The following is a 72,089-nucleotide window of genomic DNA, read 5'->3' on the forward strand; positions in this document are numbered from 1 at the left end:
CGGTTCCAAACATAGCCAGGTTACAAAATCTGTCATCTGCCACATGACACATTTTGATATCTTCTCATAAGACATCAAGAAAAAGACTGTATCTTAGCAAATGGAAAAGGTTTCCTACTTGGGCTTTAGAAAATATAATTGACCCTTACTCCACACCCCTTCTTTCTATTTTAGAATTTTTAACAAATCTTTTCGAAGAGGGTACTGCAGCTGCTACCATCAGGGTACAGATAACAGCAATATCAAATTTTCATCTAGGTGAAAATGGACCAAACATTATGTCACATAGATTGTGTAAAGCTTTTCTTAAGGGTACTTGTATTTTAAGGCCACCAATAAAACCTCAACTGCCACCATGGAACCTCAGCTTCATCCTATCTAGGATAATTCTTCCACCATTTGAACCTACATCTTCATGTGAGTTAAAATTTTTAACTTGGAAAACTATCTTTTTAGTGACCATCACTTCAGCTAGAAGGGTGTCAGAACTGCAAGGACTTTCAATCAAACCCCCATACCTCTTGTTTCACAGTGACAGAGTTTCCCTGTGAACAAATCCATCCTTCCTACCTAAAGTCTGTTGAGAATCCAATTTAAATTAAACCATGGAATTGCCAGTCTTTTTCCCCAAGTTTGGCAGTAAGGCAGAATACATGCTACACCAACTTGATGTCCACAGACAATTACGTTTCTATTTAGATAGAACAAAAGAATTCAGAAAATCTGATTAATTTTTTGTGTCATTCTCAGAAGCTAAAAAAGGTACAGCTGTAGCAAAAACCACCTTATCCAGTGGCTATCAGACTGTATTTCCTTTACTTATAACTTAGTGAATAAGAAAGTATCAGGCAAAGTAAAGGCCCATTCAACCAGAGCCATTACTACTACTTTGTGCAAAAGTTCCTATAGACACCATTTGTGCAGCAGCAACTTGGGCAACACCTCATACCTTCATCACTCATTACAAAGTAGATATGGCCTCCAGTGACAGGGCTTCCTTTGGGTCCACTGTGCTGAAGAATGTACTCTCGTGAGCCACCCAGGATTAATGGTGCTAGGGACGCTGTCCCATCAGTTAAGAATGAAGGTGAGATAGGACAACTTCACATAAAGAAGTTATGTTCTTACCATAACTTTCCATGTGAGGTGTCCATCTCGCCATTCATTCTTATGTTTCTCCTTCCATCCCCCAGCCTGTGGATTCCTGGGGGATCTGGACTTTATTAATAATTGGATTTTGAACTTTTTCAAGGTTTTTTCTGATAGTATAAGATGTAACCTTTATACAAATATTAATATACACACAGACAAGATCTGAGGAGCACACTATGGCATCATGTGATAGGGGATTAGTCTTCAGCTAGTTGAAGACCTTGAGTTTGTAAAAACAGCCAAGTCAGAGCCGAGGATCAGCTCCGAACCCATCAGTTAAGAATGAATGGCGAGATGGACAACTCACATGGAACATTATGGTAAGAACATAACTTCTTTTTTCAAGAACTAGCTCTAAAAGTGAATAAGATTACATCTGTCATGCTACTAGAGAATGAACTGTGTTCAAGCATAAATAATTTAACAAATTCAATACTGATGTCATTAGGTACCACTGTAAATGGAGAACAAACACCCATGGTAACAAGATAACTTTCAGAAATGTTACCAATCTCATGGATGCAATATGAAAGCTGAGCCCATTGGAGCTGCTGAATTGCTTGAAAAGGTACAAAGAAGGTGTGTGGGCCCTCATACAAAATTCTACACACACATGTAAGTGTGCATATTATTATTTATTTCTAACAATTGTAGATTACATTGATACATTTAGATAAGTATGTATACGTATAAATGTAATAATAAAGTAATATATTTATAATAGTGAAAGACGTTTATAATAGCATTTATTGTCTGCCGAACAAAGGTGCTTTCCTGGCCTTTTTCATAGCAAAACTCTGAATTCCATAATCAAAATTAATCCTTTTCGCTAGATCAGACTCAATACTGAGTCTTGTCAAATCTACTAGTCGCGCTTCACATAGTGGATTTTAGACATTTTTTTACCAGTTTTAGCTTGCTGAATGAGCACTCTGCAGAGGCGACAGTGGCAGGAATTGTCAACAGAATACGCAGACCGACACATATATTTGGAAAGAGTCCTTCCAGTTTGAACTTTTTCAAGCAATTCAGCAGCTCCAATGGGCTCAGCTGGTTCTCTCCAAAATTTGATCGATGAACAGCTGGCAGTTGACTCATCTCCATTACAAGATCTTCACTGATATCAGCAGGATATTGATTTGCCAGTGATTTTGATTTTTCTTTCAGCTCATCTACAGGAATTGTTAGGTACTTCCAGAGGAAGCTGAACTTCTCAGAAATGTTCACTGCAGCATTTCCACACAAATTGAGTGTGTGGCATCCACATGGAGAAAATATAGCAGTTGGACATTGCTCAAGTATTCTTGCTTGTGCACCTTTATATTTTCCTGAGATGTTGGCTGCAGTCATAACCCTGTACTCGGCAATCAGAGAGTGAAATATCATGTTCGTTCAATGTATCTACAATCATCTGTGCTATGTCAGATCTGGTTTATTCACTGCAGTCAACAAATTTCAGAAATCTTTCTACAGTTCAAACTGGGATTCATTTTGAATTACATAATGTGGCAGGAATGTTTTCTGCTCAACATGAGATGCATCCGGTGTGGAATCAACTATCACTGCAAAGTACTTTGCAGTCTTTCTATCCTGCAAAATGTGTTGTTTCACAAGTTCAGAACATTCAGCAATTAACTCATTTTGAGAATCAGCAGAGAGATAATGCACTTGAAGTCATTCCCCCTTTTCTTGTGACTCTTTAACTTGCAACACATGTTCTTTTAGAATTGGATCCCAATGAGACAACAACTCTATTAGCCCCAAAAAATTTCCATTGTCCTTGTCACCAATGCGCTGTGAACTACCATGCAAAGCAAGCCCACGTTCTCCAAGGAATAGGATAACATCAATGATTCTTTTCATAATGTCGTACCACTTGACAGATTCTGTTGCAATTGATGCCTCTAAGAGACTTTCAATGCCCTTATTAAAAGACAGGCGTCTTTCTAATTCTCCCCAAGCCAGATAGTATTGCCTATGACTATTGCTTCTCTCATGTTCTGGGATGCTACTACATAATTTTCGTCACTTTCCAGCAGCTGACCATCCTTCTGATGATGCAAGCATAGACTTGGATGCAGAGCTAATGTTGCAACACAGATTGTTCCAAAATAATCGGCAAGGAAAACAATATAATGCTTGTTTAACATCAGTCCAGACAAGCCAGTCTCAGACATGTTTTTCACCATTCAAATTTCGAAATGTTAGTATGCTTTCTGGAAAAACTTGGTTATTCATATCTTTGGGAAATGTTTTAGGATTGCCAATATGACCTTTCATAACACAGTTTTCCATATCCAGCTGAGAAGGAACATCTGTTACAAGAAGTCCAATGTCAATTCCAATATTACTCTTTTCTTCACCATGGCCAGATTCTGTAGACATTGATGTACTCATTGCCTCACTTCTCTTTTCATCAGTAACAGTCACTTGTTCCTTCAAATCTCCTTTTTTCTCTCATATCCTCCATCCTCCAAATCCGCATTCGCGTCATCTACCTTTTGTGCAAGAATCACATTAGGATATACTTGATCTGATGTTTTTTTGAAAATCCAAACTGCCTTCATGAGATTCTGTCCTTTGTTTCAGTTCTGCATTTGGCTCACCTTGTTCTAAATCTAAAGTTTCATTTTTGTCAGTTTCTCTTGTTTTTCATTTAACGCCAACTTGAAAGAGTGTTTGCAGTCCTTTTTTATTAATCTCATCATGTTTTTGTTTTTCTTTATGATTTTGAGCTCCAGATTTTTGAGATGACATGTTTAAGGCCGGTACCTGAAATGAAATATAGAACATAGAAATTTGCCGTATTGCTATCGAGAATTTTGTTAGTGGTTCTAAAGTTAGGACAATATTTATTGCTATTGATTTCCGCTAACCATCAAGCCATTTATAGTCTCGAATCTCTCGATAATGTAGACAAAAAGGCACGCGATGTCAGTGGGTCCTTTATTCTACAATTACAGCATTTACAGGGAACTTTACCTGTGGAATTATTTCTTCCTTCGGTTTCCTGTAAAGTCTTCTTTGCAGTCCATGATGAATCAGCATGGCTCGTGTTCTGTTTTCTTCTTCCTCCCGGGATTTGGCGGGAAAGCAAGGAGGAGTAATCTCAGCAATAAGTTTGAAGCTAGGAATGAACACGTGAGAACACTCGTTGATAGTCACTTTCATAAGTTTTTGTTCGTTGAGTCTTGAATGCACCGTATTATGTCACTCAAAAGTTTATCATTGTCACAGCCTTCTATTGCTTCACACTCACTCAATGCTTCGTGATCTTGTAAGCGAAAGTTCTCGCTCCATTCTTTGTCTTAGTTTGTAAGGACATCTCCTTCTCGAGACAATGACACGTTTCAGTTTTTGTGATGTTTCTTGGGCTTCATTGGGCCCCCTTGGGCTTCAAAGGCCCTGGAGTGATGTTCCGGCTGCACCCCCCCCCCTCCTTGGGCCTGACCATAGGTGCAGTATTGACACACTCATGTGATATACCTGTGTTCTTCAGGTTACCCAAAGAAGTAGTCATTATGCTAGAGGGCCCTTCTCCATAGTCATCATAGGCATCATTAATTTTATCAGCTGGTTGATCATTAACAATATTATCACCAGCAGATGCGGAATTCCTCGGCCATGAGAAAATATGCCCTCTAATGAAATCATTAAAATCACGTTCCAATTTTTTAAGCGTCAGATTCTGTAGCCTCAACTCATAAGTTGCAAAGTTATTCTATATCTCATCCATCTCAACTGATAGATTTCAGAAGCATACTTCTCATTCAAAGTCTACTGCAGTTCATTCACTTCATTAATTAGTGCATCTTCCATAGGTTTAAAAAAACTCAGTCAGTAGCTTCATATACCCATAGCCAACATCTAGGTTTAACATTTGCCATCATTTCAAAAGTTCAGGAAAGGTGTTACCATAAGTAGGCATCTTGATTATCCGCAAGCCTCCGAGTATTATCTTATGACGGAGAAACTCTTCGAGATGTAACCTTTGCCATTGTAAACATTTTAGCCTACAGAGTTTGTTCTCAAACACCTTCACAGAATTATGAAAAAGGTTCATATCTGAAACTTCTTGTCGGGCAACATTCTCTACATGAGCAGCAAAGCACATATCCAATAATGGATTCACATCCACCTGTAACATTCAATGCAGTCTGTCCCACCCTGGATCTGAAATCCTTCCAGTGGGATTGGGTACATAATCTAACTCAATAGCTTCTGTTATGCTTCACAAGCCATCAGCAAACACAGAAAACTACAGAAGAAAATAATAACAATGTGGATGAGGGTAGGATATCAAAAACCATGTTGCAAGAGAATAAATATGACCCACTGTACACAGCACGAAATAATGAATCAAAGTTTTAATGAATCGTAAGCTCTTTCATGCCTAACAAATGTGCTTCATCAGACCAGAGAACATAAAACTGCATTCTTAGTCAATATATGTATAGGAATATAAAAATATTAAACATCAATTAATCAATTAAAATTAAAAATAAAACAAATCATGTGATTTTATTATAGGTTTTAAATGAACCATTTCATTCAAACCAAACCCTCTATCATCTAGAAGTTTAATAATCCATCTCACCGCAGCTGTTTCAATAACATTGGTAAAGTCACCCTCTTCACATCTTAATGTATGACTCGTGAGACCAAAAAATCTAAGTGTGTAGACCCATACATATTCACATGTTTATTAAGGGCATTAGTCAACTTAACCCTCCTAATGTCACTCATACATCCAATGATTTGTTCTGTAAGAAGTCTATTCAGCTCCTGTAATAGCCCATTGTTGGTGGCAGAACATTCACATTTTCCCTTTTTAGATGATTGCATGATTTTTGCAAATTCTGTCACAGTTTGTCAAGACTCTCTGGTATGGTAATAAATTTATTTCTCAACCTGGGATTTCAAGTGAAAAAAGAGAAATCAGCTCTCATTCCAATTCACAAGATAATGTTTTGTAAGTGATCTGGATACAACACTATAATGGTATTTCTTCCTCAAAACAAACTGTATAGTTACAAGGAACAGTTTATGAAACTGTCAAACCAGACTGTAGTATTTGCCAGAGAATATCTCAGAAGTTAAAGATTTATGGCCTCTGCTCTTCATTCCCTTTTCCAGAGTTCTTTTTTTCTAATCAGTTTGGACTCAACACCAGCACCCTCTATCATTTCAAATTCCAGTGTTTGTGTTTGTGAAAAGGTAGTTACATTTCTGTGTGTATCACATCTGTCTTTTGTAGCCTTGCTGTCCACTATGGACTAGGGGTCAGACACATCCACTACAGATGTTCTAGTGCCCTGCTTGGACATGGGAGAACCATCCTATTTGGGTACAGGAGATACTTTGAGAGGTTCTTCTCAGTGTGTCAGGGGAAGAGAACTTTTGTTCAGGAATATATGCTGTCCCCTTACCATTCACCCATTAGGAATGTATCTAGAAAAAGAAAAAGAAAGTTAATCATATTGAAAATAAAGACTTTGTACCTGTCTGTAAAAATGATGTCATTACCCAAGTCAGGAATCTGTAATAGGTTCATAGGATGTTGCTAGGCTGTTGACCCGAGGGTCTTTGCAAGCCTAGCCATTAAATCCCTATATAATACTAGATAACAGATATTGTCTATGCCCAAGATTTTTTCTAGCAAGGACTTCCCATCATGTATTTACCCATCTAACCTATATCTAACTTATTTCGTAATTATTTAAAGTTACAAAACATGACAACCTACTCCCATGCAATTTATGGTTACTAATTCTGGTTGCGAACATCCATCCAAACCCCGGCACGCAGTCAAGCTTCCAACAAATTCCATAATTTTAAAACTCAAACATACAAAACTTCATGAATCACCCTAATAGTAGATCTGACTTCCTACTCTTAAATATTAACCTAAGGAGCATCTTAAACAAAGCTGACCAATTCCATGCCACCATCAGCCTATATACTTAAGTCAGACGTGACAAACTTCATGGCACCCATGCAGATGGGAGCTGAAAGTTCGACTGCTGAATCCTACAGTAAGGCACTGTATGAGCACATCCACTCGTGCATGAATCGTGCCATCCCAAATAGAACCAAGATGCTCTCGTCCAAAAAAAGGAAGCCAATCTGGTGGTCCTCTGCCATAAACAAACTATACAACAGAAGGAAGAAACTGTTGCAGAAAAGAGGAAAATCCCAGGATGCAAAAAGCTCCCTTACCAGCCTCAGTAACAAGCTGAGATCCCTCATAAAAATCCTACAAAGCTAGTTACGAAAGTAAAATTGCCAAAGATTCCAAAGGTATCCACAAGGCATTCTATAGTTATGTCAAGAATCTAAATGGCAATGCTAAGATCTGCTCTGAGCTACAACAGAATGGCATTAAATATACTGATCTCAGGGATATTGCCAATATCCTGGCAGATTGATTTAGTGCCAACTTCACCCTCCTCTCACCTCCTAAAGGGCCCATCTCAATACCAAAAGATTGCCAAATTCCGATAATCATGGCCACACAGGTAGAAACCGCACTCTCCAAAGCTAAGAATACAGCATCCATGGGACCAGATGACATCCCGGGCTGTGTACTACATGAACTACAAAATGAACTGGTACCTCACCTAAGTGTCATGCCCACTGAGTGGTGCACAGCTACAGTTATCCCACTCCACAAGGGGGGATCCACCTTGGATCCCGGGAACTACCGATGTGAGAGTGTTCAATCTCGCCTTTGTTCTTACACATGGGTTCGGAGCCGATCCTCGGCTCCGTGCCGGCCGACTGCAAGCTCTGCATCGAGAAGAAGCTCGAGGACATCTAATACCCACAATCCCCCTCTGCCTTTACCTCAGATCTAGTTTGCCGCTGCTGCAGTACGCATCGCTGGAGACTAGCTCGGGGCTGTTCAGATAAGATTTTTTATCTATTCTGTACTAATTTTCAGAAGTTTCTTTAAATTCTAGTTACTTAAGTAAGAGTAGGTGTGTGAGTGTCAGGAATTCTCTATACTTAGAATAAGTTAACTTGTTAACTTTCGAGTTAGAGTTTTTCGGGGCCTACCCCTTCTTGGACTTGTGACTAAAACTTTTGTAGTTTTGCCTTTTTGGCAGTTATTACTGGATTAGACTTCGGATTCGACTTCTTTGACTAAAAACTTGTGGTAGTCTTGTTTTTAGCTTTATCAAACAGACTCTTATTCCCGGATTTGACATTTATTACTGGATTGGACTTTTTACTGGACTGGACTGTCTTCTCATTTGTTAATATGTCTGAAAAGATGAAATCTGGTTTTAAACGTTGTCAGTGTGGCCAAAAAATGTCGGTCACAGACAACCACAGTTCCTGTGTCTACTGTCTTGGCCCTCTCCACTTACAAGAGGACTGCTCTATTTGTCACTCTTTTAGTGGGAGGGTCATGACAGATAGGCGCAGGAAACTGATGGATAGAGGATTGCTGAAACCCTCTTTCCAGGAGGCTTTGGATGCTTCAGACCAGGCATCCAAGTCTTGAAGGGGTCAAGGCGTCGGAGCCAAAGACATCGGCTCCGAGCTCTTCGAGTCTAGTTAGATCACCGGTTCCACAGACTTCGGGCCGAGTGTTCAACTGTTGGCAGTTTCGAGCCTCGAGTCTTGGAACCGGTGACGGAGCTCCCTCCACCGACTCTGTTGAGGTCGGCTCCGTCTTCGATCCCTTCGACTCGTTCTTCTAGAGCCCTTTCCGACACCGGCGTGGACCGTGTGGTGCAGAAACTTATGGAGCATACGGCCCTGTCCAAGCTTATTTCGGTCTCCTCTCAGTTGATGTCGAGACTTGAAGGCCTGCCACTATCTCCATCTGTTCCTCCTCCGAGACCTGTTCAGTCTTCGAGCTGGAAGAAGCTGACCTGATGATTGTGGAGCCCTCGGTGCCAGAACCGTCTTTTTCTCGGTCGGCACCGTTTACCTCGACTCCATCCGATCCGTACCGGAGTCTCGGGCCCGAAGATCTGTCCTTGGTTCCGGGACCGAGAGTCGGACCGATGTTTCGTTCCGACTCTCCTCTCGGGCCTCGCACGGATCGATTCGGTTCCGTCCTCGGGTCGGTGCCTTCGGTTCCTGTTTCGGGATTCTTCCCATTTCTTCGAACCGGGAGATACCTCGACTCGGGACCCGGGGCCTTCGACCTCATGAGGAAGGTGTTGTCTACCCAGACAACCACATCAGCAGGTACAGCTTCTCCTCCCCACAAAGGACCGTTATCCTCCTCTGCACCCACGGCCACGTCCAAGCGTCGGGCACCAGTGTCTCAGCCACCCCTGGAGGGTGCCCCCTCTTCCTCGGAGGCTTCTTCGGATGCTCCCCACGAAGAAGTTCCTAGGAAAAGACTGTGTAAGAGGAGACACTTGGATTCTCCACAAGAATCCTTGACATCTGATACTGACTTAGATGAGTCAGAAGGGTCCCCTAAGTCACCTTCAGAGGATCTCTTTTTCTGACATCTTGGCGATCCTTAAACAGAGAGGTGACTGGCAAGCCCTCCCCCCTTCTGAGGATGAGTCAGTTTTGCTGAAGGCATTTGGTGCCCGCCCTTCCTCCTCCTGGGTCACACCACCCTTTGATGAGTTTATGGAATTAATTGCGCGAAGGGCGTGGGAGACTCCTGACACGGTGGAACCTGTCCCTAGGAAGCCAAATAAGTACATCACGGCACCACAGGACAAAGCTTACCTTACCAAAGGAGTTCCAGTAGACGCCATGGTGGTGGCAGCGCCACGAAAAGGAGATGTCGGAGTCTTCCTCATCTGTCCATCCGCCTAACAAAGATTCTAGGACCATGGACAGATATGGGAAGCGCATTTTCAGTTCAGCGGCTTTCTATGCGTTCCCTGAACTATTTGACCCATTTTACACGTTTACAGAGGGATCTAGTCAAAGAGTTGGGAGATACCCTCCAGGGTGCTACAGATGCCGCTGTCTCAGAGAAAGTTACAGCGCATCTCAACACCCTTACGTCCATTGTGAACTCGTCCATGAGGCTGATATCCTATGCAGCGAAGGATCGAGTAGGGCAGCGGCTTCAGCGATTGCTCTTCGTAGGCAATCCTGGATGCGCTTATGTTCGCTATGAAGCCTTCAAGTCTTCCTTTACTAACGCCCCATTTGATGGAGCCACACTCTTTGGCCCTAAAGTAAAGGAGACCCTTACCCGGTGTGAACAGGAGGGAAAGACTCTGTCTGCTGTCGGAGTCCGTTTTCCACCCTTCCAGACCGTACCCCAAAGGGCAACGTGGTGGGAAAATGTGGTTTCAAAACCTCAAGGATCTTTCCAAACACACAGGGTGATGCCCCTCTAGAGGCAGAGGGGGCAGAGGTGGAAGACGCCGCCCTGGCGGCAGAGGGGGTCCGCAAAACCAAGGTGACAGGGATAACCTCCCTGGCAAACCTTTTCAGCACTCCTGAGAGGAGGGCCGACTGTCCTGCTCTGGAGGCAGTCGGGGTCGCTAGCTTTATACCCTCAGGCCTGGCAAAACCTTTCTTCAGACAATTGGGTAAGAAGCGTTGTTACCAGAGGTTACAAAATCCCATTTCTATCCACCCCCATTCCAAAGAAAAACCTCCCAGATGTACCACCCCATCTGCGAGACCCAGCAGCTACAGAAATTTCAAAGCTGCTAAGAAAAAGAGTCATCCAACCAGTCCCAGCGGACCAAATAGGATTCGGAACTTACTCAAGGTTCTTTTTAGTTCCAAAGAAAACGGGACTGGAGGCCAATTCTGGACCTAAGTCATCTCAACACCTTTGTCAAGAAGGAAAAGTTCCGAATGGTCACGCTTCAATCGATCCTTCCATTCTTACAGAAGGACGACTGGATGTGCTCAATAGATCTGAAGGACGATACTACCACATCAAAATGGCCAGGGCGTCCAGAGATCACTTGCGCTTCCGGCTGGGAGCCAGTCACTATCAGTTTCGAGCCCTGCCCTTTGGCCTGACCACAGCCCCCAGGGTCTTCACCAAATGCATGGCAGTGGTAGCGTCTCATCTGAGGCCTAGGATTCCAGGTGTTTCCGTATCTGGACGACTGGCTCCTGTCTGCCACCACCAGGCGTCAACTGATACAAGCCAGGGATTACTCCCTACAACTTTGTACACACCTTGGCATTTCAGTAAATTTCGAAAAATCTTTGCTACAGCCATCACAGCATATCTTATTTATAGGAGCGGAATTGGATACGCGTCAGTTAGTTCTAAAACTTCCGACAGAAAGAATACTAGCGCTTCAATTCAACATTTCCCTTCTGCTGTCGTCCAGAAAATCCCCAGCAAAAATTGTTCTGAAAGTTTTGGGTCTCATGGCAGCTTCTCTCATAGCAATACCATTGGGAAGACTGCACATGAGAGTGCTACAATGGCTTCTATTTGCACAATGGTCATTCCAACAACTTCCACTGACTCACGAAATTTTGATAACGAAAACATGCAAATCACACCTAATGTGGTGGTTACAGACTTGCAACCTATCCGGCGGAAGACCATTTGTGCTACCCACACCGTCAGCGACGATAACCACGGACGCTTCCCTGATAGGGTGGGGGGGCATCTTTCAGGGACAGACAGTCCAAGGCGAATGGACCAATCTGGAGTACAATCTGCACATCAATGTTCTGGAGTTGAGGGCAGTGTTTTTGGCATTGCAACACTTTGCTCCCCTTCTTCCTCCAGGGACCATTGCAGTTCAGACAGACAACATGTCCGTAGTCTGGTACATAAACAAGCAAGGGGGAACCAGGTCCTACCAACTATGCAGAGAGGCCATGAGAATTTGGCAATGGGCAGAGTCCACTGGTCGCTTTCTGATCGCAACACACATCCCGGGGTCATCCAACGTCATAGCCGACAGGCTGAGCAGGGCAATACTATTGCCTCACGAGTGGTCCCTCAAACAGTCAGTTGCGGAAAAGATTTTTCGCAAATGGGGCCAGCCTACCTGCGATCTGTTTGCGTCTCCAATGAACGCCAAATGCAGGAGCTACTTTGCCCTATTACCCTCCAGGGAAGTCCCAAGGGACGCTGGTGCACGATTGGCCCCGGTCTCCTATATGCTTTTCCTCCATTTCCCTGATTGCAAAGTTTCTGCAGAAAGCAAACAACCTTCAGAGGACTATAATTCTCATTGCTCCGTTCTGGCCTCGTCAAATTTGGTTCCCCTTTCTCTTGCATCACCGCATTCGGGGACCTTGGATGCTGGACCCAGAGCCAGATCTACTGACTCACTCGTCAGGAGTTCCTCACCCATCCCTGGAATCTCTCCATCTAGCAGCTTGGCTGCTCCGCTTCCCTTTTTAGCCAGGTCAATTCCCCTTACATCGGCGGTTCAAGATATTTTGGTAGCTTCTCATAAAGTTTCCACTACAAAGACTTAATACTAGTAAATGGAAACGTTTTGTCTTCTGGGCGGAGTCACATCAGTTGGACCCTGTTACAGCTCCGTTGAATAAGGTCTTAGAATTTCTAACCGAATTATTTCAGGAAGGAGCTTCTCCGGCTACCTTAAGAGTACAGTTGGCTGCCATTTCTAGCTATCATATAGAAGAAAGTGGTGCACCTATTATGGCTCACAGACTCTGTAAAGCCTTTTTAAAAGGTTCCTTTCATATCAGACCACCAGTCAGAAGTCCGACATCACCATGGAATTTAAATTTATTGCTCTCTAAATTGATGCTACCACCCTTTGAACCAGCTTCAAGTTGCACTTTGAAATTTTTGTCATGGAAAACATTATTTCTAGTGGCTATTACATCGGCTAGACGGGTGTCTGAGCTGCAGGCCCTTTCGGTCAAACATCCCTATTTAATTTTTCATTCTGACAGAGTATCCCTACGCACTAATCCATCCTTTCTTCCCAAAGTTTGTTCTACTAGTAATATTAATCAGTCCATTGAATTACCCACCTTCTTTAAAGACCACTCTAATAAATTAGAGTATATGTTGCACAAACTGGACGTCCATAGACAACTCAGATTTTATTTGGATAGAACAAAAGATCACAGGAAATCTGATCAGCTATTTATAGCTTTTGCTGACAGCAGAAAGGGTCTTGCAGTTACGAAACGAACTCTTTCTAAGTGGCTAACTGATTGTATCATTTATGTTTATGAGAATTCTGATCAAACATTATCAGCAAAACCCAGAGGACATTCTACCAGATCAATTTCTACATCTTTGGCTCATGCAGCTCGTTTACCTTTAGACATAATTTCAGCGGCTGCTACTTGGGCTAAACCACATACATTTATTTCTCATTACAAAGTGGACAGGGTTTCTAGGGATAGGGCAACCTTTGGTTCCACTGTGCTCAAGAACGTTCTCCCTTGAGTTCCTCAGGATCATGGAGCTAGGGCGCTACCCATGTGTAAGAACAAAGGCGAGATTGAACACTCTCACATAAAGAAGTTATGTCCTTACCATAACGTTCCAAGTGGAGTGTTCATCTCGCCTTGGTTATTACACTCCCACCCTTCCCACCCTTAGGAAGAACGTTCGATTTGGTGCCTGGTCTGGAGTATTCTCCTTCTGCTGTTGCAGTGTTGGTGTTGCTATCATACCCTTGGTATGTTTGTATATATGTAATTATGTATATAGTTTGGCATGTATGCGTGATTGTTGTCTGGTTTGCTTGCAAACTAGATCTGAGGTAAAGGCAGAGGGGGATTGTGGGTATTAGATGTCCTCGAGCTTCTTCTCGATGCAGAGCTTGCAGTCGGCCGGCACGGAGCCGAGGATCGGCTCCGAACCCATGTGTAATAACCAAGGCGAGATGAACACTCCACATGGAACGTTATGGTAAGGACATAACTTCTTTTTCCCATGAGTCTGACAAGCCTGATCTGCAAGGGCATAGAACGCATTATCATAGAACTTATAAACAAAGACATTGGCAAATTTCAAACACAGGACCCCACCCAGTTTGGGTTCATGAAGGGCCGATCTTGTCTCTTGAACCTGACGGACTTCTTTGAATCAGTCTCCAGAGCTGTGGACGAAGGTAAGGCAGTCCACACAGCCTATCTGGACCTTGCCAAGGCCTTCAACACCACCCCCCACTCTGGAATCATAGATAAACTTACTAAGCTGGGCATAAATCCCTACATCACTCGATGAGTTGCCAACTGGCTTACTGACAGAACCCAGACTGTAAAAGTAGCCGACTCCAAATCCAGCTCCAGACAAGTGACAAGTGGAGTATCTCAGGGTTCAGTCCTGGGACCGCTGTTGTTTGGCATCTACTTCTCTGAAGTACAGGCCAACACTAAGGGACTCTGGCTAACAAAGTTTGCAGATGATTGCAAACCGGGAGCCATTATCGAATCCCCAAATGATGTGGATATTCTACAAAAGGGCCTTACAGAAACAGATGCTTGGTGCCAGAGCCATGGGCTCAAGCTTAATGCCAAGAAATGTATAGTTATCCTCTTTGGGAAAAACCATGTACCTATGAATTACCACATTGGTGGCAGTACACTAAACATCAAAAGTGTGATGAGAGACTTAAGGATACAGGTGGACAGTGGTCTCACCTTCGATAACCACATCGCCACAACAGTCAGGAAATCCTTCTGTGTGGCACACCTCATCACTAAGGGCTTTTCATCCAGAAAAAAGGAGGTCATTGTCCCACTGTACTCATCTCTCATTAGACCCATTATAGAGTACAATGCCCTATTTGGTATATACCTCACAAGACATCTGCAACAGCTGGAAAGGCCATAGAAATACCTCACTAAAAGAATAACAGGGCCTAAAGCAGATGCCCTATGCTGACCGTCTAAAAAGACTCCAGCTATACTCTGTGGCATATCATCTACTCAGAGGCAATCTCTGCTTAACATACAAGGCCATGTCAAATATTAACCTAAGGAGCATCTTAAACAAAGCTGACCAATTCCATGCCACCATCAGCCTATATACTTAAGTCAGATGTGACAAACTTCATGGCACCCATGCAGATGGGAGCTGAAAGTTCGACTGCTGAATCCTACAGTAAGGCACTGTATGAGCACATCCACTCGTGCATGAATCGTGCCATCCCAAATAGAACCAAGATGCTCTCGTCCAAAAAAAGGAAGCCAATCTGGTGGTCCCCTGCCATAAACAAACTATTCAAAAGAAGGAAGAAACTGTTGCAGAAAAGAGGAAAATCCCAGGATGCAAAAAGCTCCCTTACCAGCCTCAGTAACAAGCTGAGATCCCTCATAAAAATCCTACAAAGCTAGTTACGAAAGTAAAATTGCCAAAGATTCCAAAGGTATCCACAAGGCATTCTATAGTTATGTCAAGAATCTAAATGGCAATGCTAAGATCTGCTCTGAGCTACAACAGAATGGCATTAAATATACTGATCTCAGGGATATTGCCAATATCCTGGCAGATCGATTTAGTGCCAACTTCACCCTCCTCTCACCTCCTAAAGGGCCCATCTCAATACCAAAAGATTGCCAAATTCCGATAATCATGGTCACACAGGTAGAAACCGCACTCTCCAAAGCTAAGAATACAGCATCCATGGGACCAGATGACATCCCGGGCTGTGTACTACATGAACTACAAAATGAACTGGTACCTCACCTAAGTGTCATGCCCACTGAGTGGTGCACAGCTACAGTTATCCCACTCCACAAGGGGGGATCCACCTTGGATCCCAGGAACTACCGTTCCCATGAGTCTGACAAGCCTGATCTGCAAGGGCATAGAACGCATTATCATAGAACTTATAAACAAAGACATTGGCAAATTTCAAACACAGGACCCCACCCAGTTTGGGTTCATGAAGGGCCGATCTTGTCTCTTGAACCTGACGGACTTCTTTGAATCAGTCTCCAGAGCTGTGGATGAAGGTAAGGCAGTCCACACAGCCTATCTGGACCTTGCCAAGGCCTTCAACACCACCCCCCACTCTGGAATCATAGATAAACTTACTAAGCTGGGCATAAATCCCTACATCACTCGATGGGTTGCCAACTGGCTTACTGACAGAACCCAGACTGTAAAAGTAGCCGACTCCAAATCCAGCTCCAGACAAGTGACAAGTGGAGTATCTCAGGGTTCAGTCCTGGGACCGCTGTTGTTTGGCATCTACTTCTCTGAAGTACAGGCCAACACTAAGGGACTCTGGCTAACAAAGTTTGCAGATGATTGCAAACCGGGAGCCATTATCGAATCCCCAAATGATGTGGATATTCTACAAAAGGGCCTTACAGAAACAGATGCTTGGTGCCAGAGCCATGGGCTCAAGCTTAATGCCAAGAAATGTATAGTTATCCTCTTTGGGAAAATCCATGTACCTATGAATTACCACATTGGTGGCAGTACACTAAACATCAAAAGTGTGATGAGAGACTTAAGGACACAGGTGGACAGTAGTCTCACCTTCGATAACCACATCGCCACAACAGTCAGGAAATCCTTCTGTGTGGCACACCTCATCACTAAGGGCTTTTCATCCAGAAAAAAGGAGGTCATTGTCCCACTGTACTCATCTCTCATTAGACCCATTATAGAGTACAATGCCCCATTTGGTATATACCTCACAAGACATCTGCAACAGCTGGAAAGGCCATAGAAATACCTCACTAAAAGAATAACAGGGCCTAAAGCAGATGCCCTATGCTGACCGCCTAAAAAGACTCCAGCTATACTCTGTGGCATATCGTCTACTCAGAGGCAATCTCTGCTTAACATACAAGGCCATGTCAAATCCTGAGCTGTTGGACATGCTCCATTTAAAGAAATCCCAATCCCTCAGAGCCACACGCTCTAGGGATCTAAACCTTGTCATCACAATGAACAAAACATGCTGGAGGGATAGGTTCCTGACCCAGAGACTCCCCATACTCTAGAATAGACTGCCCATGCATGTCAAGCAGAGCGCCTCCTTGGCCCTCTTCAAAAGGAACCTTGATGACTGGATGGGAGATAGGAAATTCACCCCGGGGACCACATCAGTCGCCCTGCTATACAGGGGTCCAGGGAAGTAAATATTGTGGGAAGAAATATCCGGGGAATTGTTTGGCTAAGCTTGTATAGACCCTAGGGCTGATAGCCTAGTACCAACCTATGAACCTGTATACCCCTCATATTGTCATTCTAACTGAAACATGACTAAAACCACACATTAAAGACAGCGGACTACTACCTGTGGGTTACAATATTCATAGATTAAACAGACTCAACAAGCGAGGTAGTGGCATTGCAATTGTTTATAAGGACACACTTAACCTATAAAGATTAGATGACTGCCCCACTGATCCACATTACTCAGAAGTACTTGTGTCCAACCTACACCTATACAACAATAGCTGTGTCATCATCCTCTCTGTCTGCATCCCCCAGGCAACAATTCCACAATAACTGAAAATTTCCTAAATTAGGCAGCAACCAGTTTTAACCATGAAACTATCATTACTGGAGATTTCAACCTATACTGGTCTTTATGGCCTTCCGAAAAACCTTCAAACTATATTAACCTCTTTGGCTTTACCCAAATCATCTCCACCCCATTCTAGGACTAACAAACACAGCAAAGAACAATCCACACTTCACTGGATTCTCACAAATAGACCCTCCCTATGCCCTCACTCTGGATGTCTTCCAGATACCCTCAGTGATCACAGACCCACCTATCTCCTAAGAGACAAAGCAAACCCTAAGAAATCCACCATATACAAGAACATCTGTAACACAAAGAATTTCTCCTCGGATATTTTTAACTCCCTCTTGCAAAATAATGATTGGTCCCCACTAAAATACCTCCACTTAGATAATACAACCTAATACTTTAACAACACATTCCTAGAAATCCTAGACAAAGTAAACCCCATCAGGAAAATCCTTATAAAAAGTAAACCAAACCCATGGGTAACTAGTAATGTCTTTTGGCTTTTCCCAGTTAGGGGTCGCCACAGTGGAACTCCAGTCCATTAATGATTGGCAGTGGATTTTTTATGGTGCCGAGTTGCGAGCCCAACGCCCAACCTTCGAAGAAGGCGCACCCATTCATGCACGGACCTACTGCATGTTCACTCGACCGCGGCTAACTAAAAACACTAAACTCTTTATGAAGCAAAGAGACAGAACATGGTCCCACTACCTAGTCAATGAAAACCAAACGACTCTCCAAAACTACAAACAATTAAGAAATTCAGTCAAAAAGCAAATAAAGACAGCCAAAAAAGCCTATTATTCAACTGCCCAACAGACATATCAAAACAATCCCCCAAAATTTTGGGCCTCTATAAACCAACTTCTGAATCCCAAATGTTCCTCTACACCCCACACCCCTCCTGTCCTAACACCACTGAAAGCATAGCCAGTCAATTCAACTCTCACTTTACAACTTCCATACTGCCCCTATTAAATCATAATGCTACCTGTCCACTTACTGTACCCACCACCTCTGCCATCAATCCTGGAGAATTTACCCTTAAATCAATACCTATAAGTTACAGTAACAAGCTTCTCCGTCAGTTGAAACCTTCAACTCTAGCAGCCGACCTCTTCCCCAATGATTACCTGAAGCTGTCAACTGGTGTCATTACCTACCCAGTCTCCCTATTAATAAATCGATCTATCTCCAAGCAATACATTCCTAAACTCTGGAACATTGCCCATATAATTCCCCGTACATAAAGGTGGCACATCAACTCTCTTATCAAACTACAGACTCAGTGCAATACTCCCTCTCCTTGCCAAAATCCTTGAGAAATGCATACACTCGCAAATCCTTCCTTATCTCCTGAATAATAACCTACACTTAGATACAGAACATGGTTTCAGATCCAAGCATAGCACCACATCTGCCTTACTTAACTTCACAGACATAGTCAACCAATCACAAAACAATTACCTCTATGTCTCATCAGTTTTCTTAGATATATCAAAAGCATTTGACACTGTCTCACACAAAAAACTTTTATACCAACTAGCCACCTTAAACTTCTTACAATCCACCATATCCTGGTTCCATAGCTACTTGTCAGACAGACAGCAAGCCATGAAATGACTAGATGATATATCCACACTATTACCAGTCTTAGTAGGTGTACCACAAGTATCCAGACTTGACCTTCTTCTCTTTACAATCTTTAGAAATGATCTCAAGTTAGCCACCATATCAGCTAACATATACAATATGCAGATGATTCTACACTCATCTGCTCACCCTCCTCAATCCCTGAACTCTTGCACAAAACACAAAAAGCATTTACTGATGTTGAACATTACCTTTCCACCAATCAACTAATACTTAACCCCAACAAGATCAAACTACTGTTTACCAACAATAAAATATCTAACCGACCCCATCCCTGTCATCATTTACTCCACTAATAACACCAAAATAGAGCCAGTAGGCCATACCAAACTGCTAGGTGTCACCATTAACAAATCTCTCTGTTATGACCTGCACATATCCCAAACAATCAAAAAGGTCCACATAAAACTTGGGGCACTTTATAGAGCCAAACCATTCCTCACCCAAACCACCAAAACAGCCATTTCCCGAAGCCACTTGTTATCCACTCTGTTATATGCTTCCCCAGTTTTTACAGATTTAAAGAAAACAAATCTCAATAAGCTGGAAACCTGATACAACAGAATACCCAGTTTTGCCACCAACCTCCCTTACAGAACATATCATTGTTCCACCCTCCACAGACTAGACTGGTTGGAACTCCCAAACCTATTATACATTAACCAACTCACAGTTTGCCATTCCATCATGTACCTACCTGATAAATGTTCAGCCTGAAGGAACCTAGTAAAACCCTACACTTTTGATAGAACCCTTCGTTCATCCGATAAATTTCTTCTAGATGTCCCTAAAAGCAACAATAGCTACATGGGATGCCGTCTTCTCAAAGCACATCTCCAAAATTTGGAACTCAATTCCCCAGTCCATTCTTTGCACAGCCAGCCCCTCTAAATTCAAAACCCTTCTCAAGTCCCACTTCACCAGTAACCTGCTTTGCTCCTGCTAAACACCTGGCTGACCCCTCAGTAATTTTCTTCCCTTAGCACTCCTCACCCTATACTATTCATCTCATGATTTATTTTATTCTTCATTTCACTCTCTCCCTGCATACTTACTCCACCTTAATACTGTACATTCTTGGTATTCTATTTGTTTATTATTTGGTGAGGCAACCTCTTCACCCATATGTACTAGCATTGCATATTCTATTTTTTTCTCTCTGTTCCTCACTGCTAACATTTTCATTACTGTTTTACTATGCAACCTTGCCTTTTAATTCTATGTTTACACTGTTTATTATATGAAATGTGTAGAAAGTGTATCACTGTTTACCATATAACCTGTTTTTTTTAAATACTGTTGTTTACATTGTTTATTATATGTAATTTGGGGCTCCCCCCAGGCCTTTGCTAAAAACGGGCCTTTTTTTTTGGCTCAGCCGGACACTCCCCGTAAACAAATGTAAAATAAATAAATGTCCAGGAGAAAAGCAGGGGCAATCCCAGGCAGAAATTTATAGTTTCCCATCCAGTCATCCAGGCTGCACTTAAATAGGGTCATAGAGGTGCTCTGCTTGACATGGATTGGAAGCCTGTTGCAGAGGAGTGGTAACCTCTGAGAGATGTCTGTCTCTCCAGCAGGTCCTATTTAAGTCGCAGGCTAGATTGAGGTCTCTGGAATGGGTGATTTGAGTCCCATTTGACTTGTGGATGTGCAACATTTTCATAAGATTTGGGTCTGAGATAGCCCTGTAAGCCATACATAAGTCACATCTAAGTAGTCTATATGCTACTGAGTTTAGTGACAGTGACTTCAGTCTGTCCATATAAGCCTTGTGCTGGAGACCCTGAATTTTCCTAGTTAGAAATCTCTGAGGTGTCTCAGGTTGCTGCATCTGTCTGGTACTGTACATAGCAAAGGCAGCATTATATTCAATAATAGGCCTGATGAGAGATGAGTACAGGGGAGTTATAACCTCTTTTGCTCTTGAGGCAATGCCTTTGCTAATTAGGTGAGCAATGTAGAATGCCTTACTCACCCCAGTAGACACATGGTGATCGAAGTTTAGGTGACAGTCAACTTGTGTTCCCAGGCATCTTACTACAGAATTGGTACTTAGAGTATTATTGTTTATTTTATAATCAGCAGGGGCATTGTTTTCACTGAAGGGAATGATGATGCATTTTTTAGCATTAAATTTAAGACCATGGTTTTGGCACTAACCACTGGTCTGAGTAAGCCCCTTTTGAAGAATGTTGCCATTGCTAGGTGATTCAATTATATCACCTAGTTTGCAGTCATCCACAAACCTGGTTAGTTGCAGCCCCTCTGTTTTGGCTGGGACTTCTGAGAAGTATATGCCAAACAAGAGGGGGTCCAGCACTGACCCTTGTGGGACCCTACTGGTGACAGGTCTGTTGGTAGAGGTGAAGTCTCCCACTTTGACTGAGTGTTCTCAATCTGTAAGCCAGTTTGCAACCCACCTGACAACATAGGAATTGATATTTAACTGGGTTAGTTTCTCAATGATGCCCAAATGTAGGATTGTGTCGAAGGTCTTGGCCAAGTCAAAATAGGCTGTGTGCACAGCTTTGCCTTCATCTATAGCTCTGGTCACATTCTCAAAGATCTCCAGCAGGTTTAGCAGGAACAACCTACACTTGATAAAACCAAACTGGGATGGATCTAGGGTTTGGAGGTCACCTATATCCTTATTTATGAGATCCATGATTATTCTTTCCATTGCCTTACAGATGAGGCTGGCTAAACTTATGGGTCTGTAGTTATCTGGGTCTGTTGCTGAGCCACCCTTGTGGAGGAGGATAACAGATGTTGTTTTCCATCCAGTGGGGAAAAAGCCAGTACTCGGGCTGTGGTTCAATAGAGTGTATAGTGGAGTAGCTAGTTCTTGTTTAAGGACATTAAGAACACAGCCCAGAATGTCATCTGGTCCCATGGAAGCTGTGTTCTTAGTCCTGGAGAGAGCATTGATGACTTGCTCTTTGGAGATGCAGGGAGGAGGTGATGTTGAAGACATGGTTTGTGGTATGCTTTGGGGCATGGGGGGGTGAAGTTTTCACAGGATCAATGTGTGCGATACCATCCTCAATTGGTTCAGCACATATGAGTCCTACCATTTAGGTTGCAGATGTAGTTGAAGAAAGCCTTTTGGTTATCCTTGGCTATGGTTGCTAATTTATTTCCTCATAGTTACTCTTTGAGGATTTTATGAGTTGTCTTATTTGCTTAGTTTGGCCGAGGTGGGTGCTCTTCCAGTTCTGGGTTCTCAATTTTGTGTTTTTAGACAGCAGCTTCTTTTGCTTATTGTATAATATATTAATGCTAGACATCTACCACGATGGTTTGTTTTTTTCTTGAGGGTCTTGCTTTAATCCTGTCAGGCAAGACTGTGTCTATACATTTGTGTAGATGTTTGTACAGGGCGTCGATGTATACCTTCATATAGCCGTCAATGCCACCTGTAGGAACTGGAGCTTGAAAGCTGATTATACCATCCTTTAGGAGGATATCATTAGCTTTGATGAAGTTGCTTTGATGACGTTTTTTAGCCTAGCTTCTCCTTTGGGGAGGTCTGGTGCTATTGCTACTTCAAAAATGACTGATCTGTTGTTGAATTTAACCAGTGCAGGCCCTACACTTGTGGCAGTGCATTGGTCACTCATATTGGTGATGACCAGGTCTAGAATATGAGATACCCTTGTGGGGTGGTGCACTATTTGTTCCAGGGCATTTGAGTTAACAAAATCCAGGAACTTTTGAGTGAGTGAGTTTGGGCTCATATAAGTTTTCCAATTAATAGGGAGAGATAGTTAAAATCACCCATGACTAAGGTGTTAGGTTGTACTTTAATTGTTCCAAGTAGCTCTAAGTAAGCTGTATGGGCTTCTTGGTTTATGGAAGAGGACCTGTAACTAGCGATGACATGAAGGGAGGTCTTGTCCGTGGTAGTTTGGACTTGGAGTAACTCCACAGAGTTATCTTGTCTAACCAACCTAGAGGTGTAATTATCTTTAATGAAGATAGATACTTCACCTCCTTTGGTTTTCACACCTTCAGTTTGCAGTCTGAAAGTGTGGAAGGCATTGTAGCCTTGCAAGGCTGGAGTACTTACTGTGGCCTTGAATCAGGTTTCTGTGACTGCACAGATGTCAACATCTTCCAGGGAGAGGAGTGCTTCTACATGCACCCCTGACCAGATATATTTGATTTGTTTTTTGCTGGATGTCATTCTTATGAGTAATGTTTTCATGTTTGATGGGAAATATTATATTCAGCAAGTGGGTGTAGCAATGGGTACCATGTGTGCCAACACCTATGCTAATATGGTGTTGGCACATTAGGAATCTGAGTGTGTTTTTAATGAAAGGAATGGATATCATTGTTTACTCCTGCATTATGCAAGATTTTTGGATGATGTCTTTTTTCTCTGGGCTGGATCGATAGAGTCTCTCTATGGCTTTGTAGACTATTTACATAGTACCGCAAATTATTTAAAGTTCACTGTTAAACACTCTTATACTGAGATTAATTTTTATGTCCATTTGAGAAAAACTATTGATGGGATTAATGCTGCTATATATAAGAAAGCATGCAGAAAAAATAACCTATTACATGCCAACAGCATGCACCCTGAGCATGTTATAAGAAATGTGATAAAGGGTCATTTTTACTGGAATGCTATAATACATAGTAGAGATAGTGACATGTATCTAGCCTTTAATGATTTAACTAAAGAGCTTTGTCAGAGAGGTTACTGAGAATCAAAGATACATTGTGTTCAGAATGAAGTATTGTTCTAGCATCAGACAAAGGCAAAACCATTTTTTTAATTGTAACGTTGATGGTAATTGTACAATTAAAGGCTGTAATGATGACTCTTTAAGGTTATGCTTAAATTATTCTAGTAATGTCCGGCATATTTGTGATGTTGTCAAAAAACATTGGAATATACTTACATCAGATGCTAAGGTTAAAGAGATAGCTGGGGATACACCGAGGTTTTCCTATAAGCACTGTAACTCTGTTGAGGAAGTTGTGCTATAAAGCACTAAATAGGTGTGATGGCCCCGAATTGACACCCAAAGGGACATTTAAATGTGAAGGGTGCAATGTTTGCTGTTATATTAATGAGGGTGATTATTTTTTACTTCCCATCAATGGTTATAAATATAATTTAAACTTCTATGCTGATTGTGATACACAAAATGTGATTTCTTCTGCATGCTGTGATGTATGTCAAAGCTATTATGTTGGTAAGACTAACCAACCCTTCAGAGATAGGCTTATGGAACATTTATATTGTATGAGCAGATGTGACTTGAAGAATGCACTTGGTAAATGTGTCAGAGCAAGGTTTTATGCATACTTTTAATTTTTTTGTATTAGAAGTATGTGTTCCTAGTATAAGGGGAGGTGATGTAAGGACAAATACTGAAAGGCTTGAAACTAAATGGATGTTGTTACTACAGGCTGCTAAAGGGAAGGGGCTGAATGAGTATGTCCCTTTAAAACCAGCTTTGAAGTCATGTGATTTGAGCCCCTAATTTATTTAAATGGTGTGATTTCATTAATAGTTTAGATCTGTGGAAACACCGAGGTTTGGTGCAAAAGTGCTCATCCCTCTCTACTGTTTTTATTATTTTTATGTCCATCTTTTACATATTGTTAAAGTATTTTTTACTACCTTCTGGTTCAACTGACTCTTTGCTGTGATTTGTATTTGTATTTATTGAGTTGGCCCATTTACTCCTTCATTTCTTTTGTGTTATATTGTGGTATCATCGTAGGCAAGGGTAAAATGCTGTTCAGTGCTAGGGACATACCTGCCTGGGACACATATTCAAAGAACTCAATCGTATCTTTCTTCATATAGTCCAGAGAGGTACATCTCAAATCATTCATACCAACATGAACTATGACGGACTTGTTAAGAGACTTGAGTATGTGTGATCTGAAGAATCTTTACACTAGACAGACAGCTAACCATAACCTTCTCCTTGTTTAATCTGGTGAGTGGGGAGTCTGTATGTCTCACTATAGAGTCACCTATAACTAAAACATTTAGAATAGCTGTGCATTGCCTTAAAGGATTATTTGGTGAGACACTGGTGCTAGTGTTTTATGTGTATTGGGTGCTTGGAGTGTAGTGTTAGGTGTAGTGTGTTTGTGTTTTGGAGGTCCCTGGTGTTTAGGTAGGGTTCTGAAAAGTGCCTCTGCATATGAAGGTTTATGTGTTGGGTGCATATTATGAGTAGGAGTCATGGCGTAATAGACAGTCAGTCATATGTTGTCTTCTAATACTGCTGCTCTTCTTTCTAAGGAAGAAGATGAATGTTCTGATGAATCTCATGTTTATAGAGACAGGGTTAGCTCACTTCTGGATTCTATAGCCCAGGGCTCTGATTCTATGCATAGTGAGCCTGAAGTGGTACCAATGGAAGCTTTCTTTTTTTCTGAGACTGTTTTCAGACTGAGAAATATATTTGCTGAGGAGCAGTCAGATGTTTCCTCAGAATTGGGCAGATATTTTAATCATAAAATAACAATTCCAGATCTTGAGTTGTTTTATTTTATTTTATTCAAGCAAGTTCTACAGCTTATTTATTATTCATTTGTTTTGGCTTTATATAGATATTGTGATTTATTTAAACAAGAAATCCCTGTTTCTGCAACCATTCCTCTTATTTTGCCTGCTTTGAAGGATGCATTAAAAGGTGCCTGTAATGCTCCTGATTCTGTCCCATCAGTTCCTAAAAAAAATCAGATAAATTGTATAGAATTTCAAATTAAAATACATTTCTTTGGATAAGGAGGGAAGTTGTTAGGCAGTGTGAAATATGTATCTGATGTTGTCCTTTTCATTTTTCTTCAACGTATAGGCTACAGATCCAATCCTCAGATCTGACTTGGCTGCATACTACAGAGTTTGGATCCAACTCTTGAGCTCCTTCCTCTACCCAAAATAGCCTAGTCCATCCCCAATACCCCAGATTTAATTTTCTGCTATCATGCACAGATGTATGATCTTCTGTCATAGTGTTTATTTACTGAATAGATAAGTACTTTAATTTCATTCCATACAGCATTTTTTCTTCCACTGTTTATAATTTGTTCTATTTAATATATATTTAAACCTTCCTCTTAGTTTCTCTGTTTTTTTTCGGTGTCAGGCCTTCAACTATTTTTATTGTAATCGTTTACAGGTACCATTGTTGGCACTCTTTCTCTCTTTCCCTCTCTTAATTCCTACCCTCTTAAAAAGGGTATTATTCCTTACCATTGATGGTGTTACCTTTTACTCTGAGGATTGTTGTGTAATGGCTGATAAACTGACAGGTTTTAAGAAATGCACTTCCTGTGGGCATAAGATCCCTAACTCAGATGCCCACAGGAAGTGTGTTTATTGCTTAGGAGTGGATCAGTTTAATACGAACTGTAGTATTTGTGTGGGTTTCAATTCTAGAGCCATAGCTGATAGATGTTACAAGCTTGTCCTTAAGGAATTGCTTCCACCTTCTTCTTCATCCTCCTCAGGGGCTGAAACCCCCAGTAAATCTTCAAAAGCTCCTTCAGAGAACAGGAAACATTCACCTCAGAAGTCTCCAAAAAATTCCTTGGAGCCACCACAAAAAAAATCATAAATCATTGAATCCAAAAAGACAATATATGAACCCTAAGATTTTGGATCCTAAGACTTCAGATCTTATTGTAATTTCATCCAGCCCTTCCAAGATTATGGATCTGAAATCATTGGATCCCAGCCTAGCACATCATACATGCCGAGGACTCATTCACCCGTGTTTATGGTGAATCCTATCTCCGCTCGACTCCACTCTCCATTTATGCAAACACCAAAACAGAATTCCAGACCTCAGTTGACTACATCATCCATCAGGTCCGCCAGGACTGTTTCTGAAAGGGATGTGGATAGGATGATGCAAAAGTTTCTCAGAGCTCAAATCTAGATGGAGGTTATATCAGCTGTGTCTCCCATTGGATCCATGAGCATTCATGCCACTACCCATACAGTTTTATTTCCTTTTCTGGTCTGTCCTTCAGATCTGGAGCCCCAGGATCTGACAGTTCTGAGAGTTCCAGTGTCGGATCCGAAGAGAATTTCTTCTTCGACTCCAGTAATGTCCATGACCAATTCTGCTCCTATGCCTTCAGATCAGGATGAGTCCAGGAGCTGAAGTGTTGGCATAGGGCACGCGGGGCTGGGGTCTAATTCAATGATGTCAGATTCATCCCTGCCCTTGGAGTCTAGGCATTAGACAGCTTGGGTCCAGTTCCCTCCTCGAAGCATGGGTCATAATTATGAACTGCCAGTGCTGGAATGTTCAGCTTCAGTGTGGATGGACACAGCTTCTCCTGGTGTATCAGCGTTTGAGGATGTAGAAAGGGTCTTATCTCATTCTAGAGATCTGCTTTCTCATGTATCCTTGGATCCTATCTCTTCTCCCTCTACAGTTCTGAGCTTTGATCCCATCAGACCTACTCCACAGGGACAGCCAGCCAGTTCCATCTAGTTTCCAGATGGTTTCCATGGAAGAACTACCCCTCTCTTCGGACACCTCCCCAAAACATCTCCCTGAGGGAGGCCCACTGGAAGAGAATGTGCAAAAGGAGACACACAGTTTCTCCTTTGGAATCTCTCAATGAAGATGCTGTTTTTGAGGAAGGGGAATGATCCCCTGATCATCACCTGATGATGTCTCATTTGGAGACATTGTAGAGACCTTAAGCAGAAAGGTGGTTAGTCCACCGTTAATCTTTCTTCTGAGGAGTCAATATTTCTGGAGGCTTTTGTTGCTGACCCTTCTGGATTTTGGGCGACTCCTCTGGTCAATGAACTTATTGACCTAGTCTCTTGACGGGCATGCAAAGAACCAGATTCACTTGAACCTATCCTGCACTATCCAGGCAAGATTTCAGCCCCTTCAAAGGATAAACCCCACTGGAGCAAAGAAGTTCCTGTTGATGCAAGGATTGTGGCAGCAGCCACCAAAAAAAGAGTTAGTGGAACAGAACTCCTTTGTCCAGAATCTTGGGCCCTGGACAGATTTGGAAAGTGTGTATTTGCTTCAGTGACCTTTGCCCTGAGAGATTTGACAATAGAATTATCAAAATCCCTGGGAGACCATGCATGCAGAGGATTTCAAAAGATCATCTTCTCAGTTGGCCACTCTTTTATCTATTTCTAATGTGTCCATGAGGTTAATCTCATGCAGTAGAAGGTACCTCATGGGCAACTGGTTCAGGCATTGTCATAAGAAGGCATGCCTGGATGAGGCTATGTGACTCTACAGAGTCTTTCAAGTCTTTTTTCATCAATGTTTCTTTTGATAGAACATCCTTGTTTGGCCCTTCTGTGAAAAAGATGCTTTCCCATAGTCAGCAAGAAGGAAATACTCTGTCTGCCACAGGAATTTGAGTTTCTACCCCACAATGACCTTTTTTAAGGAATTAGAGAGGTAGCAAGAAAATATGGTTCCATGAAGTCTAGGTATCTTTCCAGGGCTCATGCTGAGGCAACTACTTCAGAGGCAAAAGAGGGAGGAGTTCAAACAGAAGACATCATCCTCACAGCAGAGGAGGTCCGCAAAATCAGGGTTCCCAAGATTCCTTTCTGGATAGACCCTTTCAGTGCTTCTGAATGGCTGCCCAAATACCTGCTTCTGGAGTCAGTTGGGGTGCTTATCCTTGCACCTAGAAGCCTGGGCTGCTGTAACAAGAGATTCTTGGGTGCTAAAAATAATATCCAGAGGTTACTGCTTACCCTTTTCCCAGACTCCCAGGAAGCTTCCAGACATTCCACCCAGTCAGAGAGAAGCTGCAGCACAAGAAATTCAAAATCTGCCAAACAAGAGTCATCCAGAAGGTCCCACAAGTTCAAACAGGATTCTGAACTTACTCAAGGTTCTTTTTTAGTGCCAAAAAGATAGGGGGACCTGAGACAATTTTGGATCTAAGCAATCTGAACCAATTTGTGAGAAAATCAAAGTTCCAAATGTTCATGGTTCAGTACATTCTACCTCTTCTACACAAGGATTATTAGATGTACTTCAATCTTCAGGATGTGTACTATCACATCAAAATAGTCAGGTGCTCCTGGAGACATTTATGCTTTTGGCTGGGAGCCAGTCACTACCAGTTCAGAGCCTTGTCCTTTGGACTCACCACAGCCCCCAGGACATTTACCAAGTGTATGGCAGTGGTAGCAGCTCACCTGAGACTACACGGATTCCGAGTATTTCCATATTTAGATGACTGGCTTATTGCTGCCACAACCATGCATCTCTTAGAACAGTCCAGGGACTATTTACTCCAGATATGTTGATCACTAGACATAATAGTCAATATTACCAAGTCCAAACTGACATCAGTACAGAGCCTGGAGTTTGTTGGTGCCCATCTAAACACAAGAAATCAGAGTGCTTCACTACCTTCTCACAGTGTATGCACTCTCAGATCTCAGGTTCATCAAATTCTTTCTTATTCTGCTCCTCCTGACAGACTTATTCTTCAAGCTTTAGGATCCTTGGCAGCATGCACTGTATTAGTTCCATTAACATTTTACTTTATGCGTGTTCTTCAATAGACTGTAGCTGCTTAGGGGTGTATTCTTTGACAGCCCATATCCTTTCCAGTCAAACTTACTTAGATGTGCAAAATACACATTCACTGGTGGATAGTCAGATGACATTTACCTGGGTCAATCTTTCATTCTGTCTCCCCCATTAGCCACAGTCACCACAGACACCTCCCAAATGGGGTGGGGGGGGCATTGCTTAAGGACAGTCCAAGGCACTTGGTCCCTCCCAGAGATCAGTTTGAATATTGATGTTCTGGAGATGGGAGCAGTCCTTTTAGCACTGTAGGCATTTCAAGATCTCTTCCTCTAGAGACTATTGTGATTCAGACCAGCAACATGTCTGTAGTCTGGTACATCAACAAACAAGGAGGAACTCTATCTTACCTCCTCTGCCGAGAAGCTATGAGAGTGTGGCAATGGGTGATCTCCTCCAACCACTTTCTAATAGCAATGCACATTCTGGAGAAATCTAACATCCTGGTGGACAAACTCAGCAGGTCCATTCTCATGCCTAACGAGTGGTCTCTCAGTCAGTCAGTGGCAGAGGAAATGTTCTGTTGTTGGGGCCAACCATGCTGCAATCTTTTTTTTTTTGTCTCCCCACAACAAGTGTGGCAAGTATTTTGCCCTGATCCCCACTCAAGGGGAGTCACCTAGAGATGCTCTAGTTCATGTTTGGCCCTCTGGTCTCCTTTATGCCTATCCCCATCTCATTCCAGAATTCCTACAGAAAGCCAGTCGGTTGAAGAGCTCGATCATCCTCATTGCTCCTTTTTTGCCTCTCCAGGTGTGGTACCCCTTTCTCTGGTGTCATCTTCACTATCCTCCTTTGGATACTGGACCCAAGTCCAGACCTTCTGTCATATCCCTCAGGGATGAAACATCTCAATATCTCAGTCTTCAAGTTAACTGCATGTTTTCTCCAGTTCCATTAATAGCCAGATAACCAAGGCTTTCTTCCCCAGTATGCGCCATATTTTTATCCTCACAACGACTCTATCAAAGGATTTACAAAAGTAAATGGAAAAGATCTTCATTCTGGACTCTGAAGAATAACATTGATTGTTCACTGCCCCTGTCTCTGCTGTACCAGACTTTTTAGCTTCCCTCTGTCAAGAAAGTGCTATTTTTTTTACAGACAAAGTACAGTTAGCAGCCAAAGCTAATTCTCATTCAGGGGACAAAAAGTCTTGTTTGGCTGATTCCAAGTTATGTAAGGCCTTTATAAAAGGCATCCTGCTTAGGCCTCCAGTGAAAGATCCATCATCTTCCTGGGATTTACAGTAGTACTGCAAGATTTGATTCAAGAACCCTTTGAACCTTCAGCAAAAACTGACAAAGTATCTATCCTGGAAAACAGCCTTTTAGTGGCTATTACTTCAGCTAAAAGGATTTCTGAACTCTAGTCTCTTTCATTGAAGGCTCCCTAGATTGCTTTTCATAGACAGGGTTTCCTTATAAAACAATCCTTTTTTTCTACTAAAGGTGGCTTCTAAATCTGATTCTAATATTAATCAAGCCGTTCCTTTGCTGATATTCTTTCAAAAATTTTAAAACAAAGGAGAATGCATGCTGCATCTTTTGAATGTGCATAAACAATTATGTTTCTACTAACACAGAACAAAATAATTCAGAAAAACAGACCACTTGTTTGTCTCTCTTTCGTCTAGTAGACTGGGATCTCCAGTTTCCAAAGTTACATTGGACAAATGGATAACTAACTGCATTGCCTGGATTTATTTTCAGCAAGGCCTTTCTCTACAAAAACCTCCTAAGGCCCATTCAACTTGATCCATGGCCACTTCATCTGCATTTTGGTCAAGAACTTCTATTGATGATATTTGCACAGCAGACACATGGTCCAATGCTCATGCCTTTGTTATTTTTTACAAACTGGCCTTAATTTCCAGAAGTAGAGCTGTCTTTGCTTCAGCAGTTTTGTGGAATATCCTTTCATGAGTGCCACCCAAGATGTACATAGCTGGGAACTCTGTCCCATAGATTCAGGAAGAATGAAAAGGACAACATTAGATATAAAATGTATGTACTCACCATAACCAGGCATCTGTGTTGTTCATTTTCATTATTCCTCAACTTTCTCCCTTCCTGTCATTTTCTGGAGTGACTGATGGATTTTTTGTTTGAACCTGCAGTTCCAGGTTTGAGCCCTGCTCTAGTTTTAATACTCTTCTTCTGTTATTTACTGAATGTTTTATGGCAGCAAATCTGAGGTATAGGGGATGGACTAGGGCATTATGGGTAGAAGGAAGAGCTTGAGAGTTGGATTCAAAGTCTGTAGTATGCATCAAAATTGGTTCAGAGGATTGGATCTGTAACACATACGTTGAAGAAGAATGAAAATGGACAACACAGATGCCTAGTTATGGTGAGTGCAAAACTTTTTATCTTCTGCCACATTTGTTTTCAGAAACCTGAACTAGCAGGGCTATGTGTGAAACCTCATTTTGAAGTGTGTTAAAAACTTGGAAGAATTTTCTTCTTTCCTGACCCCTGAAGGTAGGTCTTATGTGAATCAGATTGTGTCTTACATTGTCTCAATTGTCTAAACATGCCTTAGAGTGTGTATGATTGTGCTGATACTGTTTCTGAGTCTTCTGTATCAGCTACTGTTTTGAGGAGATTTGTTTTGATATGTAGCCAAAACTTTTCAGATGATATAAAGTCAGAAATCTTGAGTTCTCCTCTAGAATCAGACATTTTTTGGGGGAGTCTGTTGCTACTCACATACTCAAATAATAGGATGATGGATGTAAATTAATGTAGGGAGTTTCCATGATTTTTTTTGTTCCCCAAAATTCTTCCCTTCTTAATCCTTTGCCCCTCTTAAAGTACAAAATAAGCAGATAACTTGGCCTAATAACAGATAGGCACCCAGGAAAAGAATGCAAGTATTTTTTTTTCAGAAAAGGGTCAGGCACCAGTTCCAGAATGACTATGCCAGAGACTTGGTCATGTTTCCTCCTTCTCCTACCCCTATTCTCATTCCATTTTCAAATCAACTGTCCCTCAATGCTCTGGCTTGCTGTCAGATAATTTCAGGTTAAAGGTGGGAATGGATAGATTCTCCACATCATTTCAGATTCATCACCCCTCATCCTCCAAACCAAGCAGATTTGTTTCCTCAGGTGGTCCAACACATGTTAGAAGAAGGAGTCATAGAACATTTTCCTGCAGAACATTTCGGAAGAGGCTTTTATTTTGGAATGTTTCTAGTCCCAAAAAAGGTCACTCGTGCAGACTAGTTTTGGATCTCCTTTCTCAATCTCATTGTGAAAGTTTCATAATTCAAGATATTGGCACTCCAGTCAGTGTTAGCCCTTCTCCCATGATCACTGTTTTAAGGTAACCTTAGATCTCAAGAATGTTTATCACCACATTGCAGTAGCATACAAATTCAGGATGTTCCTAAGATTTTGCATGTTTGGTTCATATTATCAAATTTCTGCATTACCCTGTGAGCTATCCACTGCCTCAAGAGCATTTACAAAGCACCTAGCTCCTGTAGTAGAGCACTGCATGCTGCAAGGTATCCACATTTTTTTTATTTAGACAACTTGCTTGGCTTAATTGTGCAGAGTCTTTACCCAGATGCCAGGAGTCCAACACAGATTTTATCCCTCGCAACCCATCTGGGGTTTCAGATAAACATACAGAAATCCCTTCTGACAGTCACAAAGGACTGTATTTTTTGAGTGTCTTACAAACACTCTCATACAGAAAGCCTTTTTACCTCAAATCAAAGTGAAAACTTATCAGGAAGTATTCCTGAACTTTTTTCATTTGACCAAGGCTTCATCCAGCGAATTCTTCAGAACTGTAGGCTTTATGGCTTCTATGATCCAAATGATACTTTTCAGACTGTACATGAGAAAGATTCAGTGGTTCCTAAAAATATGTGGAACCAGCATATTCACCCCTATATCTAAAACCAGAACTACAGTGGTGGAGGGATCAGATGGCTGTCATTCCAGGACTTCCTTTTTTCTTCCTACCCCAGAACAATCAGTCTTGACAGACTCCTCAGATTTAACTTGGAGTACAGTTTCTATGGGAATAGAAGTGCAAGGTCTGTGGGACAATTTGGACAGACAAAAGCAATAAAATGTCAAAGAAATGCTGGCTGCAATTCAAGCTGTAAAAGTCTTGCTTCATCTTTGGCAACCATGCCCTATTCAGGTGATTGCAGACAACACCACAGTTGTTAAACTGAATTAACAACAGGTACACGGACCAACTGTACAGCTGCATATTCATATATTTAAAAAGTTTATTGAAACAAGCCAACCAAGCACTATGTGAGATTATAGCATTTTCTTTATAACACAGATCACTGTCAGATACACTGCACTTCCTCAACAGGCTCAGATGTCCACCAGATATTTTTTTACAGCCACTTTTATCCAAATTTTATCCGTGATGAAAACATTATATTTCTGCATTGAAGCATTCTTTGTCTGCATCCTTATCTTATCCAGACAATGCCAGTTCTCAGCAGGCTGAAATGTTCTTTCACTGTAACTTTTCTGCTGTGTTTGTCATTTTCCTTTAGCAAGTTCTTTCACTTGAATATCTGTATACATTCAACTGTCTGTTATGTTTCAACAAGTCTCTGTTGTTAATTCCATTTGTTACAAAAACATTCAGAAGTATGAGACTTTTTGTTTCACACAGGTACATTTTGTTAAGCTAATCATATTTGTTTACTGCATATTTCTTTTCTGAACATGCAGATGCTGTGTCACATGATATTTCTAAAAATATCACACTGTTACTATGACAGAAAGCAGTTTTACCAAACTTTCTTACTGTGAAGGAAGCACAGTTCTACCAAATTATATGTATTTTTCTATCACATACATGATGTTATGTTGTCTCATCTCACCTTCATTCTTGCTGGTTGGGGTCAGAACCGAGCATCAGTTCTGACATTTTACTAGAGCTCGAGAGCTTCCACTGGCTCGAGGCTATACCCTATCCCATGATGCCTAGAGAAGGTTACCCAGATCTTGTTTGCTGCTAAACTAGATCGGATGCTTCTCACTGGGCTCAGGCTAAGTGAAATTCTTTTTTTGGCTATATAATACTGTTATTTAATGTTTTTTGATGTATATATTGTTGTAGAGTAGTTCTAGAGACCTTAGGGTTAGTTTGTGTTGCTTTTATAGTGAGGCCTTGTTGTTCTTTATTGTGCTTGGCCATCATTGTTTGTTAGATCTACAAACCCTTTCCAATGTTAAAGCCTTAGTTTCTTCGTACAAACCTGTTTTAGTTAGAGGGCTTGTCTTTTGTCTTTGTTTTCAGTCCGTTTAAGTTAAAGGGCTTTCCCACCATGTTTTTCTACTTCCCTCCCTTGTAGAGGTTTCATCATTTTATTTAGAGATGTCTCCTCTGCCTAGAGGGGATCGTCGCTTAAGTTAGAGACCTCTCTGCTAGTCCCTTCTCCTCCCCATGTGTTTAAAAAAAAACAATGTAACTTTGTCTAATTACTGGCTTTCCTACTTGTAGTGTGTTGTTTTAAAATTGAGTAGAGTTTAGCATCTTTTTGTTTTTCACTGTCAGATAGCTTTTCCTGGACTGTGTGGCTGTTGTTGTAATGGGTTTTGCTAATATGTCCAAGGAAGAGAAAGAAGTGAGGCAATCAGGTTTCAAGAAGTGTGACTCCTATACACAAAAGATGTCGATAACTGACAGACACACTAGTTGTGTCTATTGCTTAGATGTGGTACACCTGCAGGACTCCTGCTCTATTTGCCATGGTTTTATCTCCAGGGTCCTGCAGAAACGCAAGAACAAACTCATTGTTAGGGGTTTGATTAAGGGTCCTTTTACTGAGGCATTAGAGGGAAGTCAGACCTCTAAATCTTCTCATTCCCCAAGATCTGACAAATCCACTAAGAGAGCTGCTTCTTCGGCTTGTGCATTGGAGCCGGCAAAGAAGCTAAGGACACGACTTCGGACCCGAAGGCTTTTGGGCCTGATGAGGCTACTCCTACTGTTCCACCAGCTTTATTGGAACTGGTTAGGAGCCATACACTGAGCCAGTCCCCAACCATGAAGCTGATCTCCTCTGTACCTCAGTCACCTCTTTTACAGTCGGTGGCTGGTGGTCTAAGATCCTCGATCCACTCCTCTCATTCCTCCAGAAGCCTGTCAGATGACAACATGGAGCGGGTGGTCAGGAGGTTGCTTTGGAATCTAGCACTGGGCAAGACTCTTTTGAGTCCAGCCCAGAAGAAATTGGAACCGACCCCTTCTTCTGTTCCTCTTCTGACCCGAGTGGTTTTGGAGCCGGAAGTGCTTAGATGTGCTTGTGGTGGAACCATCGGGCCCTAGACCTCCCCAGGGTTCTCGGTTCCGACTTCTGGTCTGACCTCTTTGGTGCCATCTTCTGTCAAAGGGTCTGGGAGCTGACGCTCCCCCATCGGGTCCGGGGAGGAGAGTCAGGTCGGACCTTTGTTGGATCTGGTTCTACCTCTCGGGGCTTTGGTGCAGGTGAGCTCGGCACCCACATCGGCCTTGGAGCCCACCTCCTTGGCTCATGGAATGTCTCCTGCCTCCTCGGTACCAGAGAGTTCTTTGGGTCTGGATCATGGTGCCTTTGAGGTCATGAGGAGTGTGCTGTTACCCCTTATGGCTTCACCCTTGGATCCAGGCACATCTGCCTCTGTACCATTCCCACCCAGGCATAGAGAACTGATGCTCCAGGATGCCCCATTGGGTGAGTCCCTCTCTTCTGAAACTTCCCCAGAGGACCCCTCTGGGGAAGTCCTTCAGAAAAGAACTTGTAAGAGGAAACATCTAGACTCCCCTGAGGAGTCTGTCATGTCAGATACAGATTTAGAAGACTCAGAAGGGTCCCCACGGTCGCCATCTGAGGATGTCTCTTTTTCAGACATCCTAGAGAGTCTGAAACAGAAAGGTGGCTAGAAGTCCCTTACCCCTTCTGAAGATGAATCCGTATACCTGGAGGCAATTGAATCTTGACCCTCCATCTCTTGGGTGTCTCTGCCTTTCAGTCAGCTCCTTGGTGTTGTCAGTCAAAAGGTGTGGGTCTCTCCAGAATCGGTGGAAGCTGTTCTGAGGAGGCCCAACAAATTTATAACTGCTCCATCTGATAGGGAATTCTTATTCAAAGGTTTCCCAGTAGATGCTATGGTGGTGGCGGCGGCCACCAAAAAGGAGTTAGTGGAAACTTCTTCATCTGTCCATTCACCAAATAAGGAATCTCGAATAATGGATAGATATGGGAAGTGTATGTTCTCATCAGCGGCCTTTACTCTCAGGTCACTGAACTACTTAACTCACTTTACCAGACTCCAGAGGGATCTCCTGAAGGTGCTGGAGATACCCTCCAAGGTTCTACAGCTGCAGGGGTGTCAGACAAGGTGACCTCTCAGCTTGCAACTTTGAGTTCTGTGGTCACCTCCTCTATGCGGCTCATCTCTTACACAGCCGATGGAATGAGTAGAGCAGCAGGCACATGAATAGTGTTGAGGAGACATTCCTGGATGCACCTTTGCGAGTTTGCTGAATCCTTCAAGTCTTCCTTTATAAATGCCCCTTTTGATGGCTCATCCTTGTTCGGGCCAAAAGTTAAAGAGACTCTGACCAAGTGCGAACAAGAAGGTAAAACTCTGTCTGCCATGGGAGTACATTTTTCCATTCCTACCAGGCCTTATCCCAAAGGGCAGAAGTGTGGTAAAATGTGATTCCATAAAACCCAAAGAGCTTCACCAGATGCACGTGGTGACCTTTCCCCCAGGGGCAGAGGTGGAAATAATAATGGAAGACACCGACCTCATGGCAGAGGAGGTCTGCAAAATTAGGGTGACAGAGATATGTTCTCTGGCAGACCGTTCCGGCACTCTTGAAAGGAGGCTCGACTGCCCACCTCTGGAGGCAGTCGGGGGCAGGCTATCACTGTAACCCAAAGCCTGGCTAGCCATCACTCAAGACAAATGGATACAGTCAATAATATCCAGGGGATACATTATACCTTTCACCAACCCACCCCCCGCTATCAAGATCAGCCCCAGACATTCCACCCTGTCAAAGGGATCAGGCAACCTTAGAGATTCAAAGGTTGCTAAGAAAAAGAGTCATCCAAGAAGTCCCTGCAGACCAAATCAGATCCAAAACTTACTCAAGGTTCATTTTAGTTCCAAAAAAAAACAGGAGACTGGATACCCATCTTGGATCTCAGCAGGCTGAACAAGTCAGTGAAGAAAGCAAAGTTCCGGATGGTGACACTGCAGTCTATACTCCCTTTTCTGGGACAAGACAATTGGATGTTCTCAGCTGATCTTCAGGATGTGCACTACCATATAAAAATGGAAAGGCGATCCAGGGGATATCTAAGCTTCCGGCTAGGAGCCAGTCATTACCAGTTCAGAGCTCTGCCATTTGGTCTCACTACAGCCCCCAGAGTGTATACCAAATGCATGGCAGTAGTTACAGCTCACCTGAGGCAGCTAGGATTCTGGGTATTTCCATACTTAGATGACTGGCTCCTGACCGCCACCACCGAGCATCTACAAACCAAGGCCAGAGACACCATCATTCATCTATGCTCATTACTGAGCATCACCATAAATTTTGAAAAATTTGTCTTGTTGCCATCACAGCATATTACATTCATAGGAGCAGATTTAAACACAGTAGACATGGTAGCAAAGTTGCCTCATGACAGAATACAGACATTGCGTCATCACAGCATATTACATTCATAAGAGCAGATTTAAACACAGTAGACATGGTAGCAAAGTTGCCCCATGACAGAATACAGACATTGCATCATTAAGTGTCTATCTTGCTCTCCAAAAGGAAGGTACAGGCAAAATTTGTTGTAAAAGTCCTAGGCACAATTGCAGCTTCAATCACATTTGTGCCTCTAGCACGACTACATATGAGAGTCCTGCAGTGGCTACTCTTTGCTTCATGGCCCATGCAGGAGTTACCAAAGTCACACAAGATTTTCATCACAGACACCTGCAAGAAGGATGTACGCTGGTGGCTTCTATCCATGCAGGAAACCCTAGGCAGACCATTCACTCTCCCACAACCTGTAGCTACAGTGACCACAGATGCTTCCCAGATAGGGTGGGAAGGCATTATCTGGGAAAGACCATCCAGGCAACTTGGTAAGAACATGAGTACCACTTGCATATCAATGTCCTAGAGATGAGAGTGGTGCTTCTGGCATTGCAAGCACTCCTGAGTTCTCTTCCACCAGGTACGATTGCAATACAGATGGACAATATGTCAGTAGTGTGGTATATCAACAAACAAGGCAGAACCGGATCGTACCCTCTGTGTTGGGATGCTCAAAGAGTATGGCAATGGACAATTTCTTCTCATCGCTTTCTGATTGCAACGTGATAGTGGACAAATTAAGCAGAGCAATTCTAATGCCTCACGAGTAGTCCTTGAAACAAGAAGTTGCAAACCAAATCTTTCGCAAGTGGGGCCAGCCTTGCTACCACCTTTTTGCAACACCCATGAATGCCAAATGCAGTGGCTACCTTGCCCTAATCCCCCCTCTGGGATAGTCAGCAAGGGATGCACTTGTTCATGATTGGCCCCCGGAGCTTCTTTATGCTTTTCCACCATTTCCTCTAATCCCCAAGGTTCTACAGAAAGCCAAATCGATGAGTTGCAGGTTAATTCTCATTGCTCTGTACTGGCCTCATCAAATCTGGTTTCCTTTCCTATGGATCCATCTCCAAGAAGAGCCATGGATTCTGGACCCAGTACCAGATTATCTGACTCATCAGTCAGGAACCCCTCTTTTCAAACCTTCAAACTGACAGCTTGGCTGCTCCACTTCCAGTCTTAGCCAGGCTTCCAGACATTTCCCCGGCAGTGAGACACATTCTAGTTTAATCTCATAAGACAACAACTAGAAAGCTTTATGCTAGTAAATTGAAAAATATTTTCTTGTTGGGCTTCCAAGAATCAACTTGACCCCTTCACAGCCCCTGTAAGTACAGTCTTAGACTTCTTAGAAGAAATCTTTAATCAAGGATCAGCAGCAGCTACCATATGGGTAGGGGTTCCTATTAGAACGATGAAAATGCACTTTGTCAAATGCATTTTTGTCGACACATATACAGCGAACAGGCAAAACAGCAAAGCGGCTGTTCAGTGAATTCTTTCCTTGGGAAAGAAGTCACTTGATCGTTTCATTGCTTTGCCGCATTCTGCAGTGTATTGTGGTCCCTTGTCCGGTATAGCTCCTGAGCGTGAATGTGCAACAGTTACTGATCTTAGGGTTAGGATGCGGGTTAAGGTAAGTGCATATGTATGAAAGTGTTTACTGTTTTTTATTTTGTGTTAGATGTATGGTTGAGTTACGTGTGTATGTGTTTTCAGCTGTTTACATTTGTTTTGGGGGAGTAGAATTAGGGTTAAGGTAAGTGTGTATGTGTTTAGAACTGTTTATGTAAATGTGCAAGAGTTACTGACCTTAGGGTTAGGGTGGGGATTAAGGTAAGTGCATACGTTTTAAAATGTTTGCTGTTTTTTTTTTTCATTAGGTGTGTGGTTGGGTTACATGCATATGTGTATTTAGTTGTTTACTTTTTTTTTTTTGGAGGGGTACAATTAGGGTTAGGGTATGTGTTTATGTGTTTGGAAGTGTTTAATGTTTTTTTTTTTTGTTGGAACAGCGATTTCTTTCCCTAGGAAAGAAATTGCTGTTCTGTGGTTTCAACATTTTCAGCTTTCACTGAAAATGTGTCGATGAAACATCGTTCGCTGTTTTCAGCTTTCAATGTTTCAATATAGACCCTACGAGTACAACTAGCTGCCATTTATAACTACCACACAGGAGACATGCGATCAAAAATAATGTCTCACAGGTTGTGCAAAGCTTTCTTGAGAGGTACTTTTTTATTAAGACCACCAAGAAAGGAACCACCACCTCCTTGGGATCTCAATTTGGTGCTGACTACTCTGATTCTCCCACCATACGAACCAGCTTCCTCTTGCCAACTGTAATTTCTAAGCTGTAAAACAGCCTTTTTGGTAGCTATTACTTCAGCTAGGAGGGTTTCAGAACTTCAAGCTCTATCCATTCACCCTCCATATTTGGTTTTTCACAAAGATAGAGTCTTGCTTAGAACAAATCCTTCATTCCTTCCAAATGTATGTTCTGAGACCAATTTGAAGCAGTCCGTTGACCTGCCCATTTTCTTTCTGAATTATGGCAACAAGGCAGAATATAAGCTACACCAATTGGATGTCCACAGGCAGTTATGTTTCTACTTGCATAGAATAAAAGAATTCAGGAAATCTGACCAGTTATTTGTCTCTTTCTCAGATAACAAGAAAGGTGCACCGATATCTAAAGTTGCTTTGTCAAACTGGCTTACTGACACGATAACCTACACATATAATTCCCAGCATAAACAATTGCCAGGAAGAATTAAGGCCCACTCAACAAGAGCTATATTGACTTTGGCCGCTTTTCAGGCCAGATTGCCTTTGGACTCAATCTGTGTGACAGCCACATGGGTCAATCCTCATGCGTCATCTCTCATTACAAAGTAGAAGTGGCCTCCCAGAACAGGACTTTTAGTTTGGTTCCACTATTCTGAAGAACTTATTCCCTTGAGCCACCCAAGAAAGAAGGTGCTGGGGATGCAGTCCCAACCAGCAAGAATGAAGGCGAGATGGAACAACATAACATTAACAATTTATGTACTCACCATAATGTTCCATGATTGTTGTCCATAATCTCACCTTCATTCTTGCATCCTACCCTCCTTCCCCCTACCTTTGCTCCTGGAGGATCGAGAGGAATTTTTTTGATTAGTTACATATGTGCTCTGGTTCCCTTCTTGCCTCATAAGACTTAGGGTAAGGATGACTAGCATTATTTTTGGAATATAAGTTCTAATTTGTGAAGTGATTTTTTTTTTATTTGCAAACAAGATCTGGGTAACCTTCTCTAGGCATCATGGGATAGGGTATAGCCTCGAGCCAGTGTGGGCTCTCGAGCTTTAGTAAAAAGGCCGAGTTGGAACTGATGCTCGGTTCTAAACCCAACAAGCAAGAATGAAGGTGAGATTATGGACAATAAACATGGAACGTTATGGTGAGTACATAACTTCTTCTTATTACTATGAGGGAAACCAGTTTTACTTTACATAGTTCTCTCAATTCCCCCTTTATATTTTGAAAATAAAAAATTTTCAATCAAAATTTAAATTAAACGTTGAATTGTTACTTTTTTTACCACCTATATTAGTTACAATAGATACCTGATTGACAGTCTTTTTAATACAAAGTTTAACAAACTTGCAAGCTATTGTGATCAACAAAATAATGGCTGTTGTAGAAATTTAAACTGTGATAATGTTTTTTTACCAATCACTGCAGTCACTGTTTCATGTAGTCTCAGAGAATTTAATACATAAGCACTGTCATTGTAAATATTTACTGGATGTAAATGCTGCAAAACATATTTTATGGCTTCTAGCTCAGCCGTTTGTGCTGACATGTATCCAGGTAACTCAACCATAATTGGTTTGTCTCCCTTTTGCAATGTCACTATTGCAAACCCAGTATGGTACTTCCCATTCTTCAAAAGTAAAAAAAAAAAAAAAAAGTGCACCATCCACATACACTATAGGAATGTGGCAGTAATTACTGCCTTTAATGGTGACTTATCCATTTTTTCCAAATCTGCCATGCAGTCATGCACTTTGCCTTCATATCCAATAAAATTGGATAAGTAGTACTTGTCCCCTGTTTGGATATTCTGCATACTGAAAGTAGTTATCCATTTTGAACAAAAAAAAAACAGTCTGACTAACCCCTTCAGTGATTTTTGTTTATCTTACTGTCATTTACTAAAGTCTTGATTGTTAAATGTGGAATTTGAACTATAACCTCCAAGAACATTGTCAAATACTCTGCCTGTCTTATTCCCCAGTAAATGACCAAAAGCTGTTTAATGCAAGGATGATATCCGTTTTCTACAGGAGTCATTCTCTTTCTACAAAAAGTAACCAGTCTTAACTTAGTGTCCATTCCCTGAGATGCCCCTTGTGACCAAGACTGTAGTAACTCCACTGTCCTTCCTTGCTGCTGCTTGCAAAACAAAAGGCAATTTACTGGTGGCAGCTATTAGCTCCATTGCCTGTGCCAACTTCTGCTTTAACATTTTAAATGCTTCTTCCTTAGTGTGACTCCAGTGTAGAGACAACTCTTCTTTTTGATCTGCCAACATTTTATAGAGGAGCTTCTTTGTGGTCCTCTGAGTTCCCTATTGTAGTTCATGATTCCCTTGAATGCAATGTCTCTGTCATCTAGGCTTCCTGTAGCTAGAGGAGCTGATACCGGTCAGTATGTCCTTGTTCTTACCCCCCACCTTTCTCTACTTCTCCCAAATCCTACTGCACCTACTATTTCAAATCCATCTTCATCAGTACCAAGAGAAAAAATATTATGCTTAAAATATCTCCATTTTCATTCATTACTCTCCCTCTCATTAGGGCGGCCACGGTGGTGCAGTGGTTAGCATTGCCGCCTCACAGCAAGAGGTTCTCTGGTTCGATCCTCGGCTGGGGTGCCTTCTGTGCGGAGTCTGCATGTCCTCCCTGTGGTCGCGTGGGTTTCCTCCGGGTGCTCCGGTTTCCTCCCACATCCCAAAGACATGCTGCAGGTGGATTGGACACTCTAAATTGGCCCTAGGTGTGTGTGTGAGTGTGCCTTCTGTGGAAGGTTGGGCGCCGGGCTGGCAACTCGACACTGTAAAACTCCACTGCCATTCAATGTGCGGACAAGGTGATCCGCTGTGGCGACCCCTAACCGGGAAAAAGCTGAAAGAAGAAGAAGAAGAAGACTCTCCCTCTCATTAGCTTATGAACACATTGCTCTAATGTGTCAGCAGTTTCCTCATAAATACACTTAATGACACCTGGTACTCCTTTTACTTGTTTCAAAAACACATGTATTAGCCTCTTTTGCATTTCTGGGTCACTCATTTCCCTATTATCTATTCTGTAAACAATCTGATAAACCAGTTTAAAATGCTGTGCCTATTCTAGAATCCTGTCAGAAATTCTAATATTAAAATACTCTAACAACTTCGTAGTCAAAGTTTGACATTGGGAATATGTTAAGAGTATAGCTCTCATTTTAACTTAGTCAATAACCAAGACATAGTACATCCATGGGTGCAAACCACGACCGTACTATAAATATTCCAAAAGCATGAAACAGTCTAGTAGATTCTTCAATAAATGCTGCTAAACGCAGTGCATACATATTACAAATTTCTTTAATAAAAAACAGTAAGCGCTTTCACCATATAGGCTTCATCAGACCATACAAAAGTAAGAAAGAAGTTGAGCTTATATATATATTAATATTCATGCTTAATAAATGACATAATTTCCTCCATCCCAAATAATTAAGCTGTCGCTCAAGGATATTCATACTATACAAACAAAATGTATCTAAGACAATGCATACCTAACTACAACAAATAAAATAAAATGTAATACATAAATTAAAAAAAAAAAATATATATATATATATATATATATATGGTAAAGATATAAAATATATATGTATAAAAAATATATATCTGTAGTGTTACTTACATAATATAACTCTTGATAAAAATAGTCAAACCTACATAATATATGTACAAAATTTTTTTTGTATGTTTGTACTAAAATTATCTAACTGCTTTTAACCTCCTGTTACATAGCACGGGCTTCAAAGGCACTTTATCATTGAGACCGGGTGACTATTTTTATCAAGAGTTATATTATGTAAGTAACACTACAGATATATATTTTTTATACATATATATTTTATATCTTTACCATATATATATATATATATATATATATATATATATATATATATATATATATATGGGTTCACTTCAATTCACTGAACTTTCAATTCACTGACTGTCATTTCACTGACACCATTTCACTGAAATTCATTTCACTGAAACTTCATTTCACTGAAATTCATTTCACTGAAACTTCATTTCACTGAAAGTTCATTTCACTGACAAGTATTATTACAAAATAAATGGAATATGCCCCCTTCCCCACTGTAGTGCGACCCTGGAGTTAGAATATATAGTTAGTGTGGGGCAGAGCCCCCCACTTACTTTTCTTTTACTAAGCAATATTATATCAAAACGTAAGAATATCATAAGAAATGAAGTGGGGGGCTGCTCCCCCCACACCCCCCTAACTATATATTCTAACTCCAGGGTCGCACTACAGTGGGGAAGGGGGAATATTCCATTTTATTGCTAATAATAGTTGTCAGTGAAATGAACTTTCAGTGAAATGAAGTTTCAGTGAAATTAATTTCAGTGAAATGGTGTCAGTGAAATGACAGTCAGTGAATTGAAAGTTCAGTGAATTGAAGTGAACCCATATATGGATATATATATATATATATATATATATATATATATATATATATATATATATATATATAATATTACAATCTTTATTATTTTTGATATTCAGTTCATGATTTTTTTATATTCCTATATTTTTTAATTTATGTATTAAATTTTATTTTATTCGTTGTAGTTAGGTATGCATTGTCTTAGATGCATTTTGTTTGTATAGTATGAATATCCTTGAGCGACAGCTTAATTATTTGTGATGGAGGAAATTATGTCATTTATTAAGCATGAATATTAATATATATATAAGCTCAACTTCTTTCTTACTTTTGTATGGTCTGATGAAGCCTATATGGTGAAAGCTCTTACCATTTTTTATTAAAGGAATTTGTAATACCTATGCACTGTGTTTAGCAGCATTTATTGAAGAATCTACTAGACTGTTTCATGCTTTTGGAATATTTATAGTACGGCTGTGGTTTGCTCCCGTGGATGTACTTTGTCTTGGTTATTTGCATTTTTATCTTTCATCAAACGGGAGCATTTGCCTTTTGGCGGTGCTTATTGGTCTTATTGGTATTATTTTTAACTTAGTCAAGCTTGCATTCATTAGAAACAATGAAAGTCTTATAACACGTAGGAATAAATACCAAAAAACATCTTTGCAGTGAATTGTTCCATGCATTGCCAGCTGTATACGAAAGCCAATCTTCAAATGTCAACATATTATAAAAAATACCTTTCTTGTTATTTCAGTGAGGAATGGTTTGTAACAAATGAAACTGCTGGTAGAGATCAACTGGAGAACCTGTCACTACCTGCACACTTGAAGCATTAATGTTATGTGAACTAACATGTTCTGACAAGTGTCTCTGTAAATCTGCATGTGCAATTGTATATTCCTGTAGTTGTTTCTGTAATTCCCCTATCCTAATGTGTAATTCTGCTTCCTTTGACATGGCATTCAAAAGTTTCTGTTGTGCATCCTATAACTCGTGTGTAAGAGCTTCAGTGTCAGTGTCCCCCACCTATATTTTATTGTGTATCGATAGCTGTATGTATAGCAACATCAGCCTTAGTCAAAATGTCTGAAACATCTTGCATATACTTCCTAACCTGTATGTTATGTTTCTTTAACATTTGCATGCGTTTTTCTTTAAGCTCTGTCAACTTATCATCCATCTGTTTGTCTGATAATTCCTTATCTTTAAGAGCATCCCACTGCAAGTAGTAGATCTGAAACATTACAGCCTGTAAGCTTTTAGCATGATCAAAAAATGGCTGGAATTCTCTATAAAAGGTAGAAACTGGCATTACAAAATGACTTTTGACTTCTTTTGACAATTTTGACTTGTCCTGCATAGTCTTTGCTGACAATTGCTGTAACACAATTTTATGACATGTTAAACAAAAACAAGGATATCTGTCTCCGCAGTTAAAACATTAATTTTGGTATAAACCTTTGTATATACTGATCAAAACAATGAATCCATTTACACATATAAACTTTTTCCCTTCTATTTATACTAAACAGTGCTTAATTGCATTTAACATCACTACTGGCTTGTTCATACCACTGATGTAATGATCTCCAAACTTTATCAGGAGCCTGGTTTAAGTCTATGGCCACAGAATGTGTGCATTTAGCACTTATGCCCTTGATGGTATCCATGTTATTTCAGAAAGAGGCTTGCCATTTTCAGAAATGGCTAACAGGTGATCAGCATGTAGACCAAAACAGCAAACTGGAAACTTCCTCTCTGTTGAAAATGCTGATGAATGTCTCAGAGCAGATGCAAAGATGAAATCTCTGCTTCATCCACTTGAAAGTTCCTGATACTGCTGAGCTGTTCAGTACTGACTGTATTGAGGTTAGCACCAACAAAATATTAACTAGTGCTTGTTGTAGTACTTTTATGAATATTTAAGAGGGTCTGAATTAAGTCTGGCAACCCACTGTTAAAATAAATTAACAACAGGTACACAGACTAACTGTACATCTGTATATTCATACATTTAAAAAGTTTATTGAAACAAACCCAAAAAGCAGTATTGTGAGATAATAGCATTTACTTTATAACACAGATCACTGTCAGATACACTGCACTTCCTCAGTTTACTCAGATTACAAAATGTCCACCAAATAGTCTTTTGCAGCCACTTTTATCTAGTTTCAAAACATTGTCCTTTGTGAAAACATTGATGCGATGTTGTTACCTCGCCTTCATTCTTAACTGGTTGGGTTTGGAACTGATCATCGGTTTTGACTCGGCCTTATACAAAAGCATGAGGTCTTCTACTAACTCGTGGCTGATGCCCTATTCCATCATGCCCTAGCAAAGCTCCCCAGATCTCATTTGCTGCTAAACAAGATCAGGTGTTTCCTACTTGGCTCTGGCTATGTGGAATTTTCTTATTTTCATATTTTGGATAACTGTCAGTTTATTACTACTGTTATATTTTAGCTAGTGTTTAATTAAGTAGATTTAGTGTGTTTGCTTTTGTTGTTTTGCTGTTGGCCATTGCTTTTCTTCTTAAGGCCTTTCTCATCTTTTCCCAGCTTAAATTTTATTTTCTTAAGCCCGATTTTAGTTAGAAGGCTTCCTTCCTTCCTTTCTTCCTTCTAACTATATAGGCAGGCTTATTTAAGTTAGAGAGCTGTTTTGACCTTGAGGTTTTTCCTCTTGTTTTTCCTCTTTAAATTACCAGGCTATCTCGTTTAAATTAGCGGGCTGCCTTTGCCCATTTAAATTAAAGGCCCCCTTTTTTTTCCTTTATAGTTGGCGTTATACTTGTTGTTTCTATAATAAAAAAAAAGTTGTAGTACTTTATATATAGATACTTTGTTGTAGTTTATTAGCTTTCCTGTTGTTGTTGCTGATTACTAAGATGTCTTCTAAGCAGTCTAAAGATTTTAACCCTTCAGGGTTTAAGATATGTGTTAAGTGCAGCCAAAAACTGTCCGTTACTGACAGACATACAGTTTGCTTGTACTGTCTTGGAGTGGTACACCTTCAGAAGTCTTGTGCCATATGTCACTCCCTTTGTCATAGGGTACTACTGGAGATGAAGAATAAATTGATACTGAGAGGCTTACTGAAAAACTCCTTTTTCCAAAGCCATCGAAGAAGGTCGGGGTCCTTCAAAGTCTGGCCATTCCCCCTCTTCAAAATCAGACAAGTCGGTGGAAAGGTCATCTTCCTCAGAGGCTCAGTCAGAGCCATCAAAAAAGTTACAAAAAAGTTTCAGTTTCATCTTTGGACCCAAAGACTGTCAGGCCTGAGAAGTCTTCAACCTCAGCTCCTTCATTTTCAGAGCTGTTGGGATTTCATGTATGGAGCCAGTACCCAGCATTGGAACTGTTATCTCCAACTTTAACATCTCCCTTGTTACAGTCTTCCAGATCTCATGCTACCTCCGCTCGATCTTCCAGGACCCTGTCTGATGATGATATGGATTGCTTGGTGTGGAGGCTGTTAAAGACACTGGCACTTGCCAAATTGTTGTCAGATCCAACCCAGAGGGCTTCAGAACTGACCGAGGGGGAAGCAGTAATGGAAGACGATGGCCATGTTGTGGGGGGGGGGGTCAGCAAAATTAAGGTGAAAGGGAATCTTTCCTTGGTAAGCCCTTTCAGTGCTCCTGAAAGGAGGCCCACCTGTCCGTCTTTGGAGGCAGTCAGGGGTCACTTATCTTTGTACCCAGAAGCCTGGCTAAAAATAACAAAAGACAAGTGGGTACAAAGCATCATATCCAGAGGTTACTCTATACCCTTTTCTTTTCCCATCCGAAACATAAAAAACATCCCAGACGTTCCACCCAGTCAAAGGGAACAGGCAAATCTAGAAATTCAAAAGTTGCTAGAAAAAAGAGTCATCCAGACAGTCCCCACAGACCAAATAGGATCCGAAACTTACTCAAGGTTCTTTTTAGTTCCAAAGAAAACAGGGGACTGGAGACCCAACCTGGATCTCAGCAAATTAAACAAATCAGTAAGAAAGTCAAAGTTTCAGATGATAACACTGCAGTCTATACTCCCTTTTCTGGGACAAGATGATTGGATGTTTTCTATAGATCTCCAGGATGCATACTACCACATAAAGATGGACAGGTGATCCAGGAGTCATTTGCACTTTTGACTGGGACCCAGTCACTACCAGTTTCAAGCTCTGCCCTTTGGTCTCTCTACAGCCCCCAGAGTGTTCACCAAGTGTATGGCAGTAGTCATGGGTCACTTGAGATGCCTAGGATTCTGAGTGTTTCTGTACCTAGACGACTGGCTTCTAGCCACCACCACCGTGCATATACTAACAAAAGCGAGAGACACCACCTTGCAGCTCTGCTCTCACCAAGGAATCACAATAAATTATGAAAAAAATCTACCTTGTTGCCATCTCAGCATATCATTTTATAGGAACAGATCTAGATACAACAACAATGATGGTAAAACTTCCCCCAAAAAGAGTTCAAGTCCTCTGACATCAAGTCAAAAACATACTTTCCAAGAGAAAAGTACAGGCAAGACCAGTCCTGAAAATCGTGGGGATCATGGCAGCAGCAATAAACTTGATTCCTTTAGCATGTCTGCATATGAGAATTCTGCAGTGGCTACTGTTCACTCAGTGGTCCATGCAGGAACTACCCTTGTCCCACCAAATTATGATAACAGAATCTTGCAAGAAAGACCTTCGTTGGTGGCTTCACTCCACTCATGTTGACATTAGGTTGACCCTATGTTCTTCCACAACCTTTAGCCACAGTGACCATGGACGCTTCACAGATAGGGTGGGGGGGGGGCATTTTTCTGGGAAGGACAGTCCAAGGCTCTTGGCAGGATCATGAGGCCCATTTACACATCAATGTCCTAGAGGTATCAGCCATGAGCTAGTAGAAGACCTTGAGCTTTTGTATAAGGCCGAGTTACAAACCCAACCAGTTAAGTATGAACAAGAGGTGGACAACACACATGGATCATTATAGTGAGTGCATAACTGCTTTTTTTCCTGTATTGAAGCATTCTTTGTCTGTATCCTTATCTCATCAAGAGGAAACCAGTTCTCAGCAGGTTGAAATGTTCTTTCAATGATAAGATAGTTTGTAACTTTTTTCTGCTGTGTTAGCCATTTCCCTTTAGCAAGTTCATTCTCTTGAATATCTGTATACATTCAACTGTTTATGATATTTCTGCAAAAGAGAGTGTCCAGCCAACAAAAACCAAGAACCTCAAAGGGCTAGGATACCTGATGGTCAATAAAAGTCAGAGAAGCAGGAATTTAGCGTGCCAAACTTTATTCATGCTTTCGTCAATAAGACTTCATCAGAAATAATAACCCAGCTGCATCAATATATGCACAATAAATAATTGTCAGTTATTCAGTCAGTGCAATTCTATTCCCCAAAAAAACGTAGCTCATTGTGTGCTGTATAAAAACATATTCAGTAATAAAAATTTATAAAAACACATCTTCTAGCACATTAGAGAACATTTTTATTATATCAAGATAAAAAATGAGAGGAGTGTGTTATACCGACACTCTGCTGAGTGTGTTAGTTTTAAGAAATTTTTATTTTCGATATTAGAAGTTGTGCATGGTGACCTGAGAGGAGGGGATTACAAAAGTAGGTTGGAGCAAAGGGATACAGTTTGGCAACTGAGATTAAATGCTGACAGCAAACCAAGCCTGAATGACAGCATTAATATCAAATGCTTTCTTAAAAATAGGAAGTTGAAAGTTACTAGTATGAAATAACATTTACATATTGTGATTGAAATGTGTTTTTATAAGTTTTTATTATTGAATATGTTTTTATACAGCATGCAATGAGTTAAGTTTTTGGGGGGAATAGAATTGTATTGATTGAATAATTGACATTTATTGTGTATATATTGATGCAGCTGAGTTGTTGTTATTATTTCTGATGAAGTCTTACTGATGAAAGCGTGAATAAAGTTTGGTACGTTAAATTCCTGCTTCTCCAACTTTTATTGACCATCAGGTATCCTAGTCCTTTGTGTTTATGATATTTCAACAAGCCTCTATTGTCAGTGCCATTTGTTACAAAAAATCCAATTAAGGTGCAATAAACGAAGCGTAGAGAAGACCACAGTTTATAAATTTATTTGAATCCACAAATAAATGGATACGGACCAAATTAAAAGCACACTATGAACAACATTTTTATAAATAACCAAATAAATTATTCCCCTGGATTTACAATTGTAATAGTCGGAACTATTAATCCATTTATTTCTACATTCCAAGTAATACCTATCTGTGTTCAAAATCTATGTACATTGAGTACAATGACCACATCTATATATGCCTACCTTGTTCCTATTGGAACTACCTTTATGTTTATTTTCCAAAATGGTTCTAATACACTGTGTATTCTTATAAATCACTTTTTGTGGAATGTTAGATAGATTCTCTATATCTGAAAGGGAAATAAATCTCTCCCATTCCCTTAAAATTTTTTTTTTACATTATTATTTAAAACATTATATTCTAGTATTAAAACCTGTTGAAATTCATCCCCATTATTTTCTTTATTATTTGTAGTCTCCTTATTATATTCCTTACATTTTTGTATAGGTTTAAATTTACTATTTCTTCCATTTACTACTTCGTCCCTCATTTGCCTGATAAAATTCATGGGGTAGACTCTCTCTAAAAACATCTTTTTCAGTAACTCACATTCCATTAAAAAATCATTTTCAGAACTAGTCATGCGACAACCCCTTACAAATTGCCCCTTGACAATATTCTTCTTACAATGCATGGGGTGTGCGCTCTCAAAATGTAAAAATGAGTTACAAAAAGTTGATTTTCTAAATATTTTAGTTTCAGATTTTGTCCCCACCTTATATACTTCTATGTCCAAATATTGCAAACTGGTATCAGAGATCTTATACGTAAACCTTAAAAAATTAGTTGTATTACTCATATATACCATAAATTCCTCAAATTTTTCTTTTCCCGCTGTCCAAAAAATAACTATATCATCCATAAACCTACAATATAAAGTCCAGCAGGTTTTAAATTCGGTATTTAATATGTATTTCTCCTCCCATTTTGCTAGGACCAAATTAGCATAGGTTGGGGCACAAGCAGCTCCCATTGCTATCCCCTGTGTCTGTTGATAAAATTCCCCATTAAAATATAAGAAGTTGTTTTTCAATATTAAGTCCATTAACCAAATATTTTCAAATTTTTCGTTTTGTGTTAGTACCTGGTCCTCATAGACTATCTCTTCTAACATTTCCATACCATTCTTATAAGGTATGGAAGAAAATAAGTCAATAATATCTATAGTGATAAAAAGAAGGTTATCATGGTATAGGTCATCAAAAATCTCTCTTAAGAGGTCCCAGGAAACTCTTAATATAGTTTTCCTGCCTAACCATAAATTCTTTTATTTCTTATCTACGTATTTGGCTAAAGCATAGGTCTTGGATCCTTCTGCAGATACAGTTGGTCTGAGGGGTGGGTCACTTTCACATTTATGTATTTTGGGTATACCAAATATTGTAGGTGTTCTTAGTTTATCCACTTTCAGATACATAAAGGTGTTATAGTCAATAAGTTCTTCATGCAACATATCATTTAAACTCATATCTGTTTTATTGTAGGCTATATTTATCTCATTTAATGAGTCATTAGAGTATCTTGTTTCATCCCATAGTATTGTATTCATCTTACTTTCGTATATTATGTTGTCCATAAATACCACCCCACCCCCTTTTATCTGGTTTCATTACTCTAATATTTCTGTTATCCTTAATTTCGTACATTAATTCCCTTTCTTTCTTACTTAAATTTACCCTATATCCTGCTTTAGCCTGTTCTTTTCTCACCTCTTTTCCCATCACTTTTTCCAGATTTTTCAACTGAGGGTGTAGGGGTGGATTATAAATACTCTTCCATTTTAATTCAATATTTGTATTCATCTTTTTTCCAGGAAACATGATATCTAAATTAACCTTTCTCAAAAACATTTTAATATCCAATAGGCTTCTAGTAATATCTCCTTTTTTATATGGGATAAATTTCAGCCCCTTAGAAAATAGCCCAAAATGTTCCTTTTCTATACCTATGTTGCTAAAGTTATAAATGGAGAAATTATTGTACGTGTTTTTAATTCCATCTACCAAGATGTCATTATTATGAAATATGGTAGGGTGGGTATTCATTAGAATCTCCCCCCCCCCTGAAAATTTCTCTGGTGTGGGCCTTGTTTGTTCATCAGCCTCTCAGATCTACGTAGAGGTGGATAGGCCTGGTCATAATCCTGGTCCTCTTCCCCATAGAAATGCCTTTCATTCCTATAATTCTCCAATGTAGGTTCTTCGAAATTTTGCCTAATTTCATTATTTTGTTTAAAATATTTGTATGGAGGTTTAGGGTAACTGTTGTTGCTATCATATTCCCTGATGTCCCTCTCCAACTTTTTTATTTTTCTATGTACCAAGTCTTCAAATTTATTGTATGTATCCTTTCTAATGGCAAAATATTTATATTTCTCTTCCTTAATAGTGAATATTAAATCTTCCTTGATATGCTGGTCTAGTTCATCTATATCCTTTTGTATTGACTCTTGACACCTTACATTTTCTCTAATAATCAGTCTCAAGATGTCCAAACCATACTTATTAAAAACTTCTATAAGTTCATTGTAAAATACAGAACCCACAATAACATTGTTGGGAAACTTATACATACGAAGTCCTTTAGGGACTATTTCACTAGATATACACTCCTTTAAATATTCATTTTCAATGTCCAGTGTCCTGTACTTATACATTAATTTGGAAAGTTTATCCAACTTAAACATATAAGAATCATCAGAATCATTTTGTTTATTACTATTATTGTCAATTTTAAAAGTGTATTTAGTCCGTAGCCAGTCTTTAGTTTCCTTAAAAAGCTTTGGTTTTACAGTACCTGTAACCATAGCCCTTTCATCTGCTGTTTTTTGTCCTGGTTCAAGGCTCCTGCCCCTGTTGGAGCAAACTCCATTATCAACAGACTTAAATATATTGGGAGTGGAAGCAGCGTTAAAAGTTCCACTATTTGCTTCACCAAGGTCACCGATGTCTTGTAATACGCCCATAAGCTCCCGTTAATAAATTTATAAACTGTGGTCTTCTCTACGCTTTGTTTATTGCACCTTAATTGGATTTATTGGTTGGTTTGTGCAGTTTTCCACTTTCTTGGATCATTTGTTACAAAAACATTCAGAAGTATAATACTTTTTGTTTCACACAAGCACATTCTGTTAAGATAATCATATTTGTTTACTGCATATTTCTTTTCTGGACTTGCACATGCTGTGTCACATGCTGTTTCTAAAAATATCACACTGTTACTATGATAGAAAACAGTTTTACCAAACCTCTGTTACTATGAAGGAAAAACAATTTATATTTTTCTATCATATACATGTTATTACTTTGAGGGAAAACAGTTTTACTTTTATATAATTCTATCAACAGTGATATACTTAAACATAGGGGTACCAAGTCATACCAACAATGATAGCTTGCAAATCAGCTCTTCAACACTCCCTAACTCTTTAGGCCTCTTAAATACTATTGGAGCAAACCATAGTGGGAGACAAACTCAGAAGACCTTGGACAGACCCTCACAACTGGAAACTCAATCCAGATATGAGGAACACTTCATGTAGGTCTGCTCCCTTTCTTTCAAAACCGACAGCTAGGCAACTTCTGTTTCAGGAATCCTTGCAAGTAAGTTTGAAGTACAGATGCTGTCTCATCCCCCAGGTTAATGATGTTCCTATATACTTTTCTACTGAATTCCAAGGTACTTCTGAAGATTCAGAAAGATTTACCAAAAATTGTGGTAACTCCTTTTTGCCCCAGGCAAAATTGTTTTTTTCTGTTTATGGAATTTGGCAAGGACAATTCACAGACTGGATCTACTCACACAGGACAAGTGGAATTTGATACAGCCCTACATCAAACAATTATAGCTGACTGCCTAGATGATTCAGTTTTTATATATTTTTGGCCATGTGCAGCAAATACTAAAGGAATCAAGAAAGCCTGCTACTAGAACGTCCTATGTTGGCAAATGCAGCTGATTTTTTAGCTGGAACCTAGCCAATAACCAGAGTTCCATCACTCTTTGCACCCCTGGTATGTAAATATTTGTGTGAGTTACCATTATCTAGACTTTTGTTTACTTTTATCAAAGTGCTTCGAGTGGCAGTTTCAGCTTGTCTGCCCATGGATTCCCCACTTTCTATTCTGTCATCAAACACATGAGACCCCCCCCCCCTCCCGCAGACAATACTTCCATCGTGAAATCTCAGTTTTGCACTGGAGAAACTGACTTTGTCACCTTTAGAACCTACTTGAAAAATTGTTCTGCTTGCTACTCTGACATCTGCAAGGTAAATATCTTGAGTTGCAGGTGCTCGTGGTGAGAGAACCCTATCTGGTTTTCCATAGAGATAAGGTCACTCTGCATACTAACTCCACACTGATACCTAAGTTTGTTGCAGACTTCACTTTCAATCAAGCCATTAATCTCTCAGTTTTTTATGCAGAACCAAAAATCAAGTATGAACAAAGTATTCAAACCTTAGATGTGCACAGGCAGCTACACTATTAACTTAACAGAACCAAGACCTCCACAAAAGCTGACCAGCTATTTATTTCTTATACTGGGACTAAGAAAGGTCAACCTATGTCTAAACAGACTGTCTAGATGGTTTTCTTCTGTTCTGTTTTTATTATTCCCATCGTACCAAAATTATTCTAGGCAGGGTTAATGCCCATTCTACCAGTACCTTAGCTTCTTTGATAGCATATTGGAAAAGGGTAGATTCTAGAGGCAGCTACTCAGTTCTTCATCCATACATTTGCAAAGCACTGCAAACTGGATTCCTTCTTTAGGTCCAGAGCAGGCTTTGCAAAGACTATTCTCCAGAGGCTCCTGGACCCTTGTCCTTCCTCCTTCCAAACTGGGTTAGCTTTGGTAACTAACCATAGGCTTACTGCAGAAGTAAGAATGATGAATATAGTACAGTTATGAAAGTTGTATTTACCCATAACAGTAGATGTTCAAATTCTTCACTATTTCAGTAAATGCACTTATCCACCACCCCCTTTGTTGTACAAAAGCAGTTGTGGGTTACAACTTTTATTGCTGAGATTGTTGTTAGTTGTTAGTTTTTCATTGATTACAATAGTTGTGGTTGTTTGAGGATGAGTTCCCCTTTTTCTGTTTTTGGGCGGAGATTTTTAGTCACTCTGGCTGCATTTATACTTTCCTCAAGAAGGAATTAACAGCAGCCAGAGTGACTGTGTGGGAGGGAGTTTTGGCAAGCTGGCCGGATGCTATATCCTTGGCAGGCTGGAAGCCATAGGCTACTGAAACTTACACAACTGTACTTTTTTCCCTACCTTTTATGAAACAGTTTTTGAAAGGCATATCTACCCAACTGGAAGACAAGTGGCTATTTCTTGGGATCTTAATTTTGTATTTAAAAAACTTACATGGTTTCCTTTTTAACTTGCTGATTTGAAGTTCTTATCTTGGAAAACAGTATTACATATTGCTTTGACTTCCGCAAGGAGTATCTGAATTACAAGCTTTATTTTTCACAAAATAGGGTAACTATGTGAACAAATTCTTCCTTTATGGCAAGGGTCATTTCAGTGTTTACATTAGATAACAGAATATGCATCTCCTTGTTTTTTTCCAGAGCCAAAAAACTCTGGGAGAGAGGATTCTATATACTATGGATATTCAGAGGCAATTCAGAAACTATAATGATAAAACAAAGACCTTCAAGACTTCTGATCAACATTTTGTCTCCTGTGAAGGTTGCAAAAAAGGACAACCCATGTCTAAACAGACTACTTCAAAATTGTTACCTCATACTATTGCTTTTTGTTACTGTCACCATAACAGAACATAGTAGGACCAATAGCTAGGAAGCCCAATGTCCAGGCAAAGTCATGGAGCACTCTACCAGGATCTTAGCTACTTTAGTTACTTTTGGAAAGAGATGAACTATAGAAATATACTGTAGGCAGCAGCTTGGTCATCTCTGCACACCTTTATCAAGCACTGCAAACTAGAGTCCTACTCTAGGTCTACAGCAGGCTTTACTAGGACTGTTCTCCAAGGAATTCTGGATGCTGATCCAGTCTCCTCTTCCCCGAGTCACTAAGCCATGTTATTTGCCCATATTGCTAAAGGCTACTGCAGCAGTGATCTAGTGTGAACATAGTACAGCTGTGTAAGCAACATTCCATAACAGCACATATTCAAATAGATCACTCTTCAGTAGCCACTCCTTCTCTCCTCCATCCTCCTATTTTTGCTATTTTTGCCACAGTGTGGGATTTATTTGTTTTTATATTCCTGTCTGGCAAGGTTATAGCTCCAGATCATCTGAAGCAAGAAAACTCTAAAGTTTTGTCACCCTAGCCACTGGTTTTACTCTGCATCCCTTATGTATACTAGTGGCTAGAGCACATGGAAAGAACCATAAAACAAGGGAAGCTGGCAGGCTGGTTTGATCCATATTATTCAAGTCTGCTGCAGCAGTAGTCTATGTGAACATCTAGTGTTGTGGTAAAAGTTTACTTATACAACTGTATTTGTTTTGCTGCACACTCAGTGTCTAGGATAATGCAAGAAAAAACTGACACCCCTTTCATTTTAGCTCATAATTACCCAGAGATCCCATGCTAATGTTCTCTGTACCTTCAGAATTGCCTTCCTTAGGGCCAGTGGAGGTGTTGGCATGAACAGTGTTAGCGCTAACCCCCAATTAGCCTCAATTATTTGGAGTTGATGCTCACTCCAGTGATTTTGGCACTGAAGTTGTCAGATCTTATAGTTGATATGGCCTTAGGCACATTTGCAGATTACAGGACACAGGGGCAATCTGTTCAGATCTTTCAGCAAGAACAGGTACTTGTTTTACTGGTTACACCCATGTACACCATTGAGTCAGATATTGTAGGCTACTACTGTATCTTGCTGTGCAAGGACAGAGGATAAGAAAGGTAAATGTAACACTTTTTGTCTGGTTTACCTTTTCCCCAGAAGAGCTCAGACAATTCCTCACAGATCCCCAAGGAAAAGGTTGCGTAATAGGAAGCATACAGATTCCTCATCGGAGTCCCATTCCACAGGCATGGATCTCCGCAAAGGGGAAGCTTCATCCCAATCACCTCCTGAAGACCCCAAATATCTTAAGATAATGCGACAGAGGGGATCATGGCCCATTAACCCTGCCTTCCCTGAGGAAGACATTCTTCAGAAAACCTACAGGTCCTCACCTCCCAGAATCCTGGGTGGTCCCCCAGATAAATTAGTAGATATGGTGTGCAGAAAAAGAGGAAGCTTGACATAATAGGGCCTATACGTAAAAAGCCCAATAGTATGTTGCAAATCACCAAGGGTAGGCCACACTGGAGTAAATGGACACTTGTAGACTGTACTGTGGTATCAGCATCCATCATATAAGAGGCTCGAGAGGATGCACAGGCTATCTATCCCACAAATAAAGTTTCATGGATGATGGCTAGATTAGGAAAGTGTGTTTCGGCATTAAGTACCTTTTTCATCTGGGTGATGCATTACTTGGTGCATATGGTGAGGTTTCTCAGAGAAGTAGCAGATAAGACCAAGAAACCGTAAAACAGTTTCCCACTGGAGATGTCCATAAACAGTTAGATACCCAGGTGGCTACTAAAAATTCCATTACATTGCTGTCCATGCATCTCCTATACAATGCGGCAGATGGAGTGCCTTCAGCAGGCTCAAGCATCGCATTGAGACAACAGGCCTAGCTGTGATTGACTGGTTTTGTGGAACAATTTAAGGCAGCCTTCATCTATGCCTTCTTTAGAACCTCACTGTTTAGACCAAAAGTAAAAGACAAGCTGCAATGGTGTGAGCAAAATGGCAAAATGCTCACAGCTGTTGGGATTAAATCCTCTTCTCCCAAAAGATCACTTCATATGAATTGAAAGGGAGTTAAGAACATTTGATTTTAAAGAATTAGTAGCATTAGCTACAGCAGCAATTTGACAAGAGTTCCCAGGTTAGAGGGAACTTCTCTAACAGCTGGTGTCAAAGAGGCAGAGGTGGGCCATACCAGCAAGAGTTACATGGTCCCTCCCCAAGGTATAAGAAAATTAATTTATGAAGAAAATTTAAGTGAAAAATATATTTGAGATTATTAATCTTCTAAAAAGTTTGAGGATCAGCATTTAAAAATGACAAAAAATACAGAAGGAAAACAGAAATACAGTTATTACAGTTCTTCTCTCGGCTTATACCTCCTGATGCCAAAATGCATATTGGTGTTTTTTTTTTTTCTTTTTACCATCAAGACAGACACAGTTCTGTAGTAGCTCTAAAAGCATTGCTGTTATGGTATCTCAATGATTAAAAAGATGTCCACAGCTCTTACTGGGCTTTGTAAAAAATTGACCAGTGTATCATGTCTAGGAGGGGCCAATATTAGAGATATTACAATTAAGCTAAAAAGAATGTAGACAGATTTGACACTGTTATTTACACTGGGGTGAACAATTTAAGTAGTCTTAACCTTTTTGATATGTAGTAGCAGATGATGGGACTTTCATATGTCCTTACAGGTAATGGGAAACCCTACTTTCCGTAGATTTTTTACTTTCTTTTCTCATGGCACTAAAATCCCAAAACAATATATTCACATTTCATCATTGCCTAAGCACCTGTTGCTATAGATATCAGATGCAGTGCCTCCCAGCCGCATTTAAGATCCATCACTCTCCAGATTGCTTTGCATCACATAGACTGCACTCCCCTTTTCATGGATAGCATGCACAGAATAGGAAACTTTTTATTCCCATGATGTCTCTTTTAGAAGATCCAAATGCAGAATTCAACTAATCTGGGAAACATACAAATTTGACAAGTATATGTAGCTTTACTGAATGCAAGGAGCCCTAATAGCAACGTGGGTAACCTTGATGCTTTCCTCTTCTTGGAAGATATTGAAGTATGTACAGCCACTAAAACATAGTATAAAAATAAAAAAATGCATACCACAAGCACTAGTGATTTTGGTCTTTTATTGATGTAAGTGTAACAAGAGGCCACGGTGGTGCAGCGGTTAGCATTGTTGCCTCAAAGCAAGAAGTTTTCCCGTTCGATTCTTGGCTGGAGCGCCTTTTGTGTGGAGTCTGCATGTTCTCCCCATGGCTGAGTGACATTTAAAGACATGCAGGTAGGTGCGTGCATGAATGGGTGTGCCTTCTTTGAAGGTTGGGTGTCAGGGTGGCAACTTGGCACTGTAAAGATCCACTACCAACCATTAGCGGACCACAGTTCCGCTGTGGCAACCCCTAACTGGGAAAAGCCAAAAGACAAGATTGATGTAAATGTAACAAAATTAGGTATTATATCTCCATATTTGTAATTTTTATGCTAAAATATAAGAAACCCAAGCAGAACTAGAAATGTTAACCATACAGCAACCATTAATGAGGCTGACTGTAATATCACAGAATGCTATCAAATCCTGTTTCTTAACTAATGAACACAACTACTTTCTGAATACAACTTAAAAATTAAAGATCAATGACATAAAATAATAAAACAACAAACCATTTTAATTACACTGATACTGAGTTTACAAATTGCTTTACAAGATACAATGTATCACAGATTGAAAATTCTACAAGGGCTAACAATATCTTTAATATTATATTAACAATTCTGGATTTCACATGATCCCTTCCAAAGTTATCTAGTCTATAATCAACTGATCATGACACTACAATTTTCAAATTAAGAACTGGAATAAGTGCAATAGAAATTAAACTGAACAACTTTGATGTTAGGAATTCATGGGCTTCATTGTCAAGTTTCAACCTAATGTCCCTCAGGAAGATTGTGGTAAGTATAAAGATCTCCTGGAACAAACTTCCTGCATACTTAACAAGATAACTTTCTGTATACTTATCAAGATTACTTTTTAAAGAAAGATCTGATGTTGTCATTTTCATTCATTCCTCAACTGTTGGAGTCAGATCCGATCCTCGGATCTGACTCAGCTGCTTTATCTAGCTCATGGAACACTGAAACTCTCGAGCACCTTCCTTTACCCGTAATGTCCTAGTCACCTAATATATCTCAGATCTCGCTTGCCACCTAAGCATTTGGACGTGGTCACTGCTTACTCTCAAGCAAATGTATTATTTTCAGTGAATTAAAGTTTAATTTTTTTCTTGTAATCTTTTGTTTTTCCTCCCTTTATATAATCTTTTATTATCTTTATATTTCTCAGTTTTCTGTGTAGAAAAGTCTTATATACACATTTCTCAAGTATCTTTTAAATACCATTGTTGGTATTTCTTTGGTGCTTAGCAGTATTCCTATTACCTTTGCTGGTACTTTCCTTCTAATCTCTTCTATTTTTTAAGTTGTTACTAGGCTAACGAGCACTTCAGGTCCTTGCAAGCCTAGCCATGCACCCCAAACCATTTGGATCTGAAGTATCATGGATCTACTTCTAAAGCTCAAAGTTTCAAAACTTCGAAATTCAAATGAACAAGACCAGAAGATCGAAGTTTTGAAACTTCGAAAATGAAAAACAAATTACCTTTTTGTAGGAGGGCAAGCCCCCCTGCAACCCCCATATGGGGGGGTTGTGCCCCCAACCCCCCCTGCTAAATAAATATACCAACTCTGAGATCACACTACAGTGAGGAAAACTGTAAATATCCCATTCCGCTTTGTATAGCGATCTCCATTTAAAACGTTTGAAGTTTCAAAACTTTGATCTTCTGATCTCGGCCTTTTGAAGTTCAAAGTTCTGAAACTTCAAGCTTTAGAAAAGGATCCAGTAACATATGGGGGGAGTATGTTAGTGGACAGGTAACTAAAGATTTTTAGGGGGTTGTTAGTTAAGATAGTACTTTTCTTATTGATGGATTCTGTCCATAAGGGACAATGTGGAAATATTTGGGAGTTGATGAATGATCAGCAATTAAACATGAGCAATCACAAATAAAACTCAGTAAGGAATACTTTAGAAGACTAAAACTAATACTGAAAACTGCATTGACATATAGGAATAAACTCCAAGCTATAAACCAATTTGTTGTTCCTGTTCTAACTTACAGTTTTGGGGTGATTGACTGGCCCCAAAAGGATTAGATCAGAAGAACAAGAAAAATGCTTCATGCTTACCAAATGTTATATAAAAATCAGTGTGTATACCAAGATTATATATTCCTTATTCTGAAGGAGATATGGTCATCCTCAACATTGATTACATGTATAGATCTGCAGTAGTGGGACTGCATTCATAATTGCTGACCTCACCAGAATGAAACTTAATAAAAGATTTAAAACATACGGAGAAGAAGTCTAAGATGATGTCCCTACTTAGTTTAGTAGAAGCATATTGGTGTAAAACAGAAATGAAAAATAACCAGACAAAAATAAGGTAGCAACTGAATGTACCAAAAAAAAAAAAAAGAAAAAAAAAAGAATATAAGGAGAAGGATCAGATGAGAAGAAAAGAAATGTGGAAAAGGCATATATATTGTGGTAAGTATAAAGATCTCCTGGAACAAACATGTGTTATTCAGGATTTTATGCAGGAATGGTTAAAGAAAGGTGAATTGAAACCAAAAGATGAAAGGTTAATAATGGCAGCCCAGGATAGTGGGCTACATATGCATTGGTTTTCAAAGCCCATTGAACATGTGGGAGAAACAGACATATGCAGGTTCTCTAAAAAAAAATGGAAACAGTTGCACATCTTATTGCTGGATGAAAGGTGAATTGAAACCAAAAGATGAAAGGGTAAGGATAGTGTACTATATACATGTTGGTTTACAAAGTTCATTGAACATGTTCAAAAAACAGGCAAATGCAAGTTGTTGCTGGGTGTGATGCACTAATGGCAGAGGGCCTGTATACTAAAAGGCACAATAATGGGGCAAGACTGCTGCACTGGGGATTGTACAAACACTATTATACTGAAGTAGTTGAGAAGCATTGCAAAGATGAGTCACAAAGCATTGTAGAATATGATGAAGTTTATTTCACATGGGATCGCCCATGACCAACAGTTCAAAAATAGATACAAGAAAGCCAGATATAGTGGTGTGGGAAAAAAGACAATAGTAGTATTGATAATGGAAAATGCTACATCCAGTGATTACAATGTTGTATGTACAGAAAGACACAAAGTCTTACAATACCAGGATTTGTAGGCAGAAACAACAGCAGTGTGAACGAAGAATACCCAGACAGTTGCACTGGTAGTAGGAGTAATGGGTCTCATTAAAAAAAAAAGTCTTCATTCATATTTAGGTATGCTTCCACTACATGTAACACTGTATGAATTAGAGAAGGAGTCAATTTTGGGCACATTGTCAGTGCTGTGAAAAGCACTTTTAGCTAACATCAAATATTGAAACAAAAATAATTTCATGAACCTTAATCATACCATGATTTTGGAATGGGGTGCATTCCTATCATGGTATTTGAAACCGAAAAAAATAGTGCAGGAAGGCATGTCTCAAGTCATTTACACCTACATGTTCAATGACTGTACCATATGTGTACTTGGGGTAAAAGGACTGGAGTGCATGTGTGATGTGTGAATCCTGGCACCTGATAGGTAACTGACTGTGACATCTACTTGCACAGCCTGCATCAGTGTGTCTCACTATGGAGTCTCCCATGACAAGGATATTGGACTGAATGGAGGTATGCCATAAGGGCTTTTGAAATGAATCAATGTGACTCATAAATGCATGTTTCATGTTGGTTGCTGTATATGCTGTGTGTTTGTGAATCTGTGTAGACTGCTAAGAGTACTTGATTCTTAGGTTACATTTAGCAGGCCTTTTTAACTTAGGTAGGTTGTTTTTAGGAGTGTCAGTGTAAATAGGTTGATGAGTTTGATCTGTGATGTATATCACTGGTGTAGTTTGGTCTTTTGTGGCAATGATAGGCCAATTGTTTTTTGAAGAGGCTTTGTGTGACTGCTTTGCCTCCACAGTATGGAACGCATCATCATGGACGTAATAAACAAGGATATAGGGAATTTCCAAACTCTGTATCACGCACAGTTTGGTTTTGTGAAGGGTAGATCATGCCTGCTCAACTTGGTCGACTTCTTTGAGTCAGTCACCAGACCTATGGATGAAGGCAAGGTGGTTCATACAGCCTATCTTGATCTGGCCAAGGCCTTTGATACCATTCCCCACTCAGGAATCATAGAAAAACTCACTAAGCTAGGCATAAATCCCTATATCACCAGGTGGGTTGCAAACTGGCTCACAGAACCCACAGTGCGAAAGTAGCTGACTCCAAGTCAGACTGCTGACTAGTCACGAGTGGAGTCCCACAGGGTTCGGTCCTGGGTCCTCCCCTGTTTGGAATCTACTTCTCTGAAGTCCAGGCCAACACAAAGGGACTCTGGCTGACAGTGTTTGCAGACAATTGCAAGTTGGGAGCTATTATTAACTCCCCAAGTGATGTTGACATTCTACAGAATGGCCTTACTGAGACCAATGACTGGTGTCAGAACCATTGCCTTAAGCTCAATGCCAAAAAATGTCATCATCCCCTTTGGGAAAAATCCAGTTCCAATGAATTACCACCTCAATGGTAGTCCACTGAACACAGAAGGCATTATAAGAGATCTGGGAACACAGGTTGACAGCAACAGCAGTCTACACAGTGATCTCTTTTGATCACCACATTGCCACTGTGGTCAGAAAGTCTTTTTATGTGGCACATCTCATTACTAAAGGTTTTGCATCCAGGAAGAAAGAGGTCATTGTCTCCCTCTACTCTTCCCTCATTAGGTCAGTCATCAAGTACAATGCCCTAGAGTTCAACAGTTCAGAGTAATGGTGAGTGTGGAAGAGAGGTGAAGAAGAGAGTACAGGTAGGGTGGAATGGGTGGAGAAGAGTGTCAGAAGTGATTTGTGACAGATGGGTACCAGTAAGAGTGAAAGGAAAGGTCTACAAGAGGGTAGTGAGACCAGCTATGTTGTATGGATTGGAGACAATGGCATTGACAAAAAGGCAGGAGTCAGAGCTGGAAGTGGCAGAGTTAAAGATGTTAAGATTTGCACTGGGTGTGACAAGGATGGACAGGATTAGGAATCAGTATATTAGAGGGTCAGATCAGGTTGGACGCTTTGGAGACAAAGTCAGAGAGGCGAGATTGCGTTGGTTTGGACATGTACTGAGGAGGGATGATGGGTATATTGGGAAAAGGATGCTAAGGATAGAGCTGCCAGGTAAGAGGAAAAGAGGAAAGCCTAAGATAAGGTTTATGGACGTGATGAGAGAGGACATGCAGGTAGTTGGTGTGACAGAGCAATATGCAGAGGACAGGAAGAAATGGAAACAGATGATCCCCAGTGGCGACCCCTAACGGGAACAGCCGAAAGAGAAGAAGATCGAGTACAATGCCCCATTTGGCATGTAGCTCACTAGACACCTGCAACAACTGGAGAGACAGACTGAAAAAAACTCCAACTATTCTCTGTCTCGTATCGCCTACTTAGAGGCAATCTCTGCTTGACTTACAAAGCCGTGTCTGACCCAGCTCTGTTAGAAATACTACATCTAAAGAAATCCCAATCCCTCCACACCACATGCAGCAGAGATCTCAACCTCATTACCACAATCAACAGAATGTACTGGAGGGACAGGTTCATAACCCAGAGACTGCCCATGCTATGGAATAGACTTCCCATACATGCCAAGCAGAGCACCTCACTGACCCTCTTCAAGATAAATCTTGATGAGTGGATGGGAAATAGAAAATTCACCCCGGGGATAACTCCAGTGGCTGTACTCGACAGAGGCACTAGGAGCTAAGGTCGAGTGGCATGATGCCAGGGTAATCCTATGGCTAGGCTTGTAAAGGCCCCAGGGCCATTAGCCTAGTACACACCTATGAACCTAAAATTAAATAATTATATTTGTCAAGCACTGTGTCAGTTTAAGTAGTAGGTGGTTGTTAATAAACATGATGCAATTGCTGCATTGCCTTAGAATGCCCAGTTCTACCAAGTTGGCTGTAGATGAGAAGTACAAATCCCTGATTCCACATGTTTACTAATATGGGCTAAAAAATGTAGGTAGTGCATAAGGATGTTACTCTAAGTCTGTACATATGGAGCAATGTGGCTCTTAGTACATGACCAGGGCCTCTTAATGCAACTGCTGAAAGATAGCATTTTAGCTTGTAATTAAGGTATTGGTTTGTGGCACATTAATGTGTCCCTGAACTTTGATCCTCCATCCTCCTCCCTAGCTATCTAGTCTTTACTAATTGTCTCATATACTACATCAGTGATGTAATGATCAGCATAGTACAGCTGTGTAGGTAAACTTACCATAACAGTAGATGTACAGATGGATCATTATTGTATAGTGTTGCAACTCTCCCTTCAGCCCCTTACTCTTGGAGGTGTTTATCCTTCCTTTCTAGATATAATATTGTAGCCAAGGTGGGGTTCCCTTTACTCCCTGTCCTTCTTTTCTCTAAACACATACATTTTCAGGTTTGGCAACCTGGCCAGGTTGTTTCCAACTGAAAGTCTTACCTAAAGAGAGAGAGAGTGTGGAAAGAAAGCATTGGATTTTGACACCCTTGTAGAAGCCAGACATCCAATCCATGCTATACGTTACTGCAACACTGATCTAATGATGATCATCTACAAAGTTTCACTAGATTCAGGACACCATGGTCACTTTAGTGAAAAGTCCCTGTATGTAAGCCCAAACTTAATAAAAAGAGGAAGGCAGAGATAACTTGTATTCATGGAGGCAAAAAAAGAGTATCTCATTACATTTGTTGAAATTTAAACCATCTTAAGAAAAAAATACATCTGTAGCATCTAATTCTAACTGAGCTAACATGGTATTGGGAAAGATACTCCCCAAATTAAAGTTCTGTGGATTTGTGGATTTATGGAAAGAAAGGGAAGATTGAAATGATTTGTAGCAGAAAGACAATCTAATAAAGAAGAAATCAACCAGCAAGTGCAGTACTGCTGCAAATGAAAGGGGGCTAGGAATGGACCATGCTTAAAATAGACAGGCAGTAAAGAAATATCAAATCAAAGCATAAGAAAAGAAGTTAGCTTAGATACTGTTAACAGACATGCCATATTGGAATGACTAAGTGATAAAAATAGCCACGAGTTATAAAAATCCTGAAACAGAATCTAGGCAAAGGGTAAAAAGGTTATGCAGACAAATCATTTAGTAAAAAGTATAAAAGTCTCAGCCATGCTTAACTATTCACTATGTAGTACTTAAACTTCCTGAAATAGAACATACCAGAATATTTCCACTTATTAAGATAGTCATAGATGTCTGCATTAGTACTGAAGAGAACACAACTTAAGGTACTCAGCTTAGCACAAATCAAGCACCAGCACAGAAATGTAGAAACAATTCAAAACCCCTACTCTTTGTCACTGAATAGTTGATTGACACCTAGAAAGTCAAATCTAAACAATAACAGTGTCCTGTCATGTCAGGCAGATTTAGAGAAAAACATGAATGTTGCATTTTTCTCACCTTTTCCCTTTGTTTGAGTTTAGGCAGATAATGTTGTAGCTGAAATGTGTGTGTTATGTATGTATGTATGTATGTATGTATATAATGCATGTATGTATGTGTTTATATGGATCCCTGTCAGATGAGAGAAACTTCATTTGACTGAAACTCATTTGACTGAGACCATGAGACTGAAATTTCAAAATACTGAAAAATCACTTGACTGAAACCCATGATATTGAAATCTTACAATGCTAAATTTCAACATACTGAATTGTAAAGTGGATGATATAAAACCAGAATAGGTAGGGGGCTGTGCCCCCTCCAACTATATATACTAACTCCAGGATCGCACTACAGTGGGGAAAGGGCTAATGTTAAGTTGTTTATCTCGCCTTCATTCTTGCTGGATGGGTTCGGAGCCGACCTCGGCTCCGACTCGGCCACTCTAAAAGCTCGAGAGTTGGTTCCACCGGCTCGAGGCTCCCCTTATATCCCACAATGCTAGGCGAGAGTTACCTCAGATCTCGTTTGCCGCTACAGCTTCGAGGTTGGTTGCTTCTACCGGTTCCTGGTGAGTGTTAGCTTTTTATACTAAAAAGTTATTCTTTTTCCCCTTTTTAACTTTAATTCTTCTCAGAATAGTGTAGGATATAGTTCTTTATCCCCGACCCTATTTTTCCCCGTTTTCTTATTAAAAGAACCGTTGGTTCTTCCCTTGGGCCTTTGGCCTTCCCTCTCTAGGGTGTGTTTGTGTAGTTACTTTATTGTGCTTAATTTCCAGTATTTTTACTAAAATTGTTAATTATTTTAGTATTAATAATTTTTCTGACAGGATATAACTGTGTGTTTGGTGTGTGCTAGTGTATACCTGTCAGTTAGGATAATGTCAAAGGAAGCAAAGGTCTCTGGATTCAAGAAATGTGATGCGTGCTGTCAGAAAATGTCTCTGACAGACGCTCACACTTCTTGTGTCTATTGTCTGGGGCCTTTGCACCTGCAGGACTCCTGTGCTGTGTGCCATGGCTTCAGCCCCAGGGTCCTGCAGGAGAGAAAGAACAAGTTAATTTTGAGAGGCTTGTTAAAACCAGAGGATTCCCTGTCAGTTTCAACAGGGAAGCCCTCTAAGGCATCGAGGTCTTCGGCTCCGGCTTCTGAGCCGAGACCTCAGGTTGTTCAACCTTTGCCTTTATCGGCTTCGGCTGGAGCCGATTAGACTCAGTCCACAGTTTCTGTGGCTTCCTCGGCTCGGCGGAGCCGAGGTTATCGAGGTATCCGTGTCGGCTCCGACAAGATCTTCGGAGCCGACAACCAGAAAGAGGTCTAGGTCACCTTCTCTTGGCTCCGTTCATTCGGCTCCAGGATCTCCCCTGCTGTCTGAACGGAGCCAAAGGTCTCATTCCTCTAGGTCATCGAGGCTTTCCGATCATGACCTTCAGAGGGTGGTGAGTCGACTACTTAAGTCCGAGGCACTAGCCCAGATGCTTCAGAGCCCGACTCATCAGTCGGTGCCTGCCCCGGTCCATCAACTCTTTCCTCCTTCGACTCTTTTGAGTTCGAGCCGGTCGGTCGGAACCGAGACTGTGGTCACTTCGGAGCCAAGACAATTGTCTTCGGCTCCGTCGTCGGCTCCGTTTTCTTCTGTGGAGGAATCTCGGCACCGGACTTCCCTCGTCGGCTCCGAGGGGGTGAGTGGCATCGGACCCTTGTCCGACCCCCCTCTCCCTCTCGGTGCTTGGCGCTGGTGAGTTCGGCTCCGACATCGGCCTCGGAGCCATCACTGTCGGTGCCGAGGGGTCCTTAGCTCCTCGGGCGGGGACCACTGGCTCTGCCTGACAGGGGTGCTTTCGAGGTCATGCGGAGTGTGTTAGAGCCTGGCTCTACTCCACAGTCGGCTCCGTCAGCCCCTCCCTCTATGCTGCCTCAGGGTAAGTCGACTCACTCCCTCATCCCGGACCGCAGAGAGCCAGCTCCTCAGGAGCCCCTTTGGGATTTCATCCTCTTCCGAGGCCTCTCCTGATTTGGCAGAAGAGCCCCTCGGAAGAGGAAGTGCAAGAGGAAGCACATTGACTCACCTGAGTCTATCACGTCGGACACAGATCTGGATGATTCTGAGGGTTCCCCGTTCCCCTTCTGAAGATGTCTCATTTGCAGACATTCTGGAGATCCTTAAACAGAGGGAAATTGGCCAGCCCTCAACCCTTCGGAGGACGAATCTGTGTATCTTGACGGGTTTGGCTCTCGTCCTTCCACCTCCTGGGTGTCCCCCCCCTTCGACCCCCTCATGCAGGTGGTTGCTAAGAAGGCATGGACGGCTCCTGATTCAGTAGACCCCACTCCCAGGAGACCCTCCAAATTCATCACAGCTCCATCAGACAAGCAATTTTTATCAAAAGGAGTTTCTGTGGATGCTATGGTGGTAGCTGCCGCCACAAAGAAGGAACTGGCTGATCCTTCAGTGCCTGTCCATCCACCTAACAAGGAATCTAGGTCCATGGATAGGTACGGGAAGCGGATGTTCTCCTCAGCGACATTTACCATGCGTTCGCTGAATTACCTGTGCCATTTCACTCGTCTTCAAAGGGACTTGGTCAAGGAAGCGAGTGAAATGTTGAAGAACCCTACAGCTGCGGGTTTCCAAGAGACAATGAACACGCAGCTGGCTATCCTTAATTCCATTTCCAACTCCTCCATGCGCCTCCTCTCTTATGCGGCCGATGGAGCGAGCAGAGCCGCAGGGACAGGGGTAGCCTTACGTAGGCACGCCTGGATGCGGCTATGCAACTTTGCGGAACCTTTCAAGACGTCTTTCACAAACTCCCCTTTTGATGGATCATCTCTCTTTGGTCCTCAAGTGAAAGAAACCCTGACTAGGTGCGAGACTGATGGCAAGACCCTTTCTGCCGTCGGAGTCCGTCTATCGACTCCTTCTAGGCCTTACCCCAAAGGCCAGAAGGGTGGGAAGATGTGGTTCCGTAAACAATCTCAAGGGACTTCGCCTGACGCACAGAGTCGTTTTCCTACCAGAGGCAGAGGTGGGAATAACAATGGTAGACGTCGCCCTAGGGGCAGGGGGGGTCCGCAGAACCAGGGCAATCGGGAAGCCTTTCCTGACAAGCCTTTTCAGCATCCCTGAGGTGTTGCCCGACTGCCCATCTTCGGAGGCAGTCGGGGGAAGATTGTCACTGTACCCAGAAGCCTGGCTATCCCTGACTCAAGACAAATGGGTACAGTCCATCATTTCCGAAGGCTATTCTATCCCCTTTCTTTGTTTTCCAAATCAGTCAAAAAAATCCCTTCCAGATGTTCCACCCGCTCAAAGGGATATAGCAGCTTTGGAAATTTCAAAACTGTTTGCAAAAAGAGCAATTCAGTTAGTGCCAGCAGACCAACAAGGATCCGGAATCTACTCAAGGTTCTTTTTAGTTCCAAAGAAAACAGGGGACTGGAGACCGATTTTGGATCTCAGTGTCTTGAACAAATCAGTCAAGAAAACAAGATTTCGGATGGTCACGCTGCAATCCATTCTTCCCCTTTTGGGCAAAGGAAACTGGATGTGCTCTATAGACCTTCGGGATGCGTACTATCACATAAAAATGAACAGACGCTCCAGAAGATTCCTCCGCTTCAGGCTGGGAACCAGTCATTTTCAGTTCAGGGCCCTGCCCTTTGGTCTCACCACTGCCCTCCGGGTGTTTACCAAATGCATGGCAGTGGTAGCTTCTCACCTGAGACGACAAGGATTCCAGGTGTTTCCATATTTGGACGACTGGCTTCTCACAGCTCCCACCAAGCATCTCCTTTTGATGGCCAGAGATTATACTTTTCGCGTTTGTCAAAAACTGGGTATTTCAATAAATTGCGAAAAGTCTGTTTTGTCGCCTTGTCGTACTATTACCTACATAGGCGCAAATTTAGATACTATAAACATGTCTGCAACGCTAACGAACCAAAGGATATCAGACATTCACAAATTGGTGTCACTTCTTCTCAACAACAACAGAGCCAAAGCCAGGTTAGTTCTAAAGGTGTTGGGAATCATGGCAGCGGCATACCTCTCCTCCCATTGGCCAGATACCACATGCGGATCCTTCAGTGGATGCTTTTTCTCAATGGTCATACCAGGAACTTCCAATGTCTCACACCATTATGATCACGCAAGCGTGCAAAAGCATCTCATGTGGTGGATGTCTTCCCCAGCTCCTGTCGGAAGACCATTTGTTCCACCTCCTCCGGTTGCTACTCTGACAACGGATGCCTCCCTGATCGGGTGGGGGCATTATCAGGGCAGGACAGTCCAGGGCACATGGCAA

The sequence above is a fragment of the Protopterus annectens genome, chromosome 13.part0 (genome assembly GCF_019279795.1).
Source record: "Protopterus annectens isolate FY-2018-M chromosome 13.part0, PAN1.0, whole genome shotgun sequence".
In the NCBI taxonomy this organism is placed as follows: domain Eukaryota; kingdom Metazoa; phylum Chordata; order Ceratodontiformes; family Protopteridae; genus Protopterus; species Protopterus annectens.